The following is a 72,089-nucleotide window of genomic DNA, read 5'->3' on the forward strand; positions in this document are numbered from 1 at the left end:
GGAGGGTTAACACACATACTAGCACAGATCAATGCATGGTATGACCTGCCTGGGAAGCCCAGTCTACCTAAGCTGGGAAATACCAATTGGGAATTAAGGCCCAGTCTGCTGCTATTGGGCACAGAGAACGCAGGGTGGGAATGGGTTCATTGCACGTAAATAAAAAAGGTACAAATTGGGGAGGGGGGGTGAAAAGGACGTATAAATTATGTTACAGGCATCTTACAGGTGAACCTACAAAGGGAAGACCAAGGATCCCCTGGCCTGGAATGGAGCGATTGGTGTTGCTAATCACAATTGCCTTTGCAGGATTAATCTTCGCAACCCTCACGGCAACCTCGGCCATAAAAGGATAGGGACGCGGGAGCTGAACTGAGTATTCCATCCACTCAGGGAGATGCCGGGACTATTTTACTGACTGTCAGGCCTTTGTCCGATGTCCAAAATCCAGTCAAGAGCAATCAAGTAACCTCCCGTGTTCTGCTACCATATTACCATGAAACGAAACATGGGACTCAAAGGACATTTTCTGGGCCAACCCACAGACTCTGGTGGGATGGAGAACAGTGGCACTACTAGTAATCTGCCTGGGAATGGGACGAGGCTATTGGCCCTTAAGAAGAACACCCAGGTGGCCATGCAAACAGAACAAGAATGGCTATGGGAAAAGCAGAAATGGAGAGGTCCCACCAGACTAGGTGGGAGGAGGGATGGCAACAGTAGTGATAGGAGGACTTGGTGGAGGATCATTGGGGTTGGGTTCAGGGAGATTTTAACCTTACCCAAAATCAGAGGGGAGTCATCTGGGTTAGGGAGGGGGAAAACATTTCCATCCCATGTATGCGGGTGTGTTGCAGGGTAGCAGAGACTAGATTCATGTTAATCCCCAAACCCAAACCCCAGCAGGGGAACTGGACCTGGATCAACAGCATGCCAGGAAGGTAACCAGGTAATTGCCCTTAATACAACACCCATCAGGGCAGAGGAGCACCTCACCCCGCAGGACTGGGATACTGGGCGAGCAGTTCTACAATGCATACCCTATAGCAAGGCCTCTATGTCCCTGCTCAAGTGGTCAATGGAGCCAGCAAAAGACCCAGACCAGTTGGGAACAGCAGAATAGTAGAAGGGAGATATACTGGCCACTGGATAAGCAGTTTTCTGTTCCCTAAGTGATCAGAGCAGGGGCTGCTCCAGGCTAATGAGAACACCTGACTCCAATATACCTGCTAAGAGTCAGGTGAGGCAGTTAAGCACCTGACTCTAATTAAGGCCCCTCTGAATCTATAAAAGGGCTCACTCCAGTCAAGCCAGGGGGAGCCAGGGAGCCAGAGGTGAGGAAGTGTGTGTGAGGAACTGGGAGCAAGAGGTGTGCAAGAAGCTGAGAGTGAGTAGGCGTACTGCTGGAGGACTGAGAAGTACAAGCGTTATCAGACATCAGGAGGAAGGTCTGGTGGTGAGGACAAAGAAGGTGTTGGGAGGAGGCCATGGGGAAGTAGCCCAGGGAATTGTATCTGTCATGCAACTGTACCAGGAGGCAATCTAGACAGCTGCAGTCCACAGGGCCCTGGGCTGGAACCCGGAGTAGAGGGCGGGCCCGGGTTCCCCCCAAACCTCCCAACTCCTGATCAAACACAGGAGGAGATGACCTGGACAGTAGCTTCTACCAGAGGGGAACGTCCCTGGACTGTTTCCTGACCCACTGGGTGAATCTGTGAGGCAAGCAAATATGCCAATAAGCGCAGGACCCACCAAGGTAGAGGAGGAACTTTGTCACAATAGATAGATAGCTAGATAGATGTGCTGGGGGCGGGGGGCAAACAGCACAATCAGGGTTCCCACCACCCTGAAGGCTAACTGGACATCACTCCAGAATTGCCAACTGAATGGATAGGACATGTAAAACCGGTGGTGGTAGGGAAGAACTGGTCTCAGGTCCACACCCTAATTAAGGCAGCTATTAAGAAGGGTCAGGAAATACGTACCCTGGGAGTTACCCTCCAGGCCCAAGGTAAACACATAGTGATCTCAGCCACCAAAATTGGGGAGTGTCCATGGTGGAACATTGCCTGCCACCTGGGCTTGGGAGGGATTATAGGGGTATTCAGCACCAAACTACTGTCCACCACCAAGACTGCTGCCAGGGTGTTGACAGCAGTCTTGGTGTTCTGTGCAGGGTGCCACCTATGCACTCAGAAGGCTGTCTGTAGGACCCGACAAGAGTTTCAGGCCCTGCATGAAGTGATGACACTCCGGCATAAGGAGGAAGAATCCCCCCTTATAGAAAAGAAGTGGGGGAATGTGGAGAGTTATCACTATCTCACAATGAGTCTGCCTGGTAGGTGCCAGCAGAGACGCACACAGAAAACCCCAAAACCACAAGTTTGCAAGTGTTCACTGACAGAAACAGCCAAGTGCTCAATAACAACCCCTTATATGGCAAAATGGTCATGAGTGAGAGTAAACGTAAACAGGGACAGGGAATTTAGCAGGGAAATTAGAGGGCAATTATTGGGCCAAGACCGAGACCAGAACTGCCCACCAGGGGGAGGGGGAGGGCTGATGATTACAATAAAGGGGAAACAAAAAAGGCTGGACTATAAGGTGGATAAAAAGCTGGTTAGATTGTCAGTCTCAACGGGTAGTGATCAATGGCTCGAGGTCCAGCTGGCAGTCGGTATCAAGCGGAGTGCCCCAGGGGTTAGTCCTGGGGCCGGTTTTGTTCAACATCTTTATCAATGATCTGGATTCAGAGTAGCAGCCGTGCTAGTCTGTATTCGCAAAAAGAACAGGAGTACTTGTGGCACCTTAGAGACTAACAAATTTATTTGAGCATAAGCTTTCGTGGGCTACAGCCTACTTCCCTGGAACACACAGAAAGAAGATATTTATACATACAGAGAACATGAAAAGGTGGAAGTAGCCATCCCAACTGTAAGAGGACAATCAATTGAGATGAGCTATCATCAGCAGGAGAAAAAATACCTTTAAAGTGATAATCACCTTAAATAAGTGATAAATAAGTGATAAACACTTCAACCTCTCTAACCACTCAGTGACAGACTTGAAGGTGGCAATTTTGCAACAAAAAAAACTTCAAAAACAGACTCCAAAGAGAGACTGCTGAACTAGAATGTAAATGCAAATTAGATACAATTAACTTAGGTCTAAACAGAGACTGGGAATGATTGGGTCATTACACTAATTGAATCTATTTCCCCATGTTAAGTATCCTCACACCTTCTATGGGTCATCTCGATTATCACTTCAAAGGGTTTCCACCCCCCCTCACTGGAAAAGCACCAGGTTAAAGATGGATTCCAGTTCAGGTGACATGATCACATGTCACTGCAAGACTTCATTGCCCACTTGCCAGCACAAACATATACAGGAAGACTCACAGGTAAATGCAGCCATCTGCGGATAATGGTCCTTGTTAATGGGAGTCATCAAGATTCCAAACCATCATTAATGGCCCACACTTTACATATTAACAATAGGCCCTCAGAGTTACATTTTATATTTCTAGTTTTAGATACAAGAGTGGTACATTTATACAAATCGGATGATCATACTCAGTAGATTATAAGCTTTGTAATGATACCTTACAAGAGACCTTTTGCATGAAGCATATCCCAGTTACGTTATATTCACTTTTTACCATATTTTTCTAAAACTATCCCAGTTACATTATATTCACTTATGTTTTTATAAAACCATATAGACTGCACAACATCACAGGTGCCACAAGTACTCCTGTTCTTGTAATGATCTGGATGATGAGATTAATTGCAACCTCAGCAAGTTCGCAGATGACACTAAACTGGGGGAGAGGTAGATACGCTGGAGGGTAGGGATAGGGTCCAGAGTGTCCTAGACAAATTGGAGAACTGGGCCAAAAGAAATCTGATGAGGTTCAACAAGGACAAGTGCAGAGTCCTGCACTTAGGAAGGAAGACTCTCATGCACCACTACAGGCTGGGGACCAACTGGCTAAGCAGCAGTTCTGCAGAAAAGGACCTGGGGATTACAGTGGATGAGAAGCTGGATATGAGTCAGCAATGTGCCCTTGTTGCCAAGAAGGCCAACGGCATATTGGGCTGTATAAGTAGGAGCATTGCCAGCAGATCAAGGGAAGTGATTATTCCCCTCTATTCGGCACTGGTGAGGCCACACCTGGAGTATTGGGTCCAGGTTTGGTCCCTCCACTACAGAAGGGATGTGAACAAATTGGAGAGAGTCCAGAGGAGGGCAAATTATTAGGGGGCTGGGGCACATGACTTACAAGGAGAGGGTGAGGGAACTGGGCTTATTTAGAAGAGAAGAGTGAGGGGAGATTTGATAGCAGCCTTCAACTACCTGAAGGGGGGTTCCAAAGACGATGGAGCTCGGCTGTTCTCAGTGGTACCAGATGACAGAACAAGGAGTAATGATCTCAAGTTGAAGTGAGGGAGGTTTAGGTTGGATATTAGGAAAAACTATTTCACTAGGAGGGTGGTGAAGCACTGGAATGGGTTACCTAGAGAGGTGGTGGAATCTCTTTCCTTAGAGGTTTTTAAGGTCAGGCTTGACAAAGCCCTGGCTGGGATGATTTAGTTGGGGTTGGTCCTGCTTTGAGCAGGGGGTTGGACTAGATGACCTCCTGAGGTCTCTTCCAACCCTAATATTCTGATTCTTTGATTTTATGATCTTGGGGCTCACTCCTTGGGATATGGGGGAGTAAATGGGTGGTACAGCTATGCTTCTGCAGGGTGTAGCTGAGCTTCTGCTATAATAAACCTAGCCATAACTGAAGACTCCAGTCTCTGTGTGTTTCTGTGTGTCCATTGGTCATGTCTGAAGACAGACGATACCCCAACAGTTTAGTTAATAAGAATTGTCTGTGCGTGTGTATTTGGGTAAGATCTGAACTATTCAGTGACCTGGTGGGTGATGTGTCTGATATTTTGGGATTGGTAGAACTTTTTATACGATGAACAAGAGTTTCAGTAATCCTCACCATATTTGCTTGGCTGTGTGGGAGGAAGCCCAAAGCTGGTTGCTTTAAGGGAACTGTGTTTTTGGCTTCTGGGTAACAAGTAGGGCTTGTTGTGGGAGCTGTTTTTATTGTTGGCTTGGTAAATCCAAGTATTGGAATAGCCACCAGTTTGGGGGATTGTCTGCCCCATTCTTTGCAGTTTGCCCTAATTGAGCAATCCCTGTGTGGCCCTGCAGGACCCCAGTGACACATATATACAGCATTACCCTAGTGTTCGCCTCACAACTGAGACGGGCTTTAAAATCAATTAAGATGCTGTTCCAAAAGCCGTGGATGGTGGCTCTGGGAGTGCTATGTCATTGTCCCAGTCAGTAGTGGAGATAAAGGCTGGGCTTGATTGGTGAAAAATGGACTCATGAAAGAGGTAATACAGCTCAAGGACATTGCCTTTGGATATTCCAGTTTCACAGTGCAGGGAAATACCTGTCCAGGAAACGTAGCCGGATTTTGTCTACATATAACCAGTACAATCCAGATGGGAACTCATGCTTTCCAGCCGACATGTGATGGGGGCACACTCTCTCAGGTCATTACTGCTCCTGACAATCTAAGCATCCTATTAACTAGTCTGTTTCCACCCATTATGAAATGACACCTACAAATACATGAGCGAGTGGCATGCACAATGGAAGCTTTGGTTCCCATAGTCAATCTTATTCGCCAATAAACGCAGGGTATCCAAAGGGTTCAAGAGCAGGTGACCACACCTTGATGAGCCATTACAGAGGAAATCACTTTCCATCCTCTAGTAAGAATACTCGTGATTGTGCTGACGGTAACAGTAATTGCTCTAATTGAACTGTGCTGGTGTACGCGTTATCCAATAAAAAGGGGAAAATTACAAGAGCAGATTGGATGAGAAATGGACTAGTTTTGGCCATTAATAAACCTGTGCTGATGGATGGTAGTTAGGAAGTTATGTTGTACCAAGTCTTTATTACTTGTGTAGTCTTTGGTATAGATGCATTTTAGCTATTTTTACTTTATCCTTATATTATGCAATATTTTGTTATCCTATTATTTAGCATAATTATATATATCTGTATTTACATATTAAGGAGGGGATGATAGGATATAACTGTATTTACATATTAAGGAGGGGATGATAGGATAATGGAAAGGGATGTTTTGTTCGAACTAGCAGGTCAGTGATGCTGTTTCTTCCCATGGAATGAATAAAATCAACCCTCCAGCCCCCCGCTTATCTCTGTCATTCTAGGAAGCCTGGATTGTATTCATAATAACAGATTTGAAGCAATCTGACATATGCTTCTTCAGATAATGGCATCCCGGATATGACACATAAGTTGTGTATAACTATCCTGGGTATGTTCAAGCAGTGTGGATGCAGTTATACAGTTATAGGCTTGGCAGCATTCAATTTCTATTTGTTCTTTTATAAATTTGGCAAATAATATTGATTTTTTTTTCAGCATTTAATTTTTTTTTGTCAATTTACATTTTCAGTTGTGTGAAATGATGTCTTTTAAGTTTTATAAACTTTTAAAAACTATTTAAATCATCATAGTGGCAGAAAATTATGGGGAGGCCAGACAATAATTATTTAATGAAGCTGAGATTCAAAAAGCTAAAGCTTTCTAAGCCAGTTGTTTTACCAGAGATGTATGCAGCATTTATTACAAGAGCTTTGATATTCATTAAATTGGGACCCTAATGAATTCTCAAGCAGCACTTTTCTTTCTTTGCCTACCTGTAAGTTTTGATTATTATTGATGGAAATATGTTTTTGCAGGTTCGTGTGCACATGGTGAAATCAGTGTTTAACCAACATTTGCCAATCAAAATAGAATTTTTCCAAGCCTAAGTACACCTATTCCCATAATGGAAGGGGATTACTGCCTCCTTTATACCTGTAAAACTGACTTCACACTAGGGGTCTGTATTGGTATAATAATATCAAAGAAAAAATCATCCAGCCCCAGCTCGCATTGTTATACCAGGAGACACACTGTGTGTAGAAGAGGCCTAATTTTGGGACAGAAGTAGCTGACTCTTGTAACTTTTAATTTCCTGGCTCTCATTGCCTTGTTTTCAGAACAGCAATGTTAAGGGATTGCAATATTGTTTTTGACAGAGAGTTTTGGCTCTATGGTATTGCTAGCAAGCCAGTCAGAGCTCATCTCATCCAGGTGAGAGATTTCAGCCTGAGGATTAAGCATAAAAATTTACCAGCCCTGGCAAAAATAAAACCATTCTGCTCAGCATCCAGGGGGGCGGGGTAGGCCTAAAGTATGTTGTGTTCACTTAAAATGACTTCCCAGGAAGCCTGCTAAACAACCAGTGGGGCCCCTTGATGATCGAGATAGAAAAGGAGCGCTTGAAGACGATAATGTCATTGAGGAGAAACTAAATGGATTCTTTGCTTCAGTCTTCATGGCTGAGGATGTTAGGGAGATTTCCAAACCTGAGCCAGCTTTTGTAGGTGACAAATCTGAGGAACTGTCACAGATTGAAGTGTCACGAGAGGAGGTTTTGGAATTAATCGATAAACTTAACATTAACAAGTCACCGGGACCAGATGGCATTCACCCAAGAGTTCTGAAAGCACTCAAATGTGAAATTGCGGAACTATTAACTAGGGTTTGTAATCTGTCCTTTAAATCGGCTTCTGTACCCAATGACTGGAAGATAGCTAATGTAACACCAATATTTAAAAAGGGCTCTAGAGGTGATCCCGGCAATTACAGACCAGTAAGTCTAACGTCGGTACCGAGCAAATTAGTCGAAACAATAGTAAAGAATAAAATTGTTAGACGAACATAGAAGAACATAAATTGTTGGGCAAAAGTTAACATAGTTTCTCTAAAGGGAAATCATGTCTTACTAATCTATTAGAGTTCTTTGAAGGTGTCAACAAACATGTGGACAAGGAGGAACCAGTGAACATAGTGTACTTAGATTTCCAGAAAGCCTTCCCCTCACCAAAGGTTCTTACGTAAATTAAGTTGTCATGGGATAAAAGGGAAAGTCCTTTCATGGATTGAGAACTGGTTAAAAGACAGGGAACAAAAGGTCGGAATTAATGGTAAATTCTCAGAATGGAGTGGGGTAACTAGTGGTGTTCCCCAAGGGTCAGTCCTCGGACCGATCCTATTCAACTTATTCATAAATAATCTGGAGAAAGGGGTAAAAAGTGAGGTGGCAAAGTTTGCAGATGATACTAAAGTGCTCAAAATAGTTAAGACCAAAGCAAACTGTGAAGAACTTCAAAAAGATTTCACAAAACTAAGTGATTGGGCAACAAAATGGCAAATGAAATTTAATGTGGATAAATGTAAAGTAATGCACATTAGAAAAAATAACCAAAACTATACATACAATATGATGGGGACTAATTTAGCTACAACAAGTCAAAAAAGATCTTGGAGTCATCGTGGATAGTTCTCTGAAGAATGGAGAATTTATTATTGCCCTTATATAAATCGATGGTACGCCCACATCTTGAATACTGCATACAGATGTGGTCTCCTCATCTCAAAAAAGATATACTGGCACTAGAAAAGGTTCAGAGAAGGGCAACTAAAATGATTAGGGTTTGGAGACGGTCCCATATGAGGAGAGATTAAAGAGGCTAGGACTTTTCAGCTTGGAAAAGAGGAGACTAAGGGGGGATATGATAGAGGTATATAAAATTATGAGTGATGTAGAGAAAGTAGATAAGGAAAAGTTATTTATTTATTCCCATAATACAAGAACTAGTGGTCACCAAATGAAATTAATAGGCAGCAGGTTTAAAACAAATAAAAGGAAGTTCTTCTTCACGCGGCGCATGGTCAGCTTGTGGAACTCCTTACCTGAGGAGGTTGTGAAGGCTAGGACTATAACAGCGTTTAAAAGAGAACTGGATAAATTCATGGAGGTTAAGTCCATTAATGGCTATTAGCCAGGATGGGTAAGGAATGGTGTCCCTAGCCTCTGTTTATCAGATGGTGGAGATGGATGGCAGGAGAGAGATCACTTGATCATTACCTGTTAGGTTCACTCCCTCTGGGGCACCTGGCATTGACCACTGTCGGTAGACAGGATACTGGACTAGATGGACCTTTGGTCTGACCCAGTACGGCTGTTCTTATGCAAAGAAGTTAGACGGCGTGGTTTAGTGGTAGAGAGCGACACATGGAGTCAGGTTCCATTCTAACCTTTTTGCTTTTCTGTACCTCATTTTCCTCAACTGTAAAATGGAAGTTGAGACTTCATTTAGGTTGTATAAGAGCTTTGATACTTTCTAATGAGAGGCCTGTCACAAGGGATTTTTTGCTGTATTTGTTTTATTTTTCCAGGCCTTTTATTATGATTTATTGTGTGTTCTGTGGTAGCATCTAAACATCCCTGTCCCGGGCTAGGGTCTCATTGTGCTGGGTGTTGCACAAACCAAGCCAGTGTAAAGTGCAATGTTTCACTCCCAGCCCCGAGCAGCTCCCACTTCTGATTTTTTTCCAGCTGATTTTTCTTCTGCCGCTGCTGCCTGGAAGACCTGCACAAAGCAGCCAAGTCAATGAGGCTCTCCTACATTGCTGCTGAGTGCACTAACCACCAGGCTAGGTGGCATGCTGGGACGGTGCCCTCTACATCTCTCCTCTCATATCTGTTCCACTGTGTATAAATTATTAACCAGCTGTCACAGCAGGGACCTGGCCATGGGCTGTCACCTCATAGGGGACTGCCCTAACCACTGGTCTATACAGTCAATTACTGCCTGGCTACCTATTTAATTACTTATACATATGGAACAGCTTCTACAGGAACAACTGAATGAGGTCAGCCTCAAACTAGCCCAATGGTTAGGGTATTTCCTGGGAGGCAGGAGAGAGGATTTCACACAGTTACCTGTACTGAGCCCCGTGATTTGTGTTTGGTTAAAGCATGTCCCAGAAAGGCAGCCAGTGTGGATTGGAAGCCACATGAGGTGCAAAGTTCACCACTTCCCTTAAGAGTTATCCAATGGTGATCCACTGGAAATGGGTGCCTTATTTGAATTTGAATTGCTAGATCAAAGAGACCTATTTTCATAAAACCATCTTCACTGTCATTAATTATATTCCAATCATTTAATTCTTTAACAATTGCTGTATCATCTTTTCCAGGTATCAATGTTAGGCTAGCCAGCCTATTTAACTAGATCATCTCACTTTCTTTGAATTTGAATATTGGCACAATATTAGCAGTCTTCTAGTCTTCTGGAATTTCCCTTGGATTCCACGATTTATTAAAAATTAACATTATTGAGCCAGAGACATCCTTAGCCAACTCTTTTAGGACTCTTTGGTGCAAGTTATCCAAGCCTGCTGATTTAAAAATGTTTATCACTATTAGATATTGTTTAGCATCATCGTTCATTACTAAAGGACTGGAAAGTAATTCAGCATCCTCACAAAAACATTATCCAACTTCTTTCCAAATTCAGAACAGAAATATTTGTTAGGATTTTTTCCATTCCTAATATACTTTAAAAAGTCCTTATTTTCTCTAGCCCTACCATCTGTGTAGTTTTCCCTGATGTCTTTAGCTTTCCTTATCAGTGTTCTACACATCATAATTTTTAATTTATATTGATTGTGCTTACTTCCCCTTTTTACATTTGTTACATATGTTGCATTTTTTCTATTGCTGCACTCAATTCACCACTCAACCATAATGGGCTTTTAGCTAAGGTTATCTTCTTTCTTTTGAGACATAATGCTTTACTGATTAATTTAACGTAAGTTTCAGAAACCTCATATTTTACACCTATAAAGGAATGATCTGTTTATTGCAGAAAAAATGATCTCCACTGAGAAGTTAGGAATAAACTGTAGCGAAGAACTAGAATTAGATTTCTGATCCCCTAGTTGCACTGTTTGAAATCTGACTGCTTTGGAAACTGAAGCTATGCAGTTTGTCAACACACAAGCCAACAGTTGTTTATCTAAGGAAATATCACAATGGAGTAGCTGAACATGAGTTATTCTGGAAAAACACTAGTTTCACTTTTCATTCTTATTCACGGTCCGTAATCGTTCACATATCTGAATGTACTCACTCAGTCTTCAGACTTCACTATGTCCTTTAAGCTGGGGACAATCTCATCAGAGGTGAAAATGGCAATTGGCAGAAACTTCATTGAAATATGGAAAAAACATTTTACTCTTATATCAACATCGTTATACTCGCTCATTTTGGTAGTGCTTGAAAAGATAATGGAATCTGAGTTTAAATGCCCAGAAGATCTGCATTTGAGACATTGGTACAGCAGCTTATATGTCATTGTGCCATTTCTGACTATGCTTATATTAGGCATAATTTTCCAGACAGCGTGTCTACATCCTTCTTGTAGAGCAAACAAATGCTGCTACTTTGACAAAAAATGCAAACCTTGTGTTTGCTGTACAGACAAGCGGGAGTGTAGTAGCTGCTGTGGCATTTTTTTAAAGGCTTTTTTTCCTGCTCTGTTGTGGATAGTGATCCTTCTTCTGGATGGAAGATATGCTGACTGCCTGTTTAAACCATTCAAGGAGAACATCACAGGAGAAAACACACATCAATCAACTAGAGTTCAGATTTCCCAGGTAAGATTCACCAGCCTTGAGAGATGAAATAATTTTGCTATCATTCAGCCAGTTTCTAGAGTTGCTCTAGAATTTTGCCATTTGTGTTTTATTTTATCCAGAAAGAATAGTTCCTATTAAAAAATTTGAGGAAGCTAGGATCTGCCACCAGTTGCTACCCAATGTGAGCCGAAGTTTCATTATTTCTTCAGCTTTCTAAAGGGATGTGCATCCTTGATTGTAGAACTCAGGCATAGAATAAACAATATACCTAAGATTACTCATTACAAAAAACATGTCTGAGAGGTGGAAGCTAGACAATGAGTGCAATTATCTGAATTCGTTTCACTGGTGTCACAAAATGTACGGAATTCTTTTTCACTAGTTTCCTTTTCCTGTATGGATGGGACATGTCTTGATAAATAAAGGGAAGTTAGTGGTTTTTCATCTCCTGGGGCAATCCCAGATGTTTGAGTCCTTGAAGTAATCTAGGTCCAGATTCTCAAAGAGACAAGGTGGGTGAGTAATGTCTTTTATTTGATCAGCTTCTGTTGGTGAGAGAGACAAGCTTTCAAGTTTACACAGAGCTCTTCTTCAGATCTGTGGAGCCCAAAAGCTTGTCTCTTTCATTAGCAGAACTTGGTTCAATAAAAGATATTCCCCCCACCCACCTTTCCTCTCTAATATCCTGGAACCAATGCAGCTAGAACAACTCTGTGAAGAGATTGTTAAATGTATTCAGGCACCTTTGAGGATCGGGGCGGGTCCTCTTTGTTAGCTCCTGTTTGCATATTCCAGAGGAGTTAGAATCAGGGCTGGCTCCAGGCACCAGCCGAGCAAGCTGGTGCTTGGGGCGGCAGATTGAACGAGGTGGCATTCCACCCAATCTTAGGGCGGCATGACCGCTTTTTTTTTGTTCTGCTCCGGCAGCCCTGTAGGGGGCGGTGGGGCGGAGGATGGGAGCGCCCTGCAGCAAGCCCGGCAGGGCAGTCCTCGTCCTTCTCTCCCCGCCGACCGGAGCGGAGCCCTCCCGGCAGGTGACAGGTGGCGTGGTGGGAGGGGCCGAGTGGCAGCACCCCACTGTAGCCCTGGCCGTCCCCCTTCTCTCTCTCTCCCGCCCGCTCCCTCCCCCTCCCCCCCGCTAGCCGGTCCCCCTGCACCCCGCTCCGGCGGCGCCGCAGGTGTTTTTTTGTTTTTTGTTTTGCTTTCCCCTTCTGGCCGCCCTGTTTTTTTTTTTTTTTTTGCTTGGGGCGGCCAAAAAGCCAGAGCCAGCCCTGGTTAGAATGCTTTATTTCCTGTCTGAATTTCTCTGTCTTCTATTTCTGGCCTTTGGATTTTGTTAGGCTTTTGCCTGCTAGATTGAAGAGCCCATTATGAACTATTTGTTCCCCAGGTAGGTACTTACAAGTTTGATCAAGTCACTCCTTAATCTTCTCTTTGATAAGCTAAATAGAGTGAGCTCCTGGAGTCTCTCACTATAAGGCATGTTTTCCAATCCCTTAATCATTTTTATGGCTCTTCTCTGAACCCTCTCCAATTTATCAACATTCTTCTTGAATTGTGGGCACCAGAACTGGACATAAGATAACAGGAGCGGTCGCACCAGTGCCACATACAGAGGTATAATAACCTCTCTACTCCTATTTGAGATTCCTCTGTTTATGCAGATAAGGAAGGCAAACCTAATGGTCCCTTCTGGCCTCAACTCTATGATGAACATTGTAGCTAAATATAAATAAAAGAATATGTCCTCTAGACCCTTCTGGTGGGATATAAAAGAGTTATAAAGAAAAAGTCTAATGCAAATAACAAGTTTTAACATATTGATTTTTTTTCAAAGATTTTGGGACTCAGTATCATATTGGCTGTTGTCGTTATTGGTTTTGTATACTGGTGTATCAAGTGCTGCTGCAAGAGAGGCGACAGAAAACAGATAACAGTGGATGAAGATGAAAGCGGGATTCTACTAGAGCAAAAAGCTCATGAGTACATTTTAAAACAGAAGAAAAAGGCTATCTGTCAATTATTTAAGAAACACCTAAACGATGAATACTTAGCTGACCCGGAAACAATTTCAATACCTATTGACAAGGAAAAGATATCTGGTATAATAGATAGAGTTTGTAACATTTCAAGAGAAGGCTCAGCTGACCAAGAAGGAATAGCAATGGTCAACACTTCACCTCAGGAGACCTCCAATCTGTTACCTCAAGGGACCGCCAGTCCTTTACGTCAAGGGACTTCCAATCCATCACCTCCAGAGATATCAGATATATCAAGTTGTTGAAGGGTGTTAGTTTTTCTGTATTTTAATATGACACCACAGAAAGACTGGTAACTGATGCATATACCAGTAATAACACCAAACCATGACTACACAGCAACTGCAATCTACTAATTGCACAAAAACCAAAGTGGAAAATAAGGAAGGACATGCATCCCCAGCAGTTCTGCTACTCCAGCCTCCCCTCCAGTTCTTGGCTTCCTCTCCCACGCTAGGGGGGCTGTAGTGGGTTCCCCTCCCCCATTCCAGGCTGGGGAGGGTGGCTCCAGGGGCTTCTCACCCTCCTCTGCCAGGCTGGTGCTCCAGGGAGGGCAAGGTGGAGGAGCTATACTGTCCTGTTGTTCACAGGAGGGGAGGAGGAAATGGCATTGGAGCCGCCTTGAACTGTTGGTCTCTTTAGGTCCCTCTTCCCCCTTCTCCTCCTATGAGAATGGTGTCTGGATGCCGAGGGGGAGAGAGCTCTGAGTGCAAAGTTCCAGATCCGTAGCAGCACTACACCTCTGCTGGATGAGATTTCCTGAGGTATGTGTAAACATGTGACACAGGGTTCAGATGTGTAAGTCTTACAACTCAGCTGTCTGAGATCTCCGGACCTTCATTTCACGAGGTCTCCAGTTCTTCACCGTAAGAAATCTCCAACCCTTCACTGTAAGAGATCTCCAATCCTGCACCTCAAGGGTTCTCCAATTCTCCACTTCAAGAGGTCTCAATACCTTCATCTCAAAGGATCTCCAACCTTTCACCTCAAGGGGTCTCAAAACTTTCATCTTAAGGAACTACAGATTTCTGATTTCTAATAGTTGTGTAATCTATAAGGGAAAAGCTACAACACAACCTCATAACCTGCTTCTTTCAATTTCAGAACAGCAGAAATGGAAAACAAAGAGAAATTAAAATGAAGGGTGATTAAAACTCTATCCATATCTAATTAAACAATGGCCATATGGTGACCACTCATTGTTAAAATATCTTCCAATGGCCAAGTAAGTTTTTGAAATGTAGATAGAAGTTTGAGGTAATCACAGTGATTTCTGTTCAGGAAGAAAATCCGAGAGACTGCCAATAATCCGCTCAAGATGCCTGCAGCTGTTACATAGTTTAAATACAAGGCTTATCCAGTAAATGTGGCTCAGCATTTTTCACATGCACTAGATTTGCTTTAGCATTTACTTTCATATTTTTATGTGCAAGGCATTTAAAAATAAAGGCACTCTGAAACTCAACACTTGTCTCGCTGGTTTGGTTTGGCTTGAATGATCTCACTCAAGGAACAACACACGTAGTCAAATTCATGGAATAACCGAAAGCTGATTACAAGGCCTTGAGCAGGTGGGTTGGACTAGTCTGAGCCCAGCCCTCACATCAGCTATACTGGCCAGGGGGACTTAACTTACACTGCTGGAGTGTGGGAGGCTGTGTGGCCTAATGGATAGTGCACAGGGATCCAAGACACCTGGGTTCTAATTCCAGCTCTGCAACTGGCCTGCTGGATGACCTTGGGCAATTTGCTGCATCTCTCTCCTCAGTTTCCCCATGTGCACAATGGGGATAATGCTACTGACCTCCTTTATAAAGTCCTTTGAGACCTATGGATGGAAAGCACTACACAAGAGCTAGATAGTATCCTTATCATGGTCCCAAAGGGCAGAGTTAGGTAGGAATTGGTTTCCTCTGTGCCACAAAAATCTTAGAGATTTCACCAAATTTCCCCATCAGACAAAACCTTGAAATTTTTCTCTAACCAAAAATCTGGGTGAAATTATTGCTTCATGTCGATTAAAATGTATCAGTCATTTCAAAACATTTTGTTTAAATTTTGACCAGTTTAAATTTTTAACCTTTTTTCTATTATAGTTAGCTTCCATTTAGAAATTAACTTGAATTGCCTGAAAATGTCAAATTCCAGTTTCTCTGTCATGTCCACTGGTCTATATTTGTATGCCACACCCACAGAGTGTGGGGCTCTGTCACCGCCTGGTGGTGGCATGATCACCTAGACATCGATGAGAGCGCTAGAACTGAGGTTAAGAGTCTTTTAGCTCAGGTTGTAATGGCCCCTGTGCTAGGATCCAGATAGATGGAAAGACTGTGTGTTACATATTAATAGATTTGTAGATTTCCCAGTCACATAGGCCACTGGCCATCTGTTTCTCTTGTCTGATTGGATGAGTGTAGCTCTGAGAAGCAGTGTTCTGCCATGAATACTCAGTGACCAGATCGAAATTCACTTTCCCTACACGTTTCTCTCTATTTATTCAAAATACACCTTTCCTGAGAACACCAGGCCCATGGGAGCTGACTGTGACAAATATGACAAACACAGGCCTATTATGGTATTTATTGTTATGAATGTTATCTGCAGGGGTGAATCAATCCATGAAAACTTCAAAGACTGTTCTATTATGGGACAACGTAGGCCCACAGAATAGTCTTAGCCCTTTGTATCAATGTGTTGTATGTATTTGTGTGCCTAGTTGCTGGGGGGATACCCGTGGACTCTGGAATCATTCAGGTGCTGCGCAGATCCGAATCAAGATCAGAGCCCCCATTGTGCTGGGCGCTGCACAGACCCTGACCGAGATCAGGGAGCCCTTTCCTGTGAAAAGTTTCAGTTTAAACAAATCCACATTTTTTGCGGGAAATATTACTAATAGAACATGTAATTTTAGAAAAAAAAATGAGTATGCATTTAGATTGTTTTGAAATAGAGTATGAAAAATCACTGTATGTTTTTTTAAATAAAACGGTAGGGGTTGATTTTTTGAAATTTATGTTTATTAAAAGTATTGCACACATTTTTTCCTATGCCTGGTTAAAAACTAGGTTAGTTTCTGTATTTTTTACACTTTTATTGTGAAAAAGTTTGCTTGTGCTGCACCCATGTGGTGTAAGCAGAAATTGCGCTTGTTTACATTAGTAGCTGTTTTTCAGCTGGTTTTGTGTAAAGGTTTTGAAATATACATATGCAGGGGTTTAAAAACTAATTTTGCTTGCTGTTGTTAGTAAAAACACATACAGGTTTATGTTTAAAAGCATCTTATTTATGAGTATTGGCAGATTTATCAAGTGTTATTCTACAAGAAGAAAGATGGAAAGATAGGTCTTTGAAAAGGGCCAAGAAAACTTTGTCTAAAGCAGCTGCAGTTTCCAAGGATGGGAACAAAGAAGCATTTCCCCTGGTTCTGAACAGCCCAGCACATCCAGAGCCTTTATTATACAGAATGACCCGTCGTTAAAAAGGGCACACATCCCTGTAGCAGTTGCAGTATCCGGGGATGTGAGTAAGCAATGCAAAGAGGCCAAAACCTCCGATTCTGAATAGCCCAAAGCCTCCTCTGCCCATAAGAAACCAACTTTAAAAAGGGCAAACAAACCTGTAACTGCAGCAGAGTCTAGGTTGGGCGTGAGCAGGTCCAAAGTTTCAACCCCCTGATTCTGATCAGCCCACAGCCATTGCTATTTAACAATCCACCTGCTGGTTTTGTTGCATCAATTGCTGTTTGTAATGAGCTGTTTAGTACTTGTACGTCTCTTAGTTGTTTAATAGATAAAAAGTTTTCAAATTTGCTTCTTGAGGCATTTCAAAAGCAACCTTCTCCAGAAGAAAGGGAGGCTTTAGACCAAAAGACAACAGAAACACGTATGATTGTAAAATTGGAGAAAGTGGTGAAGGGTGAAGGGAGGCTCTGATTATACATGAAACCTAAAAACATAAAGAGGTTTTGAGAAAAAAAGTGGGAAAGATCTAAAAGGCTTAGGAGGCTTTTGGCAAAGAAATTTTAAAAGACCAGAGTGTTTTTAAGGAGACACGCTGTTAAGGTTCCTTTCCCACTCTGAACTCTAGGGTACAGATGTGGGGGACCTGCATGAGAACCTTTAAACTGAATTACCAGCTTAGATCTGGTTTTGCTGCCACCACTCCCAAGTGCTAACTCCCTTCCCTGGGTAGCCTTGAGAGACTTCTTCACCAATTTTCTGGTGAACATCGATCCAGACCCTTGGATCTTAAAACAAGGAGGAATTAATCATCCCCCCCTTCTCCTTTCCCCCCACCAATTCCTGGTGAGTCCAGATCCAATCCCCTTGGATCTTAAAACAAGGAAAAATCAATCAGGTTCTTAAAAAGAAGGTTTTTAATTAAAGAAAGAAAGGTAAAAATCATCTCTGTAAAATCAGGATGGAAAATAACTTTACAAGGTAATCAGATTTAAAGAGCCCAGAGGAACCCCCTCTAGCCTTAGGTTCAAAGTTACAGCAAACAGAGGTAAACACTCTAGCAAAAGGAACATTTACAAGTTGAGGAAACAAAGATAAACCTAACGCCTTGCCTGGCTGTTACTTACAAGTTTGAAATATGAGAGACTTGTTTAGAAAGATTTGGAGGCATGGATTGATGTCTGGTCCCTCTTAGTTCCAAGAGCGAACAACCCCCAAAACAAAGAGCACAAACAAAAGCCTTTCCCCCACCAAGATTTGTCCCCTTATTGGTCCTTTGGGTTAGGTGTCAGCCAGGTTACCTGAGCTTCTTAACCCTTTACAGGTAAAAGGATTTTGGTGTCTCTGGCCAGGAGGGATTTTATAGTATTGTACAAAGGAGGGCTGTTACCCTTTCCTTTATAGTTATGACACACCCCTACAACTAAAAAAGGGAAATGGACATAGACCCCCCTATCCCCTCGTCTGATGGTGCATGATCTCCCGCCCCTAATGCACTTCCTTAGGTGTACTTGGAATGTGTGAGACACTGGATAAAGCACTGAAGAGATTTTCAAGAATTTTGTTTAGCTAATTTGGACAGAGTGACGGGCTTCACAGAGGCAATGGTGGCCGTTAACACCGCTATTCAAAATTTTCTAGATTATATTAATAATCAGGTGGGGTCCGAAGTTTTTGTACAGCTACGCTTAGATGCCCTGGGGCTAAATCAGCCGCTCTTTTCTCTACGGAGGCCTTGGGAAGATTTAAACACTGTACATTTTTAAAATAATGTCATCACTATATTGCAGAGTAACGCAGATATTGTGGGGTCCGGGACTCTAAGACTGGTTGTTACAATGATTAGAAACAGGGATGGTGTAGTTGGGACTGTAAGACCCTTGAAGACTATCATGTACAGTAAAATCATTGGAAAAAAAGAAAACGTTTAATCAATTTAAATAACCAGAATAACAACTTGTGTTTTGCTGATAGTGTACTGGGTCTCTTATCTAATGAAAAACGTATGGATGCCCAACCATTAGAGGGGGCCGGGCAACTCTGCCAGGAGCTGGGGTTTTCAGGCCAAAAAATGGTTAGTTTTACAGACCTGAGCTCTTTTGACGAACTTTTAGGCATGACTATTAAAGTAATGTATCATGAAAATGGGAATTAGCACTTTTTTACGTGTGGGAAATGTCACCCCAAAGTTATTTTTGTTCTGCTATACAACAAACATTATTACGGTATCCTAAATATTAAAGTCTTTATAGGAGCATCATATTTGTGCAACTACTGTCACCACGTACAACCACAAACATCAGCACACCTGTAAAAACCACTGCCGTATGTGTGATAGCACCGAGTGCCCCAGCTATAAGCTATTTTGCAGGTCCAAGGTCTGTTTAGGAAGACACAGAGGTCTGGTAGCAGATGGTAAAGTTGAATGTAAAACTAGAAGTCTTTGCAATAAGTGCGGCTTCTACAATGTTACAAATCAATGGTGTAAAAGCAAAAAGTGTCCCCAGTGTTATCAGAAGACAGACAGCATCGATGGTCCTGAGCGTTACATGCATAATATCTGGTCTCCAGAAGAGGGGAAGGATTATGTGTTTTATGATTTTGAATGCATGCAAGAAATGGGGGTACACATACCAAATTATGTTTATGCCTTGCATTTAGATAAAGAAACCAGCTGGGGATTTAAGGGGGAAAAATGCATTAGTGAGTTTATTTGAACTTTTGTAGACAAGCGTTTTAAGGGATACACTTTTATCGCTCATAACGCTAAAGGTTACGATTGTTATTTTATCCTTAGACAATTGATTAAAAAAAATGGCTGTTAGCCCCATAATGCAAGGTGGGAAACTAATGTGTGTAATGGTGGTGGACTTAGACATCAGATTTATAGATTCTTTAAATTTTCTTCCCATGAAACTCAGCAAGTTACCCAAGGCTATGGGGTTGCAGGAGTCAAGGGGTATTTTCCACATTTTTTTAACACAGCTGAAAATCAGAACTATGTGGGTCCTATGCCCAGGGTAGAGCACTTTGGAGCAGAATACATGATGCCTGAGGAAAAAATGGAATTTCTGAACTGGTACCAACACAACCGCCAAAACTAATTCAATCTCCAAAAAGAACTGTGCTATTATTATCAGAAAGATGTTGAAATTTTGCAAGAGGCTTGTGACCGGTTTAGAAAATAAGTAATAAAAATGACAAAAAAACCACAAATTGTTAAAAACCCAGGCCAGGAGAACGAGGAGGTGATAACTAAATGTATAGACCCCTTTCGGTACCTTACATTAGCCTCAATTTGCATGGTCATGTACAGGTTTAATTTTTTAAAACCGCGAACCATAGCCCTTCTGCCATTGGACAATTACCATAAACAGCAGAAAAGATATTCCACACCGGCCATTCAATGGCTGTTGTACGTAGCCCACACAGAGAACATTTATATCCAACACGCTTTGCAGGGTGGGGAGTTTAAATCGGGGTCCTATTTTTTGGACGGTTATGCCACCATAGCCAGTAAACCTACGTCCTTCGAATTTAATGGTTGTTTTTTTCACAGCTGTCTTATCTGCTATTGTGAGAACGATTACAATCCATTGCATAAGGACCGTATGGGGACACGAATGGAAGGCTATGTTAGTTAATGATAACCGGGTGGGGGATTTTTTACGAGAAAAAAACCTGCCACAACCTTTGGTTCCTAGAAACGCCCTTTATGGAAGTAGAACGAACGCCATCAGTATTACAAGCCACAGCCCAGGAGCAGAATTATTACTATGATTGCACCAGCCTCTACCCTTTTGTAAACAAGACAATACCCGGTGGGGCATCCCGTTATCGTGTATGAGGATTTTGGGGATATCAGACGGTACTTTGGCATTGCCAAAGTTAAATTGTACCCTCTGAGAGGCATCTATTTCCCCATTTTACCGTACAGGGTTGGAGGTAAACTAATGTTCCCCTGTGCGTCCTTTGTGCAGAAACAAAAGGATACCTGCACACACAGTAAGGAGGAGCGGGCTTTAACAGGAACCTGGTGCACAATAGAGCTGGTGGTCCAAGGATATTAAAGAAGGTACTAACAGTGATTCTCCCAAGTGACAGTGCTCCCCCATAATTTCTCCCCCACACTTTAAAATCCAACAGTTTCACCAAGTACAAAAATCTCTTGGGTCTTCTGTTAAAACTTGTAAGCTATTGTCTGTAGAAACCATTGATTGTATCTGTCCTGTGAAAGATACTTTATTACTCTGTAAAACTTAAAAACAAGTTAATTGACTTTGTTCTTGAAGTAATTGATACAATGTAAACAAACGCTATAAGCCGTTAAGTGACTTTCACTTCACTGTAACAGCAACGGCTCCTAGGAACAGACCCCCACCCTCTGTGATTAAAGGGCCAGGAGTCTCAAATGAATTAGCACACACCCCAAAAGTGATGGAGACAGTAAATTAAAATATGGTTAAGATATGGAATGTATGTTGATGAATGCTTGATATACATGAATGGTTAGGGAGGTGCCAGCCTAGAAAGGGAGTATCCGTTGGCCGAAGAATGTGTCAAGTAGGACCACCAGAACCCCCGAAGAGTAAACTGGGTTCCACCCCATCGCCTGGAAGGATGAGAAACACAAACTTTGGACAGTGTGGAGCCACCAGGAATGTGCCATCTGCTGATTGAGTCAGCAACAGCAGGATGAAACAGCTCCCATAGACTAACATAGGAATTAATTCCTATAAGAATGGACTCTAAAGACTCAGGACTTTGAGTCTCTGGTTCTGCTGCCAACCTCCAGGAACATCAGGTGCACCTGACACGGACTCGGCTCCATCCTCATGACCAAGATACCTGGCCAGTAACTTGGCATGAGCAACTTCTAGGCTGGTAACTATAACACCTATACAGAACTTGAATGAATGATTGTGTGAATGAATATATATATATATGTGTGTGTGTGTATAAGGAATAAATAGTATAGGAATAAGCAGTCAAACAACGTTGTTTACTTTTATCTTTTGCTTTATTATATTTACAATAAATGTAGCTTCTTTGCCTTATTCCTCTTAATAAGATCCTGCTGGTTTTTATTCTATTGGTATAACAGTGGAGGCTTTAGACAAAAGGTACAGGATCGCTGAGATTTATGAAGTCTGGCACTTTAACTCCTCTTCAGATATCTTGTTTTCAGACTATTACATGTTTTTAGACATTAAAATGCACCCGAGACAGAAACAAGAGGCCTTGGAGTTCGCTCACTGGTGTACGGAAAAAAAAACCCAACCAGTATTTGAAAGAGTACCGTGAAAGAGAAGGCATGTGTCTGTGTCTAAACACGATCAAGGAAAACCCTGCAAAAAGACAAATCTCAAAGCTGTTTTAAATTACTTATGGGGAAAATTTGGTCAGTGAACAAACTTGACTAACACCAGTATAGTGACGGACCCCGATGAGCTCTTCAAGTAAGTCTTTGTACCTTATTATGATGTGTCATTGTGCGAGTTTATCGATGATGACAGGCCCTGGTGTCTTGGAAGTACGCAAAAGAATGCAAAAAGAAGAACAGGAGTACTTGTGGCACCTTAGAGACTAACAAATTTATTAGAGCATAAGCTTTCGTGGACTACAGCCCACTTCTTCGGATGCATATAGAATGGAACATACCACTCCTGTAAACGATCTAACAGATGGTAGAGCTCTAGCCTCGAATATGCGGTGGTAAAGTGTTGCTGGAATGGGTGCAGCATTCTTTTGCATAATGACAGGTTTCAGAGTAACAGCCGTGTTAGTCTGTATCCGCAAAAAGAAGAACAGGAGTACTTGTGGCACCTTAGAGACTAACAAATTTTTTAGAGCATAAGCTTTCGTGGACTGCAACCCACTTCTTCGGATGCATATATGTTCCATTCTATATGCATCCGAAGAAGTGGGCTGTAGTCCACGAAAGCTTATGCTCTAAAAAATTTGTTAGTCTCTAAGGTGCCACAAGTACTCCTGTTCTTCTTTTTGCGGATACAGACTAACACGGCTGTTACTCTGAAACCTGTCATTATGCAAAAGAATGCTGCACCCATTCCAGCAACACTTTACCACCGCATATTCGAGGCTAGAGCTCTACCGTCTGTTAGATCGTTTACAGGAGTGGTGTCTTTACCATGATATAGATTCTCTCATTTTTGCGAGTAAAGAAGGGGCATGGAACCTGCCCTAGGGGATTATTTAGGGTATCTGACTAGCGAAATACCGCCAGATGAACATATCATGGAGTTTGTGTCCGCTGGGCCTCAAACATACAAGTACAAACTACTGAGTGGTAAGACCTCTATGAAAATAACACGGACCACGCTCAACTCAGAGAATAGCAAGAAAATTAATTTTGAGAGTTTAAAAGACCTTGTCTGGGATAACCCCGCGGGAGATGGCCCAAAAGAGATTGTGGTACAGCAGCCAGGGATCGTGAGGGTAAAAAAGCACCAGTTGATAGAGATAAGAACTGTGAAAAAGACAAAGAACGTTGTTTATGAAAAAAGATCCCTTGAGGCGGACTTTAAAACCTTGCTGTACGGGTACTGATTATTATGCAAAGCCACATTCAGTTTGTTCACCCCTTTTCCTGTTTGCTTCGTGGTTCTTCAAATTCTGAAAAATCATTTTTTATAAAGCAATTATTAGAAAATAGCAATAAGCTGTTATTGTGCATGCCTGAAAATATTGTGTGGTGTTATAGCTGTTGGCAGCCATTGTATAAAGATTTGTTGCAAAAATTTCAATGTATTACATTTTTGGAAGATTTACCTGATACTTTTAATGATGAACATTTATTTCTGAGTAAAAAAGTGAATATGGTTATTATAGACGACCTGATGGAATCTGCTTCTGAAAATGGTGAAATCGAGAAAGCCTTTACAAAATACGTACACTACAGGAACCTAAGTATTATGTACATTGTGCAAAACATGTTTTGTCAGGGGAAAAAAATCCAAACAATTAATTTAAATACCAAGTATATGGTTCTTAAAAAAAAAAAAAAAACATGATAATCTGCAAATCACCACCTGGCAAATGTACCCTGGTAAAACAAATTCTCTTTGGAGGCTTGTCATAACTATAAAGGGAAGGGTAATAGCTGTCCTGTGTACAGTACTATAAAAATCCCTCCTGGCCAGAGACTCCAAAATCCTTTTCCATGTAAAGGGTTAAGAAGCTCAGGTAACCTGGCTGGCATCTGATCTAAAGGACCAATAAGGGGACAAGATACTTTCAAATCTTGGGGGGGGGGGGGAAGGCTGTTGTTTGTGTTCTTTGTTTGGGACTGTGTTCCCTCTTGGGACTGAGAGGGACCAGACATCAATCCAGGTTCTCCACATCTTTCTAAACAAGTCTCTCCTATTTCAAACTTGTAAGTAAATAGCCAGGCAAGGCGTGTTAGTTTTCCTTTGTTTTCTCAACTTGTAAATGTACCTTTTACTAGAGTGTTTATCTTTGTTTGCTGTACTTTGAACCTGAGACTAGAGGGGAGTCCTCTGAGCTCTTTAAGTTTGATTACCCTGTAAGGTTAATTTCCATACTGATTTTACAGAGATGATTTTTACCTTTTTCTTTAATTAAAAACCTTCTTTTTAAGAACCTGATTGATTTTTCCTTGTTTTAGATCCAAAGGGGTTTTGGATCTTGATTCACCAGGAGTTGGTGGGAGGAAGGAGGGGGGATGGTTAATTTCTCCCTGTTTTAGATCCAAAGGGGTTTTGTATCTTGATTCACCAGGAGTTGGTGGGAGGAAGGAGGGGGGATGGTTAATTTCTCCCTGTTGTAGATCCCAGGGGGGGTTGGAACTGATTCACCAGGAGTTGGTGGGAGGAAGGAGGGGAATGGTTAATTTCCCCTTGTTTTAAATCCAAGGGGTTTGGATTTGTTTTCACCAGGGAATGGGTGAAGGTTTTTCAAGGCTTCCCAGGGAGGGAATCCATTGAAATGGTGGCAGCCGAACCAGAGCTAAGCTGGTAGTTAAGCTTAGAATTTTTCATGCAGGCCCCTACATTTGTACCCTAAAGTTCAAAGTGGGGATCCAGACCTGACAAGGCTTTTGAGGATGCTACCAAAAATCCCTATGGGTACCCGCTGGTGGATTTAAATACTTCAGCGCCAGAAGCCTACAGGTTAAGAAAAGACCTTTCCTGCCCCCAGACTGGCCCTGTGTATACACCTTAAAAAAACTCATAGAAATAGTTATTTTTACCAAACCACCATTTTAAAAAAGAGCATCCCTCTGACAAGCATGTCTGGTCGCGTGCAGAGAAACCTGGCTCTTTAAAGACTCCTCATCAAAGCCAAACCACAGCAAAGCAAAGCTATTCTCTGCTCAGACTCTGAAACCTGGTAGTGGCTATCTCAGAAATAGCACTCAATACTTTAAAAGAAAATGTTCCTCTGAAACCCCGACAAATAAGTATGCTAAAATGAATAATGGGGTATTATTAAAAAGCTAAGCAATAAAAGGCTGTCCCTCAAAAGAAAAAAGTTGTAAAGTAATCTGGGGGCTTTATTAGTCCTTTGTTGAGCTTTGTTGAGCTTTCACTCCCTCTATTGTCAGGCCTTTTAATTAATAGATAACGAAACAGGCTGAAAAATTGTACTTCGTTCCTAGCCATCGGTTAGAACAAATGAAACACAACTCTAGTGCTAAAGAAAATATCAGAACCAGGACAACTCGCTGTGACATTGCACTCCATATGTTTCATGGAAATATGCTAATGAGTCTGAATATAATGTAACTGAAATATGCTTTATGCAAAAGGTCTCTTGTAAGGTATTATTACAAAGTTTATAATCTACTGAGTGTCATCATCCTATTTGTATCGTTCTTGTATCTGAAACTAGAAATATGAAATATAACTCTGAGGGCCTATTGTAATTATGCAAAGTGTGGGCCATTAATGGTGGTTGGAATCTTGATGGCTTCCATTAACCAGGACAATTGGTTGTAAATGTCTCTGTTCACTTGTAAGCCTCTGTTATTGTAGATAATGAAGCCTTACAGTGACATGTGATCATGTCACCTGAACTGGAATCCATCTTTAACCTGGTGCTTTTCCATTTAGAAGGAGGGGTGGGAACCCAGAAAAAAACAAAGGATTCCTGCCTTGTGCCAAATATATATAAGGGGGTGGAACAGAACAAAGGGGACTGCCAGTCATGAGAAATCCCCGGAGTTACCACCTGAGCTGGAGCTAACAAGAAGTGTACCAGGGAAAGGATTGGGCCCAGACAAGGAAGAAGTCTAGTCTGTGAAAGAAGCTTATTGGCACATATCTGAGGGTGAGGTTTTACCTGTAAACAGTTTCTTAATGTATTAGGCTTAGACTTGCATGTTTTGTTTTATTTTGCTTGGTAACTTACTTTGTTCTGTCTGTTATTACTTGAAACTACTTAAATCCTACTTTTTACACTTAATAAACCCAGAGTAAGTGATTAAAACCTGGGGGAGCAAACAACTGTGCATATCTCTCTATCAGTGTTATAGAGGGCGGACAATTTATGAGTTTACCCTGTATAAGCTTTTTACAGAGTAAAATGGATTTATTTGGGATTTGGATCCAATTGGGAGCTGGGTGTCTGGGTGCTGGAGATAGGTGACCTGCTGAGCAGGTTTTGGTTAAAGTCTGCAGCTTTGGGGGTGTGGTTCAGACCTGGGTCTGTGTTGCAACAGACTGGTGTGTCTGGCTCAACAAGACAGGGTTCTGAAGTCCAAAACTAGCAGAGGAAATGGGCTCAGAGGTAATCTCAACACATCAGGTGACAGGCCCAAGGGGGTCTCTGTGACCGAACCCATCACACTCGCCAATTGGATTAAGAGATTAAAGAAATTCTTCAAAGATCCAGTTTATTCAACTATAAAAAAGACTAAACTTTATGAGAGGGTCCTGCAAAGATACCTGGTATTGGCCAAGCTGGGTGAAGCAGAAAATACTAAAATAAGTCTCTTTCTCCCTGAGCAAGAGCAAGAGCAAGAAGAAATTCGACCTCCTGAAGTCGAGAGGGGTTCATTGGACTTTGTCATTCAGGAGGTATTGGAGGGGGTAAATCCTCATGATAAGAAAAAAGCTGAAATATTGTTAAATAAACTCGGACAGTGTAAAGATGTTTCTTCTGCGGCCAGTAATGGAAGAGTTATGTACTGGGGGGGTAGCAGTTGCAAGGTCTCACATGCTTGATTTAGTCAGAGTGGTGACCAGCTCTTATTCTTTCACTAACAAGAATACTCTTAAAGGGTGGAATGTTTTTATGAAAGCTTTGGCAGAGCTGAATATGCCTACAGCCATTGTAGGGCATGTTACCAATAAAGAGTTTTTAGAACATCTAAAAACAGGACTGGAGCCTGGCAAGGCCATAAGTAGCATCACCCCTTTTAAAAATGTACCTGCTAAAAAATGAAAGCTCAATTGGATAACGGTGTAAAATAAAAGACTTGAACAAAAATCAACGTGTGCTTTATTGATGCGCATCTTTAAGCTCATGACAAGACAAGCATGTCTTGTTGAAACATGTCATGTTGAAACATGCTTGGGACAAATCTGGACATGCCTGACTTTTTCCCTTTTACAAACCGCACCATCATGATAAATCATTGATGTACAATTTTAAAATTTGACCAAAAGATAAACTCCTCCTATGTTTTTTTAAAAAATATAGAATGATACCCGCAGGTTACAGCTGGAGGGTCCTGTAGTCGTCTCTGGTGAAACACAGCATTATTAGAATTATGGTTTTAAAATGTCATAATAGATTTAGGAAAAAAAGTTGCTGTCTGTGGGAAATCTGTAGGAGTCAAAGAACTTGTCCGGCCCCTGCTTTGGTAAATAGAGAGCCAGCCAGTGTTCCCTGGGCAAGTTATGGGGGCACATGTTAACAATAAGACCATAAGGTCTTCTGGACACAAAGCCCTTCAGGAGCAAGTCACTAGGAAAAACATCTAAAAAAGAAGCATCCTTTGATAAAATACACTTTAACTGCACGGTGTTAATAATCACATATAGTCAAACAGGATGTTCCTTCTATGGTTCACTTCGAGCACGTTATCAAAAGCCCCATACACTATCATGTTGACCATAGAGGGCAGCGCCGTTGCAAACCAAATCTCTGCTCTCAGGTTTCTGGTTTTAATCAGAGAATAATGATCAGCGCACTCCTGGTCCAGGGTCAGATCGAAGGCGTACAGCGCAGAACCCTGGGCAAATTCACCACGGTCAGTCAAGAGCACTTGGTCTTTTACATCTTTCCCGGTCTCCTGCATGAGCTGCATGTGCTCCCTCACGCAGTTTCCATTTTCAAAATTGGCTTGTAAAGCTTTAGCCAGCCCCTGTTCATCATCCACATATAAGGCCACAAATTTAATGTTATAATGGTTTTTGTTTTAATGTTATAAAGGGTTTTTAACATAGCTGCCGCTGAAGGCGTCATTATCTATAAAACCGATCACGAGCTGCTTAGGTACCTGTCCCAAAAAGATGTTTTCCTGGTTACTGACATGACTGCTGGCCAGAATGCTAAACACCTTTATGCCCACCCTGTCTACAGGGTACTGAGCATTGGCGGTCATTAGAGCTTCCGCATACCCCAAGCAAACCCCCAGTGTCACTTTCACCCGTTTTATAAACAGGGATGCTGAAATAATGTGCACTTTATAATTCTGGTTGGCATTCCTGCTCTTGAAGCAAAAAACATCTTTGCTAAGTGTGAGTTTAATTTTCAAGTCCACGCTATTCAGCAGCAGTTTTTCTTTAAAAAATCAATTGCTGAGACCTCAGCAAATCCAGCTTCCTGCTGCTGGCCATTAGTCTGGCTGTTAGTCTGCGCATAAATCCCTCATTACTCGCACCATCCAAAACAGTGCTCTCATGGGCTCCCACTGTGTCTTTATGAAACCCTCCTGCAGAAAACTGTGTAGCGAGGGTGTCATGGCTGTAGTTTAGAATCAGTTCTATCAGGGCTATGTAAGGGTAACATTGCTGCTCTGAATGATAAAACGGTTGCCTAGAGTGACATCCAGATGGTTAAAAAGTGTGGTGATGGGGTAGTTTTTTATGGCGTCGTTGTCAATGTCTGACCCATCTTCTTTTACCACCTTACAGCACACATACGGTAGCATGTTGTTAAGGTCTAAGGGCATGTCTACACTTACCTCTGGAGCGATCGATCCATCAGGGTTGATTTATCGCGTCCAGTGAAGATGCGATAAATAGACCACCGAGTGCTCTCCCGTTGACTCCAATACTCCACTAGAGTGAGAAGCGTAGGCAGAGTCGACGGGGGAGCTTCAGCAGTCGATTTACTGCAGTGAGGACACCGTGATAAGTTGTCAAGGCTGCTTCCCCACTCTGAACTTTAGGGTACAAATGTGGGGGCCTGCATGAAAACTTCTAAGCTTAACTACCAGCTTAGCTCTGGTCCGCTGCCACCACTCCCAAAGTGCTAATTCCCTTCCCTGGGTCGCCTTGAGAGACTCTTCACCAATTCCCTGGTGAATACAGATCCAAACCCCTTGGATCTTAAAACAAGGAGGAATTAACCATCCCCCTCCTTTATCCCACCAACTCCTGGTGGATCAAGATCCAAACCCCTTGGATCTTAAAACAAGGAGAAATCAATCAGGTTCTTAAAAAGAAGGCTTTTAATTAAAGAAAAAGGTAAAAATCATCTCTGTAAAATCAGGATGGAAACTAACTTTACAGGGTAATCAAACTTAAAGAGCTCAGAGGACTCCCCTCTAGCCTTAGGTTCAAAGTTACAGCAAACAGAGGTAAACACCCTAGTAAAAGGTACATTTACAAGTTGAGAAAACAATGATGAAAACTAACACGTCTTGCCTGGCTGTTTACTTACAAGTTTGAAATATGAGAGACTTGTTCAGAAAGATTTGGAGAGCCTGGATTGATGTCTGGTCCCTCTTAGTCCCAAGAGCGAACAACCCCCAAAACAAAGAGCACAAACAAAAGCCTTCCCCCCACCAAGATTTGAAAGTATCTTGTCCCCTTATTGGTCCTTTGGGTCAGGTATCAGCCAGGTTACCTGAGCTTCTTAACCCTTTACAGGTAAAAGGATTTGGGAGTCTCTGGCCAGGAGGGATTTTATAGTACTGTACACAGGAGGGCACAGGAGGGCTGTTACCCTTCCCTTTATAGTTATGACATAAGTAGATCTAAGTACGTCGATTTCAGCTACGTTATTCACGTAGCTGAAGTTGCATATCTTAGATCGATTCCCCCCCCCCCCCCAGTATAGACAGGCCTGAGTAATGCTCCCCATGTGCCAAAATAAAAAAAATTATAGAGGGTCACTCACCATTAAAGCGGCCAAAGGAGGCACTTCTATACAGAAGTTTGAAAGCCATTTTAAAATATATCCCTTTTACTCTCTTCTTCTTCTTAGGGCGCCTTTTAGGTTTACAGCTGAGGCATCTTCTGGCAGAGTTTTTTTAAAAGGGCTTAGAAGGCCCTGTAAACGGTAGGCACGACACTGCTCTTTTTCTCCTCATCACCACTAAACTGGAACCTTCCTGTTGGTGTTCACTCCTATTTTGTTTATAACAGTGCTAGACATGTGATTCACTATGTCTCTGGTTATATTTTTTGCGGCTGTTTTCATGTGAGGTTTAATAATTTCAACCCCCCTTCTCAAAAGCAGCACGGCTTTTCTAAAAAGACTGCAGAATATCCCTCCTAAACCGGCCCCGTACATGACAGGTAATTCTTGATATCTGGATAGGGCATCACTAGCCTGGGCTTTGTAGTAATTCCTATACAAAAAGAGTTCATAGTTTTTTATAGTCACCGCTCTTCAACTTTCCTGGGGCGCAAATGAAGTTTAACAATCACCCTTCCTGAAACTAAATGAAATGTGTTTATTCTGGTCTGTCTTTATTTCAATAATGATGGTACCTATGTGCTGCTTACACATGGGGACATAATGCAGTTTGTCATACGTGATGGTAATAAATTCATTGTTGCTGCCCCAGATGGGAATGCAGCGCAACAGTAGCATGTAGCAGTGGCTTCCCTAAGAATTGAAATTGGGGGGGTGTTCAAATTTACAGGGGGGGTGTCAGGGCCGATGAGGGGTGAGACTCTGAGGGTGAAGGTGGGCTGTATGGCACCATAGTAAAAACTGAAAAATGTTTCATGACCATTTTATTAGATTTAACTCATGTTTTAAAATCATCACACAAATTAAAGTTGGCTACTCAAGCCTTCTATGAAGCACTATATCTACATCCTTCTTGGTTTCTTGTTATAATTTTGCACAACTCTGTTAATGAACTTCTTGAATGCAATGTGTTCATCTTTGGTGGCTTCTCATGTGTCTGGTACTTCCATTCTTTCAGTTGATATGCTCATTAGTTCATTCACATGATCAGGAAGAAGGCGACTTCTTTCAGAACAAAAAATTCTATTCAATGATGAAAAAGAACGCTCAACTGTAGCTGTTGTGACTGGAGTAGCAAGAGATGAATTCCTACTTCTTTCATTCCAGGAAACAGAACACAAAGATTGGATCGAGCCACTAGTGATGATAAAAAAGAAGTTGAAGTCAAATCTTCATTCATTCGTAGTATGATATTCCACTCTGTGTTCAAATTCTCTATTTTGTCCTAACCACATGGCAGCCCCACTGCTGGTAGTGTCTCACTCCACTCAACTGTTGTTGTTTTATAGGACAGGCATCTGTAAAACCTACATAGAGGTTGAGTAGAATCTAGAAGTCGCTGTTGTCGATTTTAAAGAATCAAGTCTGTATACTTTTTCAGTTGTCTTAACAAACACTTCTTGTCTTCTTCACTTAAGGATTCAATATAAATGCCTTCATTAGTCAACTTCTGGACTGAAGTTTTTGCTTCTTCCAGTACTTTTTCAATGGATAGATCTCTGATTGACCCAAATGTAGCTTCTATTGCTGGACAAAGATCTACTACTGTTGTAGCAGATGCCTGGATGGCATTGTGTAATGACCCAAGTGGTTTCAAAAGTAGATTTACGAGAGAGAGAATGGCAATAGTCTTCTCTGAACGTAGCAGCAAAAGTAATCCACCAGCCTCACTACTTAGATCCATCCCATCTTGGTAGATACTTTCCAAAGACAGTAATAACAGTTGGAGTAATTTTAAGACAACAGCTAAGGATCACTCATGAGAAAGCCAGCAGTTTTTCCCAGGTTGGACTAATTTGAACTTCAGTCCCAGTGTATCTTCTATATTTTCCAAGATATTCAGTCTTTTTGGACTCTTGCTGAAAAAAGAATATAATGAAGACATTAAATTTATAGCTTTGTAAATGTCTTTTGAAGATTCTGCAGCTCGTACTAGTGCTAGTTGGAGTAGATGTCCTCTCCAGTGTGTATAGGAGAGATTAGGGTTACACTTTTCTCTGAGCAAAGCTTGTACTCCACCATGTCTTCCAGAGAAGTTTGCAGCTCCATCAAATGCACAAGCAGCCATTTGTTTGGGGTCCAACTGGCAAGCATTTAACTCTTCTAAGACGTGGGTTGTCACAGATGCAGCCGATGTGTCTTCTATAACTCGAACATCTAGAAATGCATCTATTGGCCTACCCCTGACATCAAGATAACATACACAATAACGTAATACTTGATGCCCATTTGCATCGGTGCATTCATCAGCCATGTATGCAATTTTTTTGAATGTAGACTTTAGACTCATAGACTCATAGACTTTAAGGTCAGAAGGGACCATTATGATCATCTAGTCTGACCTCCCGCATGATGCAGGCCACAAAAGCTGACCCACCCCCTTTCCCTTGACTCAGCTGTTGAAGTCCCCAAATCCTGTGATTTAAAGACTTCAAGTCACAGAGAATCCTCCAGCTAGCGACCCCCACCCCATGCTGCGGAGGAAGGCGAAAAACCTCCAGGGCTTCTGCCAATCTACCCTGGAGGAAAATTCCTTCCCGACCCCAAATATGGCGATCAGTAGAACCCCGAGCATGCAGGCAAGATTCTCCAGCCAGACCCTCATTGACCATTGATACTATTTACCAGCGATGGCACGTTGTTGATTAATTGACTAAAATCACGTTATCCCATCAAATCATTCCCTCCATAAACTTTTCTAGCTTAATCTTAAAGCCAGAGAGGTCTTTCGCCCCCACTGTTTCCCTCGGAAGGCTGTTCCAAAATTTCACCCCTCTGATGGTTAGAAACCTTCGTCTAATTTCAAGCCTAAACTTCCCCACGGCCAGTTTATATATGTGGTGAGAGAGCTCTTCACTTTTTCAACTGTTGAGTCTTTCACCGTTGCACCGCATGCTTCTAGCCAGTCAGTTGAGTTTCTTGCAGAAAGATAGTGAGCATTTGCTGGTCTTGTTCGGAACCAGTGTTCAACTTCAGGATGAACAAGTGACAATGCACTTAACCTTGACCTCCAGTTTGTAGTGTGTGGTATCTCTTGCTTAAATAGAAAGTAGGATGCCACAGCCATGTTTGTTTGCATGAACTGTGTTGTGTCTCCAGCATTCTTAACAGCCTCATTAAGTACTTCTAAAATTGGCTTTGAAAGTGGGCTTATAAGGCTTTCTGCATGTTGATGCACTCCAGAGCCCTGGTGTTTTGCAGCCTTTTCACGTAGTTTGTCAGCATTGGCTTTGCTGATCGGTTTGACAAACCAAGCTCCTCCACTTTTACCAGTTATAGCATTGGGAAGCTTTCCTTCTTCGTAAGCTTTTTTGCAAGAAGTGCACCAGTAGCCACCTTTTGTAACTTCAATAAATGGGAACACTTTGACCGACAAACATCGGGAACTGCCTTTAGGTTTTGGAGACACTGTTTCTTCAGTAGGTAGCTGTATTTGTGCTTTGGGCTGGTCGGATGTAGATATACCACTGGAACCTTCAGATGACATGTTGATATATTCTTGGTTCTTGATGTGTTCTTCACCTTGGTTAGTTTTTGAGGCCTTTGAGTGGAAAATTATTGTATTTTTTTTGTCTTTTCATTTTCATTTTGACCTGCAACATATAAAAGAGATATGAATAAAGTAAATGTTTTGTTAGGATAATGCAAATTTAACATAAGGATATGCAAGTTACACCAAAACACATAACAGGTCTAGATTTTAAAAAAACATATAATTAAAAAAATGTATTTAATTTAAATTGACTTTTGAAAAGTAAGCCCTCATGGGATAAGAGGGAGGTCCTATCATGGATCAGTAACTGGTTAAAAGATGGGAAACAAAGGGTAGGAATAAATTATCAGTTTTCAGAATGGAGAGAGATAAATAGTGGTATCCCTGAGGGGTCAGTACTGGGACCATTACTGTTCAACATATTCATAAATGATCTGGAAAAATGGGTAAACAGTGAGGTGGCAAAATTTGCAGACGATACAAAACTATTCAAGATGGTTAAGTCCCAGGCAGGCTGCAAAGAGTTACAAAGGGATCTCACAAAACTGGGTGACTGGGCAGCAAAATGGCAGATGAAATTCAGTGTTGATAAATGCAAAGTAATGCACATTGGAAAACAATCTCAACTATACATACAAAATGATGGTGTCTGAATTAGCTGTTAACACTCAAGAAAGAGATCTTGGAGTCATTGTGAATAGTTCTCTGAAAACATCCACTCAATGTGCAGCGGCAGTCAAAAAAGCAAACAGAATGTTGGGAATCATTAAGAAAGAGATAGATAATAAGACAGAAAATATCATATTGCCTCTATGTAAATCCATGGTAAGTGCACATCTTGAATACTGTGTGCAGATCTGGTCACCCCATCCCAAAAAAGATATATTGGAATTGGAAAAGGTACAGAGATGGGCAACTAAAATGATTAGTGGTATGAAACAGGAGGAGAGATTAAAATGATTGGTAATTTTCAGCTTAGAAAAGAGACGACTATGGGGGGATATGATAGAGGTCTATAAAATCTTGACTGGTGTGAAGAAAGTAAATAAGGAAATGTTATTTAATCCTTCACATAACACAAGAACTAGCAGCCACCCAATGAAATTAATAGGCAGCACGTTTTAAAAAAACAAAAGGAAGTACTTCTTCACACAACATAAGTCAACCCGTGAAACTCTTTGCCAGGGGATGCTGTGAAGAGCAAAACTATAACAGTATTAAAAAAAGAACTAGATAAATTCCTGGAGAATAGGTCCATCAGTGACTATTAGCCAGGATGGGGAGGGATGCAACACCATGCTCTGAGTGTCCCTAACTTGTTTGCCAGAAGCTGGGAATGGGCAACAGGGGATGGATAACTTGATAATGCACTGTTCTGTTCATTCCCTCTGAAGCACCTGGCCTTGACCACTGTTGGAAGACAGGATACTGGGCTACATTGACCATTGGTCTGACCCAGTATGACCATTCTTATGTAAAAATTAATTATAATAATAAAAATGTTTAGTACAGAAACTCTCCAACATAATGATCTCTCAAGATAGCAACGATGTGGGATAACAACCTTGGCAAATAATGCATTTTAAAAATCTTGGCCTACTAGGAAACATATTTATATAAGTTTCCATTCCCAGTCACAAATCTAGCATTCTGGAGCAAAGTCACTAAAATATAGTCCAACAAACAAATGTTTATTTAATGTGCCCCTCACTTTTCCCTCCACCGCACCCCACTCACCAGTGTTGTCTTTGGTCAGTGGAGACTCAGAGTTCAGAGGTGCTTTCACGTGAGTACACCTCCCAGATGGGGGGGCAAGAAGACACTTGCCCATTCCTCCAGCTGCTCACTGTTCACTCTGGCCACTGCTGTTCGTTGTGCCACCGTTCACTCCACCACTCTGTCGCCAATGGCCCTGCGCAGTCACCTTCTGCTGCTATCTGCCACTGTGACCTCTGCGAATTGGTCTCTTGAGGTTCCACCCAACTCTCAGTGATTTCAGCTGAGCTCTCAGTGGGGGAACCTCACTCCTAGTGCAGTCTGGGCTGTCTCTTCCACAGAAACACTGTCCCCAGAGCAGGTCTAAGCACTTAGACCTGATTACACTGCTCTACAGCCAAAATGATTCTGAAATAAATGTAGTTAAACTTTACTAATTCTGGGTAACTGAGATCGAAAATGATGCTTAAAATTGTTGATTGGCTCTAGTTTTCAAGATATGCTATTGGGTCAGTATATACAACCCTTGACTTGGGAATGGCGGAGGATAAGTGAGTTATAAAGGGAAGGGATCTCAATTTAAACCAGAAATGACTAAAATACATCTTCGACTGGATCTATGAATAAAGCTATGACTGGGTTTGGACAGTACTTGCTTTTTAGGCAAAACAATGAATGATGCAATCTGAAGCTGGTATTGCGTCATACATGATATGAATTGCATCATGTTATTCCTAGAAGTCATGGATGATGCAATCATAACGAAGCTTACATCTGCAGAACAAATTGCCCTATATCAGCTCTAGAAATCATACAGTGTCGTGCTCTCTTATATGTCTGTGTTTGATTTTGCAAAGGGACACATTTCTGTTTAGCCAAAGTGAGCAGAGATGCCCCGTACTTGTGTGAACAGTGCAGATAACTTCTGCTATGTTTGTGGTGAAGTGACTTTTACATCACAAAAGCGCAGTATAACCACTATGGTTAAGAAAGCCTATCACCTTTATTTTGGCTGCAAAATTGGAGATCAGGACAAGAGATGGGCCCCACACATATGCTGCAGCACTTGTGCAACAAATCTTCGCCAGTGGTTGAACAGGAAAAGGAAATCTATGCCTTTTGCAGTGCCAATGATTTGGAGAGAGCCAACAGATCAAACCAGCAATTGTTACTTCTGCATGGTGCCTCCAGTTGGGAAAGGTGTGTCAAAGAAGAAAAAGTGGACTGTGCATTATCCAAACATTCCATCAGCTATACGCCCAGTACCCCACGGAGAAGGACTGCCGGTTCCTGATGCACCAGAATCATTCTCACTTGAGTCGGAAGAGGAAGAGGATGAAACTTCTGGTCCTGAACCATCAATGTCACAGGACCCACATTTTCTCCCATCCTCCTCCTCTGAACCACACCTCATAACACAAGGTGAACTGAATGACCTTGTCAGGGATTTGGAACTACCCAAGAGTAAGGCAGAGCTGTTGGGCTCCAGACTACAGCAGTGGAATCTCCTGGCAGGTGATGTTAGGGTTTCCATGTTCCGTGACTGTCAAAAGGATCTTGTCCCATTCTTCTTCATGGAAGGTGATCTTGTAGCCCGCAACATCGATGGTGTGATGGCAGCCCTCAACATTGTTCACGATCCAGATGAGTGGAGACTGTTCATTGATTCATCGAAGACGAGTCTTAAAGCTGTTTTACTGCATAATGGCAATGTTTTGCCATCAATTCCAATTGGTCATGCAGTCCATATGAAGGAAACCTATGACAACATGAAACAACTTTTGAGGTGCATAAACTATGACCAACATCAGTGGCAGCTTTGTGGCGATTTGAAGGTTGTTGCTCTCTTGCTTGGTCTGCAGACTGGATACACAAAGTACTGCTGTTTTCTCTGCGAATGGGATAGTCGTGCAAGAGATTCCCACTACATCAAGAAAGATTGACCACTCCGACAGTCATTGGAGCCTGGAGGAAAGTGTTCAGCATCCACCACTTGTTGAATCAAGGAAGATTTTGTTACCACCCTTACACATCAAGCTGGGTCTGATTAAGAACTTTGTCAAGGCCATTGACAAAACACAAGCAGCTTTCAAATACCTCCGTGGAAAATTTCCAAGTTTAAGTGAAGCTAAGATAAAGGAAGGTGTGTTTGTTGGTCCTCAGATTCGTGAACTTCTTCGAGATGATGCATTTGACCATCCAATGCATGGCAAGGAAAAGATGGCATGGAAAGCCTTCCAGTTAGTGGCAATAAATTTTCTTGGAAACAACAAGGCAGACAACTACAGGTTGTTGGTGGAAAACCTCCTCAAGGCATACAAAAGTCTTGGTTGCAACATGTCACTAAAGATACATTTTTTGCATTCTCATCTAGATTTTTTTCCACCGAACTGCGGAGCAGTGAGCGACGAGCACGGCGAGCGATTTCACCAGGACACTGCAACAATGGAGAAACACTCTCAGGGCAAATGGAGCCCATCAATGGGCAGGTGAAATATTATCATGTAAAGCAACCATAAACACATGAAAAGACCTAGGTTTACAATTTATGATTAAAACTCTACTATCTACACAATATACAGAGACATAAAATGTAAAAACTTAAATATCATAGAAACAGTAGCCAATCAGTTGTTTTAATTGTCATATTTGAATTCAGCACATCAAAATACATAATAAATAGCACATTTTATCTCTGAAGCAGACGACGTCTCTAAAATTGTAGACCAGTGTAACTTCTGTTGTAACTGTCTATGAAGGCCTGAAACACATCGATGTATTGAAAGGTGCTACGAGTGGTAAAATACCTCCACATCTTTCATTTTAAAGTTCTGTTAACCCTCTCCACAACTCCAGCCTTAACTTCGTTATTGGTAACAAAATTATGTACACCTTGGTGCTTAAACAACGTCTTTAAATCGTTGTTTAAAAGCTCTTTTCCTGGATCTTTCTGTAATTTTTGAGGCATGCGGCCTTGTCTAAAAATAGTTTTAAATGCCTTTGCCATTTCTTCCCCGGTCTTATTCTTTAGGGATACCGGCCAGGCGTATTTAGACAAAATATCTATCACTGTTAAAATATATTTACGACCATCGTTGTGGTTAGAATAGGAGGCTATGCTGACCAAATCTGCCTGCTATTGCACGTCGACATCAGACACGACTGTTTTATTTCTTTTAAATTTCATTTTTGCTGGTTTATGTAAAGTGTAAGCATCTTGATCCACAAGCCAAACTTCAACCTGCTTTCTGCTCAAAGTTTTACTGTGGTTTTTCGTGGCCTGAAATAAGGGTAATAACCCACCAAAATGCCCAGCTTCTCTGGGTGAGTAATAAATTTTCTTTAGCAACCCCACCATGTCTAACCCGTCCTACTTTAAAACACATGTATACACAAGATCAAATTTTTGCTTTTTGTTTTTATTTAATACAGAAGCAGAGTAATATAGGAAGTGGCTAAACACATCTTACTTTTAAAAAGACAAGCTTTTATTAAATGCAAAAGTAGAGTAATATAGGATAGGGCTATCCCCAATTTATTTAATACAGAAGCAAAATAATATAGAAAGCAGTTATACGAGTCTTTTTTATTTTACATTTCATTTTAATCAATATTCAGCCCTTTTTATTTACCTTGGCGAGGCTGAATCCCCACTCTGTCACTCTGAGTTCAGAAGGTGGTGACCTGCAAGGATTCTAAAAATTAATACTTGCCACTCCAGGCTTGTATTAAACTCCCAAGGTTACAGCTTCTCTCTGAGCTTGGCTTGGTAAATGCTGCCACCACCCAAATGCAAAAAAAAAAAACCCCACCCTTTGAACCCAGGAAGGAGCACTTGGGAATTCCTCCCTGTGGGGTACCCTCATGCCCTTTCACCCCCATCCCCCTCTGGGGAAGAGCTGAGAAAGAAGACAAAGGAAATTAGCTGTGTACCAGCTAATCACACAACATGCACAAACCTGTTGGGACACCAAAAATCCAATCCTGTTCTTAAAAAAGGTAAATTTTATTAAAAACAAAAAGGAAACAATACTTCTGGAACTTAGGCTTTTTGCTAGATCTTAAAAGACACAATTACAAAAATTAAGCACCCCAAATAGCTTTCTTGGGGGTTCAGCTTAGAGGTTACTAGCAAACGAAAACATCTGGGTTTAGCACAGAGGAAATTCACAAGTCATAAAAAATAAACAGAAATAAACAGATCGCGTCTAGCTAAACACTCCTAATTTACTTTCATATTTGGGGGGTTTCAAATAAGCAATTCTAGGTATGATCTGATGAATTTTCATACCTGGTTCAAGCCTTACACAGCATTCCTGCTGCCCTCTCTTCCCCTCTTTCATGGACAGACACAACAGACAAAGGGAAAGTTTCTTTCCCATTTTTAAAAGTTCTAGCCTTCCCATTGGCTCTTTTGGTCAGGTGCCCACTCCTTTTCTTTTACCTGTGGGCTTGTTAACCATTTACAGGTAAAGTAAGCAGAGAACAGCTACCAAGAGGGATTTTACAGCTAACTGGCTAGCTGAGTGTCAATCAAAGAGTGCTATCCCACCACTTTATTTATCACAACCCTTTAGGATAAGGAAATGGCATGTAAAAAGTTTTATGATTCATTTTACAAACCATACTACACACTGATTGGCCAATTACTGCTGACAACTTATTTGAAAGGTTTATCAGCAATGCCAACGGGTCTGGTGTCTCTGTTACCTCCCTGATCATTTTGACATCGGTTACAGTTTCAGTGGTCATGTTCAGCTGCTTCAGTTTGTAGGCTTCAGCCATAATTATATTTAGAACCCAAACCATGTTCAGATGAGAAGAAATATATCTAATCTGGTGAAATATTTCTGGGCAATCCCAGGACCAATGAACGTGGCTGAGTACATTGGAAGTCTCTGTCACGCAGGTTGCACAGTTTTCAAAAAGTTCTCTTTTCAAACAGTGATACGTGGTTTTTACTACAATGGCCATAATAACGTCAACCGTAATGTCATCTTTGCAGCTCTGCTGATCAACCTCCTTACTTTTTACAAAAAATCATGCTTCATGCAAAACCAGCAGGTGAGATGAATAACCGTGATATGCAAAGTACGTCTCTCTTTATCCGATTCATCCTCTGAAGATGTCTGTCCAAAGCAGAGAAAAAAGGGTTTTACATTCTTTGTTGCAATCGTTTAAAAATTAAAAAGGCAAACAATTTCCTTGTGCTACCTCAATCATACCCTCGTCTATTTCTGAATCATCATCATCATCATCGGTTACGCCATCGGGAATCATATCAGCACCCTGTTATTGAACACAAATATAGAGCCTTAATATAAACGTAACCCCACCTTATATACATATATATATTCTTTCAGAATAATTTAAGCTGTTTTTATGTCATCATGAACTTCTGGCTCTGCATCTGATGGCCACTCGCTACACACCAGAGCTGTGATCCTGTACAGTCTTGGCTTGGATATCTGCCAAAAAAACAAAAAATCAATTTTAAGCACATCATTGTAATAATTTTTTCACACCTGGTGAAACTTTTAGTTGCTTTTACCGTAACAATGTCGCCATCTTTCCATGACTCAGGGTCTATCGGTTGGCTCTCAACCTCGCTATCCTCTGATGATCTCTAGGTTGCCATGTCCTCATGTATAGGTTCTTCTTCCGCCCCCACCAATAAAAAGCATAAATATATTTAGCCATAAAATATAAAATATTTATAGTTTTTCAACATTTTATTGTAAAATAATACAAATCACCTTACCTCCACCTTTGAGTCTGCTTCCTCCAAAGCCTGCAACAGATTTTTTTGCACAATATTCTTTTCCTCTTTTACAAGCGGCGATGACCCCATAAAGTCTTCCTGGTTCTTCAGTTCAATTTCAGGCTGAAACGCGGGGTTCGGCATCAGCACTGTCTCTTCAGCAAAATAAGTGTAAATGGGTCGTCTCTTCTGAACAAGCTTAGGTAGGGTTACCATATTTAAAAAATAAAAAAAGAGGACACTCCACGGTGCCCTGGCCCCGCCCCTTTCCCACCCCGGCCCCGCCCCAACTCCACCCATTCCCCAAAGTCCCCGCCCTAACTCCCCCTCCTCCCTTCCAGCCACGCAAAAAGGGCTGCCCAAGCGTTACCGGCTTCATGGTTTGCCGGGCAGCCTCCAGACCCTGCGCCCGCGGCCGGCGCTTCCCCAGCACAGCTGGAGCCCGGGAGGGGAAGCGCCCAGCTGGGGGCGCAGAGTCTGGAGGCTGCCCGGCAAACCGTGAAGCCGGTAGCGCTCAGGCTTCGGGCAGCCCCCATGCCTCCGGACCCTGCGCCCCCGGCCGGGCACTTCCTCTCCCAGGCTCCAGCTGCTCTGCTCCTCCCCTGACTCTTTGGCTCTGTTTAAGAACCAAGCTGCCCGAGCCAGCGCTACCGGCTTCGGGCAGCCCCCATGCCTCCGGACCCTGTGCTGCCGGAGCAGAGCAACTGGAGCCCAGGAGGGGAAGTGCCCGGCTGGCGGCTCGGGGTCCGGAGGCACGGGGGCTGCCCGAAGCTGGTAGCGCTGGCTCGGGCAGCTTGGCTCTTAAACAGAGCCGAAGAGTCAGGGGAGAATCAGAGCAGCTGGAGCCCGGGAGGGGAAGTGTCCGGCCGGGGGCGCAGGGTCTGGAGGCTGCCCAGCAAACCGTGAAGCCGGTAGCGCACGGGCTTCGGGCAGCCCCATGCCTCCGGACCCTGCGCCCCCAGCCAGGCACTTCCCCTCCCAGGCTTCAGCTGCTGTGCTCCTCCCCTGACTCTTCGGCTCTGTTTAAGAGCCGAGCTGCCCGAGCGCTCCGCCTTCGGCAGCCCCCTTGCCTCCAGACCTCAGCCGCGGGCTGGGCACTTCTCCTCCCCGGCTCCAGCTGCACTGCTCCTCCCCGGACTCTTCGGCTCTGTTTAAGAGCCAAGCTGCATGAGCCAGCGCTACGGGCTTCGGGCAGCCCCCATGCCTCTGGACCCCAGCTGCCGGAGCAGAGCAGCTGGAGCCGGGGAGGAGAAGTGCCCGGCCAGCGGCTGGGGTCCGGAGGCAAGGGGGCTGCCCGAAGCCGGTAGCACTGGCTCGGGCAGCTTGGCTCTTAAACAGAGCCGAAGTCTGAGTCAGGGGAGGAGCAGAGCAGCCGCGGGAGAGGAAGTGCCCTTCCGGTATTTTTCCTGGACATGTTCGGCTTTTTGGCAATTCCCCCCGGACGGGGGTTTGATTGCCGAAAAGCCGGACATGTCTGGGAAAAACCGGACGTATGGTAACCCTAAGCTTAGGGACACCCCAAAACAATTCAGGCTTCTTGGCATCTGTAGGCATCTTGTTAAAGGACATGGCCGTAGTGTCTAGGCTCCCAGTTTTAAAACCACAGCTCGTAAAATATATATGGTTTTATACACACAGGCAAATGCTCATTGGCTAAATCTTTTCAAATAATCCACTCCACAATAGCCCGCATCTGAAAGGCTCTTGTTTACAAACTTGGTACAATAGGATTGGTTGAGAAAAAATGCATTCTATGACATAATTGTAAAACAGCTTCTGTTTGGTCCAATGTAGTTTCCTCCTGAAGCTCGCCGCCCAGAACAGCTATCATTTCACTACTGGCAGTTGTTGAGGTAGGATACTTCGCTCTGCATATATTCAGTAGCAGACTCTCTTGTGGCTTTATTTTTTCTTACTTTCTTTCTCTAAAACCCTTTTTTTCTTTGCCCTATGCTTATTTTTCCCTCTCTTTCTATTCTTTAAAACCCTCTCTCCTTACTAAACCTAACCAAAAAATATTTCTTTTCTTTAATAACCAACTTCTTTCAACCCACTCTCTTAACCCACCTTTATAATTTCCTCTTTTATTCAATAAACCTTTTGCTTTTTAAAATTTATTTCAAATTTTTTTTATTCTTTAATTCTTTTCTATTTTTCTATTCTTTTTATTCCTTTTCAAACTTTTTCTTTAAAACCATCTCTCCTTACTAACCCTAAACAAAAATATTTCTTTTCTTTAATAGCCAACCTCTCTCCTTACTAAACCTAACTAAACAATCTTACTTTGTAAAAAATCTTTAAGTCCTCTCTTTCTGTTCTTTCAAGCTTTTTCTCTAAATAATCAGCTGAATGTGACAAAACACAAGCACACAACATTCCCCGTCCAAACATAAAAAATGGCTGATGGCACCAAACCTGTACATGACCTAAAATGGAAACAGAGTAGGGGACAGAAACCCTAAACAGGGCGTGGAAACCTATCAAAGAATACATGGTGCTGAGTACTATTGAACTGTATATTACTCACATATTCCCCCACTGACTGTACTGTTTCCTCAGTACTGCCCTCCCAAAAGTCACAAATTAAGACTAGCAGTCCCCTCACTTGCCTTCTATACAGGAGACCAAAGGGAGCAAAGCCAGTAGATTCTTGGGGTACACTCCTGTATGCATACAGAAGGAACGGGAGCAACAAATCCCAATTGTTCCGTTGCCTGGAAACATACATTCTAAACATAGCTTTCCAGGTTCCATTGAATCTTTACAGAAGCCCATTAATTTCGAGGTGATATGGCTCAGCACTTATATGCGTTACCCCATCTAACTCCCATAACTTCTTAAAGACAACAGACATAAAATTTGCACCCTGGTCTGTCAAAATTTCTCTGCTGAAAATAGTGAATAAAACTGTAGCCATTCTTTGAGCCTCAATATTAGACAATGCTGTGGCCTCGGGGTGCCTGGTAGCTGAATCTAGCACAATCAGTATATACTTTTTTCCACTTGTGGAAGGTTTAGGCGTTGTCTACACTGCCTAGTTTTTTTGCCCAAAGTCAGCTTTGGGTGATGAAATAGTGGAGGTGTACGCACTGCAAAGGCACTTTAGGCAACAAAACTCCTCAATTTCAGCGATGTAATAAAACCACCTTGACGAGAGTCATAAGGCTTTTTATGCAAATGTTTTATCACCACCAGGCCAGTGTAGACACCACACTTCATTTTATTGCTATAATTGGCCTCCGGAAGGTGTCCCACAATGCCCATCCTGACCACTCTGGTCAGCAGTTACAACTCCACTGCCCTGTAGACAGGTAAACACCCCTCTTCCCCACCCCCTTTAAAGTCCCAGAAATATTGAAATTCCCCTTCCTGTTCGCTCGGTGTTGAGTGCTCACAGCTCATCTTCCCAGGTGGCCATGGCGGCTCTATGCAGCAAACAGTCTCCTGCTTGGAGCAATGCGGACCTGTTGGATCTGATCAGTATTTGGGGAGAGGAGGCTGTGCAGTCCCAGCTGCACCCCAGCCATAGGAATTTCGATACCTAAGGCCAGATTTCAAGAGGCTTGCGGAAAAAGGACTATGATCAGGACATGCTGCAGTGCAGAGCAAAGGTGAAGGAGCTGAGGCATGCCTACAAGAAGGCGAGAGAGGCAAACCGTCACTCTGGTACTGTGCCCCAGACCTGCACCTCCTTTTATAAGGAGTTGGATGCTACCCTCGGTGTCAACCCCATCTCTACCACCAAGAGCACCGTGGATAATTCAGCGGGTCTGGAGCAGTGTTCCCTCTAATTTTTCCCATCCATGTGCGGAATGAATTTTGTTATGTGCACCAATATGGAGGTGATGCGTGACACAACACCTTCATATTGGTGCACATAACAAAATTCATGTGGTGGGGGTTGGGCTGAGGGGTTCTTGTGGGAGGGGGCTCAGGGCAAATCAATATTTGCTAAGATATAGCTAAATAATTTTTTTTAATGTACATTACCCTAGCCTTTCAAATAATAGCATTAGCTTAATTTTAAAGTAACCTCTTCAAAAATACAACATAATCAAACAAACATTTTTCTGCTTGTCAACTGTAAAGGAAGTTTTAGATGGCAGGGTAGAATATAAAAATCCTCAACTGAGAGGGTTTACAGTGAAATTTTATTTAAAGCACAGAGGGAAATCGTACTATAGAGAACCCATATTTACATGTGTTTCAATTGAAAAATAAAGTTGAAAAAGACAAAAGCCATGCATCAGCATGAAGGAATGCGAGTAAGGAGAAAGAGATGAGCATGTGGTACAACTGAAGAAGCATGAATTCCCACACTCCCTCCTGCTTTTTAAAAAATTAAAAACCCAAATGTCACCATCTGGGAGTGATCAGTTCAGGATCTCTGCAAACTCAGGCAGAGGCCACTATATTGTTTACACCTTTTCAAGATTTTCTTCCCAAGGATGATGCATTGAACTGCTATCTGAATAATCACAAGGTAGAAATAACACAAGCCCCAAAGATTCAAAGCAACCTGAACTCTGGGTTTTCATTCTTTAATATATTTAGTAAGACTTAAAAAAAATCTGACCATTTCTAACATTTCGTTTCTGTGCTCAGGTATTCTGCCGGTGATTTGAGTGAACACAGACCATCAGGAGAAGAAGAGGAAGAGAGAGAGGAAGCAGAAGAAGATATGAATGTTTTAATGTAATCTCCTCACTTTAGTTTTCAGTAGAGATGGACCCAGGAGGCAAAATCCAGATCCCAGTTTCCCCAGAATTCAGATTGGAGATTTTAATTCAGCCCCTTAACATGGAGGGACAGCAATGTCTCCACGGTTGCACTGAGACATGGAGTTGAGTGGGGATTGTTGAGACACACTAGTTGCCATGTTTCAATATTAAACTTGTTCTGAACTCCCCAAAGGGACACAGATCACTCAGCCCATCACAGAGAGAGGGGCTGCAAGGATGTTTCAATCTGGAATTGGGGAGGTTCAAAACCAAGCAAATGTTTTGACACTTTCCAGAAATCAGGACATTGGGTTCTGGCTGATCTACTGACATAAAGTAGCCAGAAAACACTTAAATCAATTCCACACTTAATTCCATTACTAGAGTGGAGCAGTCAGAATGTACCAGTGAGACTGGCCCATGGTCCTAGAAACCAAACTGGGCTAAGATATTCATGAGGAACTAGTGATTTGGTGATCCCAACTTCAAATGCCTTAAAAGTGCTTGAATTCCAGAGATCAGGTCCCCAGAACTTTAAGAAAATCATCTATCTATCTATCTATCTATCTATCTATCTATCTATCTATCTATCTATCTATCTAATAAATTTACATAAATGCATGTTTATTGCATAAGTGCTCTACAGAGGTCCAGCTTTTTAAGGTATAAATCACCCCTTAAGTTAATTGCCCAAACTCCTCCCAATGAATCTGAGGAATATCTGCATCAGGACTCTTGCAGTCCTCATCAGCCCCTCCTTCTTTCTTCATTACAAAGAAAGTTTGGAGAGTTTGCGGGCTGGAGAAAATAGTTCTTGTCAAGTTAAATTTTACCATGTCAGAAGCCAACTCTGCAGTTAATGAGCCCCAAGAGGTCCACTTTACAGCCTCAACTTCCTGAGAAGTTAGCTGTTTTCATTTCATTTAGAACAATTATTTCTCCATGAGATGTACTAGCTGGTATATATCCTCCAATGTTCCAGGTGTTTTTCTTTTCTGGGACAGAATAACGAGCAAGCTGGGTAAAGTTAGCTACTGAAAATATTCCCAGCTTATTTTGTTAAGAGCTTTAGTGAGATGCCTATTTCTGAGTGATATCTGAAGATGAGTCTCCCACCAGCAAGGATTCCTAGGTTATCAGTTTGTTTATTTGTATGTGTGTGTGTGAAATAGATCATTTTATTTATTTATTTATTTGTGTGTGTTTGTGGTGTGTGTGTGAAATAGATCATAGGTTTTTTAGCAGGTAGGACTTGTGTTTGGAAAATATATCTCAGTTAGAGTGTGTATATCTTCAAAGCTAAATTATCAATAATAATATGTTCCATATGTTACATTGTGATTTCCCTTTTATTTATTTAGATTGTTGTTGTTAGGAATGTAGATGTCAGATTATTTCCTCAGTTATCTGTCGACATCTGAAAGTGGTGAAAACGTGCATGGTCCCATCACGGAATCTGTCTCTGTACCTCTCTATGCACATCTATCTATCTATCTATCTATCTATCTATCTATCTATCTATCTATCCAACAGCAATGGCACATTATTATTATACCAGATGATGGAACCTGAACTGGACATTCCTGTGGAAATACCTACTTTTTAAAAATTATGGAAAAAATATAAATATTAACTCATCATCTTACAGACATTCTCATTGTACGTCTTTGGAAGGTCCTGGCTGAGGGAATGTCAGCCATGGCTGGGAAGAAGAATGATTTGTGAGAGAAACCATATTGAACACAGCCTATACCTTGCTAGATTAAGTTATAGACATTTAGATGCATGTTTTCACTTTTATTTCCTGATAACCCTTTCTAACTTTACCTCTTATTCTTGAATTCACTTAAAATCCCATCTTCCTTTGTTAATGAACTTGTTTCACTGTTACTATAAACCAACTCAGTGTCATGCTTAAATAGAAGGGTGCATTTACCCCAGTTATGTTAATAAGTTGTGATGTGCTTTTGTGTCTTTAGTGGAACAAACACACCTTATTATTTCTCCAAAAGGCTCAGGAGAGGGCTGGGCATTTCAGGGCACGTGGTTTTGGGAAAATTGAGGCCTGGAGTCACCTCGCTGGGTGTAACCATGGCTGGTGGAAGCCAGAGTGGGGCTTTAGACAGGCTGCCAGTATCAGAGCTGATGAACCAGGGCTGTCTAAGGTCATGGTGTGGCCTGCATACTGGTAGGCTGGTTGTGAGCATCCCAGGCTGGGAGCTACAGCAGCAAAGCATCGTGAGGCACCCAGGTGGCAGGGTAAGTGGTGACACAACCCCTCATTGGTCCAAATTGCCCCCCCCCCCCCAAACCTTGCAACTGGAAGTAAATTACCATTATCCCAATTGTTTAGATTGGGGAGAAACTGAGTCACAGAGATATCAAAGCCTCACAGTGTCCAGGGCCCATATTCCAGCCCCTCTCCCCTTGTGTACTATCTCAAAGTTTAGTCCAACTGATGTTAATGGCTCTCTCTCCCTTCTTTCCTGGAAGGCAACAAGGTATGGTGCTGGCCAACCAGAGCTCCGTGAGAGTATTTGTCCTGCTGGGGTTCCCACACCTGCATCACCTGGGCTTCCTGCTCTTCCTGGTGCACCTGATGATTTACCTCCTGACGCTTGCTGGGAATGTGGTGATCATCGCCATCACCTTGGCTGACCACCGCCTCCACACCCCCATGTACTTCTTCCTCAGGAGCTTCTCCTTCCTTGAGATCTGCTTCACCAGCGTCATCGTCCCCAAGATGCTGGCCAATTTCCTCTCAGAGGACAAGACCATCTCCTTCGCTGGCTGCCTTGCCCAGGCCTTCTTCTACCTCTCCCTGGGAGTCTCTGAGTTCCTCCTCTTGGCAGCCATGTCTGTAGACCGCTATGTGGCCATCTGTTACCCGCTGCACTACATGGCCATCATGAGCGGCAGGGTCTGCACCCTCATGGTGCTTTCTTCCTGGTTTGGTGGCTTCTTCTTCATCATTGGCCCCATTGTGATGATCTCCCGGCTCTCCTTCTGCGGCCCCAATGTCCTTAATCATTTCTTCTGTGATCTGGGGCCCCTCATCAGCCTCTCCTGCTCCAACACACACTTGGTGGAGTCGATGGACTTCCTGGTAGCAGCTGTTGTCCTGCTGGGTTCTCTGGCCATCACCGCGGTCTCCTATTCCTACATTGTCGTTACCGTCATCCGCATCCCCTCAGCCAAAGAGCGACGTAAGGCCTTCTCCACCTGCTCCTCACACATCATCATCCTGAGCATCTTCTATGGCAGCTGCATCTTCATGTATGTCCGTCCGAAGCAGCATGATGGACTGGACATCACCAAAGGGGTGGCCATCCTCAACACAGTCATCACTCCCATGCTCAACCCCTTCATCTACTCTTTGAGGAACAAGCAGGTCATACAGGTCTTAAAGGACACTCTGTGGGGAAAATAATGGTTCTGGAGGGTTGGAAGGGGGTTTAATTTATATGCTAAAATGTACTTAAAGTCTTTGGGATGCATGGGAGATTAGGGAGGAGCTTAATTAATAAACGGAAATGTGCTTTGATATGCATTGGATTACAGGGAGGACTTAATTAATACACCAAAGTTCATCCAGAACTTCTGGATGTGCCTGAGGGTAGTTGTGACTTCCAACTCCCAGCCAAGTCAGAAAAACTTGGAGGAACAGTTCTACAGCTTGAATTCTTCTGAAGGATTTGCTGTGCTTCCCTTTGCTATAATGCAGCCTGCTCTCCGGTCCTTGCCTTGTACCTGGTCAGCTCTGCTTCACTGGTCACTGGTGCAGAATAAGGTAGAGCCACCATGAAGTCCTCAACACCTGCACTCAACCCTGCATCTTCATTTGAGATGGCCTGGGTGACTACCAGGGATAGCAGAGCTCTGGTCCTGTGCAACCCAACACATCATTCAATTAGCACTAACGGGTGAAGGAAAAACAACTCACTAATGGAATATGTGTAATCTTTAACCTTGCTTTTTATCCTGACTTTGCTAATATAGTCCAGGTGTCCAGAACATAAGAATGGCCATACTGGGTTAGACCACAGGTCCATTTAGCTCAGTATCCTGTCTTCCGATAGTGGCCAATGCCAGGTGCTTCAGAGGGAATGAACAGAACAGGTAAACATCAAGTGAAAAGATTCCTCAACTAATGCAAGTGTTTACAAACGTATGTTATAAAGAAAACTGGGTGATTGATGAGGGATATTTGTTATTGCAGATGGGTTCTGTCATGGAGGAAATAATGATCCACTGAAAGATGTTTTAACTCATTGAGAACTGTGGGTTGTCACAGATGTTTGTAATAATGACCGGGTTAGAGATTCCTATTCACTCACCGGTCAGCTAAACTGAGAATCATAAAAGAAATTCCATCAGCAATTAGGAGTTTCTTTGTCTCACACGGTGTAAAAGACAGAGGGCTTGAAAATTGGGCTGGGTAGTGCAAAATGCTGGCATCTCTATTCTGTATAGCACGGTGCTAATCTCTGATGGATAATCTTTGCTTAAATAATTTCATTTGAGCCTGTTATTTGACAATAACGAATCGTTATTAAATCGAAACATGCAAAATGTGGCCATCCTAGAAAGGATTCCTTATGCTGTCCTTATAAATGATGAAAAGTTTAATTTTCATGTTTTGAATGGCTCATTGTTTTCAGATTGTCGAGGTCTCACTCTATTGTGTTTCTTTGTCTTTGGGCCATTAGCATTTAGAGAGTACTGTGTTATTTGTGTGGAATAAATACACATGGAAGTGTTAAAGAAAGCCTCCAGAGAAGTGTCATGCAATTTCATGTAACAAACCTTCCATTAAGTGGTTTTTTTTGGTCTAGTCATTAAAATTAGGTTAGATTAGGGTTCTTTTATCATTATTCCACACCCCTAGGTATCTATTCAGCCATGGGTTCCTCAATCCCAGAACCATTGGTCCCAGATCACAAAGGAGATAGTATCACTATGGTTCTGGAGAAACAACAGCTGGGATCTTATGCAGAGGTGCAGGAAGAACGGGTGTGGGGGTGCTGCAGCCCCCCAGGTTTTATGGGGGGTCCCGGCTGTCAGCTAGGCATGCGGAGTCCCAGCTGCTGGCCCCGCCCCAGGGTTCTGCTTCCGGCCCCGCACGCCGGGCTGCCGGCCCCACTCCTGGCCATGTATGTGGGGTCCCGGATGCCGGCTCCACTCCCAGCTGTGTATGCGGGGTCCCGGCTGCTGCTCCCGCACGCCGGGCTCTGCTACTGGCCCCACACCTGCCCCCCGCCGTGGTCCCAGCCTTGGCCCCCTTACCCCTATCCATATCCCCCCTTCCTGGAGACACGGCCTTGCTCCCGGACTCAGCTCTGGGGTGGGGTGGGGGGCAAAGTAAAAAGTTTGGAGATAATTTTGCTGGACTTTAGCACCCCCACTATAAAAGCGTTCCAGTGCCACTGATCTTATGCCCATATTGGAGCTCCTCAATCCCAAGGATTTCTCTTCTCTTCTCTGGTGCTGCAACTTCCCCTTTAATGATGGGTATAGCCTGATCCCATTGAAGTCAATGGAAGTTTTGCTATTGATTTCAATGGCGTTAGGATTTCCCCCTTTGGGTTCACTGCTAAACACTTGCTACCAGGAATATGTTGACAAACTGGAGAAGAACTGCGAAGATTATCAGGGAGTTGGCAAATGATGTAGGAGGAAAGATTAAAAGAGCTAAATCCGGTTCAGCTATGAGACAACTATGGAGCAGGGATGGAGGGGGTATTCCAGAATGTGTAAAGGCACAGCTAAAAGAGGAATTATTGAGAGATGTTATCTATTCCACAGTCATAGATATGGGAAAGGGACAATCTAACATGGGTGACAGTAAATATTCTCTTGGGAAATTGCAACCTGCTCTATTTTCAGCACATCCTCCCGTGAGAGTATCTTCTGGTCCTTGTCCTGTTACACCCTGGAGAGAGAGAGTTCATATACACGAACAGACTTAGGTGTTGCAACACCTCACTTTTAGATGCCTAGCTAACAAGTGGAGTCGCCAAATCCTCACTTTGGCATCCAGGCACCCTATGTGGGGAGAGCCAGGGGCCTGAGAAGGAGATCCACAAAAGCCAGCATACTAGGTTGGGACCTGCCTAAGTTAGCCAATGGGAGATGTCAAGACAAGGGGTATTTACTAAACCCTGCCCCTCTCAGGAAGTTCGGTGCCTACATCCAGGCAGACACCTCCCTCTGCTTGGGATTCTCAGCTGTGAACCCTCTCTTGGAGTTAGGTGTCTAGGTATTTTTTGCAATGATCTGGGGTGGGGGGGGAAGAACTTTTAGCATAGTTATGGCACTCACACAGGAGACCCCCAGCTTAAGCCCAGCCTGTGTTCAGAAGGGATTTGATGAGGGCTCTGCCATCTCATAAATGAATACTCTAGCTGGTGGGCTATGGGATATTGTAGGGTGAAGCTGTTCCACTCTAGATAAATAATGAAAGATCCATTGGAGCAGAGGGACTGGATCTGGGGTTTCTGCATCCTGGATGGGTACTCAAACCACAAAGCTATAGAGTCATTCATATGCTGACCTTGCTTTCTCTCTCTCTAGTCCATTCTCTCTACTTATTCAATACAAAGTGGAACATCTTCCAAAGCAGAGATTGAAGGAGCTGTATAATAGCATATCTCACAGTCTGGGGGCTAAGGCACTCAGCTGTGAGGTGGCTGATCCTTGCTGCTGCCAATAATGCAATGTACACGTCCTATTCATAACTTTAGCATTAAAATAAGTCCCAAAATGAAAAGTCATTTCAAAATGAAAGCTTCAAATGTGTCATTCTGATAAGATCTGAACAGAGTGTTTATCAAAATGCTTCATTTCATTTTTTTCCAAAGCAAAATTTCATGGAAATCAACATTTTCTCATGATTTCAATTAAACACCATTTTCCGGGGGGAAAGAACATTCCTTCCAAAAACTGTTGTCCAGCGCTAATTATTATTTGTAACTATCTTAGGATGATTCCCACCAAATTAGTTTAATTTAGCATCATCGGTTTTGTTTATTGTGGGAGTAGTGAACAACGTACACATACAAGAGATTATTAACATTTCAATTTTGTTCTGTATTTAACAATAACACCTCTTGGAATGGATTCCATGCCCTGCACCCTTGTTGGGACACCTACCGTATCTTTGGAGGTCACCACCAAACTTTGGTGATTCAGCTGATCAAATTTAGGTTCCATCTTGATTCCCCTCAACCTGGCACCACCACCAAATGGAGTTAGCCAAATAGTCACTGAGAAGGGACTCAGGAGGTGACACTGCCGGGAACAAGCTGCTCTTTTGATGCCAGTTGCACAGAGCAGTTCAAACGGAGGGAGCTGGTACAATAAGCCACCCCTTTCCCATCCCCACCCACTGCTGCCCCTAGTGCCCATTATACAGTATAGCCTCCCCTTCCCCACCCCCACCCTCTGCTGCCCCTAGTGCCCATTATACAGTATAGCCGCCCCTTCCCCACACCCACCCTCTGCTGCCCCTAGTGCCCATTATACAGTATAACTACCCCATTCCCACCCCTCATCCGCTAGTGCCTATTATACAGCATAACAACCTTTTCCACATCCTTTCTCCTCTGCTGCCATCTGGTAGTCATTATATGGTCATTTTGTCATCAGTTGCCTTTTTGCCATCCAGTGGCTATTACAGTGAATACATTAATATATTCCAAGGCCAGCAGGGACCATAGTGATCATCTAGTCTGACCACCTGTACACACAGGCCATAGAATTCCCTCAAAATAATTCCTAGAGCAAATTTTCTACAAAAACATCCAAACTTGAGTTAAAAATGGTCAGTGATGGAGAATCCACCACAACGTTGGTAAATTGTTCCAATGGTTAATTTCTCTCACTGTTAAAATATATATGCCATATTTCCAGTCTGAATTTTTCTTATTTCAACTTCCAGCCATTGGTTCATGTTAGACCTTTCTCTGCTAGACCAAAGAGCCCATTATTACATATTTGTTCCCCATGTAGATACTTATAGAATGTGATCAAGTCATCCCTTAATCTTCTTTTTGTTAAGCTAAATAGATTGAGCTCCTGCAGGCTAGCATTATAAGTCATGTTTTCTAATCTTTTTATTATCATGACTTTTCTCTGAGCCATGTCCAGTTTATCATCATATTTCTTGAATATTGAGCACCAGACCTGGACACAGGATTCCAGCAGTGGGTTGCACCAGTGCCAAATTTAGAGGTAAAATAACCTCTCTGCTCCTACTTGAGATTCCCCTGTTTATGCATCCCAGGATCGCAATAGCTCTTTTGGCCACGGCGTGCTACTGGGAGCTCAAGTTCAACTGATTATCCAACATGATCCCCAAAATGTTTTTCAGAGTCACTGCTTCCCAGGATAGAGTCCCCCACCCTGTAAGTATGGTCTGCATTCTTTATTCCTAGATGGATACATTTGATGTTAGCCATATTAAAACACAAATTGTTTGCTTGTGCCTGCTTTACCAAGCAATCCAATTTGATCTGAATCAGTGACCTGCCCTTTTCATTATTTACCACTCCCTAAATTTTTGGATCATCTGCAAACTTTATCAGTGATGATTTTAAGTTTCCTTCCAGGTTATTGATAGTTAAATAGTGTAAGGCCAAGACCCTATCCCTCCAGAATCTCTGCAGAAACAAACCCACACAACGGTGATTCCCCATTTACAATTACAATTTGAGACTTATCTGTTGACAGTTTTTAATCCATTCAATGTGTGCCATGTTAATTTTATATCATTCTAGTTTCTTAATCAAAATGTTGTGCGACACAGTCAAATGCCTTACAGAAATCTAAGTATATTACATCAACACTATTACCTCTATTAACCAAATTTGTAATCTTATTAAAAAAAGATAATAAGTTAGTTTAACAGGATCTATTTTCCATAAGCCACGTTGACTGGCATTAATTACAATAGCTTCATTTAATTCTTTATTAATACAGTCCCATATCAGTCACTTCATTGTCTTCCCCAGGATCGATCTCAGACCAACAGGCCTACAATTACCGAAGTCCCATTTACCTTTTTAAAAAATCTGCATTACTTTTTCTTCCAGACCTCTGGAATTTCCCCAGTGCTCCAAGACTTATTGAAAATTACCCAGATCTTTTAAAAATTTTGGATGCAAGTTATTTGGACCTGCTGGTATAAAAATGTCTAACTTTAGTAGCATCTCTTTAACATCCTCCAGAGATACTAGAAGAATGGAAAGAGCTGTATAATCACCATATGATGAGACCATACCATCAGCTTCTTCCCAAATACAGAACAGAAATATTTATTGAACACTTCTGCCTTTTCTGCATAATTATTGATAATTCTACCATTTCCATCCAGTAATGAACGCATATCATTGTCAGAATTATTTTTGTCCCTGATATATTTAAAAAATCCTTCTTATTGTTCTGAACTCTGCTGGCCAGAGATTTCATCTTCAGTCCATTTGCTTCCCTTATCACTTTTCTGCAATTCCTAACTTCTAAATAAAAACCTATTTTTTAATCCTTACCTTCTGTTTGCAAGTTCAGTATATTTTGAGTGGTAGAAGGCATAAGAATTTAAAGAATAAATTCAGGGTGGCATAATTATGAAAGGTGGAAGAACTGTCTAGTATATAAGTCACTGGTCATGAGCATTGGGGATTTGATTACAATTACTGGCTCAACCACAGATTTTCTGTGGCAACTGCCCTGCTGTAAATTGAGATAATAAATTTGAAATACTTCCCTACCTCAGCAACCAACCATCCCTTTGACCTAGATTAAGGAATATTGGGTTGGTAGCCAGGAGGTGCCACATAGGTGCAAATAAGTCTATGAATTTCATAGCATATATTATTGTGCAATGCCTCATAACTCCCTTAGAATCATTTGAGAATTCAAGACTAAACTCTTATTTTACTTTATATTCTCACTTTGGCTGGGTGCAGGGATTTAGCTAAAATATGCCTTCCCATGATCAATAAGTAAAACACAGTTCATTTTTTTTAATTTTAGTTTTTAGTATTGATGGATATTACACTATCAAATCTTTGCCCCTCCTCGCGTGTTATAAGCTCACACTACCAAAGACCTACCAAGAAATAAGCACTTCACAGATCTTGGGTATTAAACAGTGCATCATCTCCGCTCATCACCTTTCAGTCTTAAAAAAAATCAGTTGGGAATTCTTGTAAAATCTGAACATTTACAGACAATTTTTCTCAGCGCCTCCTTCACCTTTTTGTTCCTCAGGCTGTATATGAAGGGATTGGTCATAGGGGTCAGGATTGTATAGAAGACAGAGAACACTTTGTTGAGGTCTCTGAGCGTGTTGGTTTTGGGCAGCAGATACACGATCATTAGTGTCCCATAGAACATTGTCACCACAATAAGGTGCGAGGAGCAGGTGGAAAATGTCTTCTGCCTCCCGGTGGTGGAAGGGATGGTCAGGATAGTGGAGATGATACAAACATAGGACACCACTGTTAATGCGAATGGAGGCAGGGTGAATAGAACAACCAGGATTGTAATGACAAGCTCTATCAGGTAGGTGTCAGAACAGCAGAGATTGATTATTTGTGTGGATTCACAGAAGAAATGATCAATTTCATTGGGACCACAGAAATTTAGTTGTAACATAAGGCATGTTATGATGGCAATAGCCAGACATCCATTTATCCATGACCCAGCTGCTAGCTGGCGGCACAATCTGCCATTCATAAGCGTTGCATAGTGCAGAGGTTTGCATATTGCTAAATACCGATCGTAAGACATCATTGCTAGGAGGTAGCACTCAGTAGCTGCAAAGAAACTGGCAAAATAAAATTGCGCAATACAGCCACTGACAGAAATGGTTCTGTCTCCAGTCAGGAGACTGGCCAGCATCCTGGGCAGGATGGCTGAGCTGTAGCAGGTCTCCAAGCAAGACAAGTTCCCCAGGAAGAAGTACATGGGGGTGTGAAGGTGCTGATCAGCCACAATTACCACCACAATGAGGATGTTCCCGGCAATGGTCACAATGTATATCATGAAAAACAGCAGGAAGAGAAGGATCTGCAGTTGTGGGATATTCCTGAACCATAGGAAGATGAACTGTGTGACAGCTGTTTCATTTTCCCGTTCTCTGTTTGCCATGGCATGTGTCTAGGAGGGAAAAAGAAGAAGAGAGAAATAGCTCTTGAATTTGATCAGGCAAAACATATTTAAATTTTACTCCATCCTATTGTGCCATACAGGTGGGGACACTGAAGCTGAAGGTTCAATAACAGAGCTTGCATTTTGACTCAGCTTACAAAAAAAGTATTGATAGGCTTTTCTCAGCAGGTTTAACAACCTGTCATCCTCTCTCAGCTCAGACAAGGGACTCATTATGATGGTCAAGGGTCTGAGTACTGGATGGCTATCTAGACTCACATACAGCTTTGGTTTGTGTAGCCTCATATTTCAGCTCCTGACATACTAAACCAGGACAAATTTTGTCCAAGTGTGGGAGACCATTTCTGAGAAGTGTTTGACACCACAAGTCTAGGCGTGGTGGTCAGATTAGGTGTGGCTATATCTAACTGTCCTTTCTGTTCTTCAGATCTATGAATCTAGCAGATCTATGAATCTATCTCTATGGTTATTTCACATTATGACCAAGTTCTAAAATACAAAAATATCTGAGTGGACAATGTATTAGTATTATGACAATACTAATAATGGCTAAAAACACTTTTCATTGTGTGAGTCGGAGAAGCTGAAAGTGTGATTAAATTATGCACAGTCCACAGCTGAGAATCCACTCTCTAACATGAATATGTCATATATTCAGGCTGTGATTTTCACAGCATACTAAGCAAATTAGGTACCCAACAAGTTGTCCACCATAGTCCGAGTTGGGAATTTTTCAGTGAAATGTGTTGTTGAAACCAAAACTTCCCATCAAAATGTATCAAATTCAACTTTCAAGTACATAAAAGGTTGTTACAATGAGGAGGGAGAAAAAATGTTCTTCTTAAACTCAGAGGATAGGACAAGAAGCAATGGGCTTAAATTGCAGCAAGGGAGGTTTAGGTTAGATATTAGAAAAAACTTCCTAACTGTCAGGGTGGTTAAGAGCTGAAATAAATTTCCTAGGGAAGTTGTGGAATCTCCATCATTGGAGATTTTTAAGAGCAGATTGGACAAACACCTGTCAGGGATGGTCTAGATCATACTTAGTCCTGCCATGAGTGCAGAGAACTTGACTAGATGACCTCTCAAAATGTCTTCCAGTCCTATGATTCCTTCAACAACATTGATGGGGAAAGAGAAGGGATTTGAACTTGGGCCTTCTAGTTCCTAGCTGAGGGCCTTAACCACAAGCTATAGAACCACCCTCCCTTGGGGTCCTGGGCCCAATGACTATTCATGCTCATTCACAGTGGCACTTCCTAGTCATGTCTCATTTGACCGTAAAGGGAATTTCTTTTGATTAACTGAAAATTTTCATAATTGTTGATTCAGGTGCATCCAAAATGATTTATTTTTCCTGATAGTTTTTGGCCCTGCCAGTGAACCAGAAAATGAGTTATTTGCTTAGCTCCAGTTTCAAGATCTCCCGCTGTTAAAGGCTGATATTAATACTGCCTGGTGTTGCTATGGGACGATGGTATAGCTCAGGGGTGCTCTGTGCCTCAGACCATGCTCTCCTCCCCAAGAGACAGGCCTACACCTGAACTCCTCTCAGAGTGGAACCCCGTGGGTTACCCCCATTTAGACCGGGTCACCAGGTTTACAGCACCCCTTGTTTCACCAGCCATGTTTACCAGCTGGATTTGGCCCTGCTATGGAATCCTCTCTGGGAACTTGCGATCAGCATGACGTTGCGTTTACTCAGGCTGGTATGATTGATTGGTACATAGAAATGTGATTCAAGCAATAAAAGCCTAGGGGCATATTGTTTTAAGGAACAACATGAAAACCAGCTGAAATAAAACAGAGTATATGGTCTGTAGATTCAGCGATACCCTGTCAGAACACAACGGGAGCCAGTCAGCCATTATCAAAGGTACAGAAATTCAAGTACCTAGGTTTGATCATACAGAATAATGATGAACTCAACAATGAATAGGAGAACGCCTATCAAATTGAAAAGCAACATCCACAAGACAGTAATAAGGCTTATACTTTCATATCATAGAATCATAGAATATCAGGGTTGGAAGGGACGTCAGGGGGTCATCTAGTCCAACCCCCTGCTCAAAGCGGGACCAATCCCCAAATAAATCATCCCAGCCAGGGCTTTGTCAAGCCTGACTTAAAAACTTCTAAGGAAGGAGATTCCACCACCTCCCTGGGTAACCCATTCCAGTGCTTCACCACCCTCCTAGTGAAATAGTTTTTCCTAATCTCCAAACTAAACCTCCCGCACTGCAACTTGAGACCATTACTCCTTGTTCTGTCATCTGGTACCACTGAGAACAGTTTAGATCCATCCTCTTTGGAACCCCCTTTCAGGTAGTTGAAAGCAGCTATCAAATCCCCCCTCATTCTTCTCTTCTGCAGACACAATAATCCCAGTTCTCTCAGCCTCGAGTCATAAGTCATGTACTCCGGCCCCCTAATCATTTTTGTTGTCCTCCATTGGACTCTTTCTAATTTTTCCACATCTTTCTTGTAGTGTGGGGCCCAAAACTGGACACAGTACTCCAGATGAGGCCTCACCAATGCTGAATAGAGGGGAATAATCACTTCCCTCTTTCTGCTGCTGCATGGGATTCTTCCGTCCTAAGTGCAGAACTCTGCACTTGTCCTTGTTGAACTTCATCAGATTTCTTTTGGCCCAATCCTCTAATTTGTCTAGGTCCCTCTGTATCCTATCCCTACTCTCCAGCATATCTACCACTCCTCCCAGTTTAGTGTCATCTGCAAACTTGCTGAGGGTGCAATCCATGCCATGTTCCAGATCATTAATGAACATATTGAATAAAACTGGCCCCAGGACCGACCCTTGGGGCACTCCACTTGATACCGGCTGCCAACTAGACATGGAGCCATTGATCACTACCCATTGAGCCCGATGATCTAGCCAGCTTTCTATCCACCTTATAGTCCATTCATCCAGCCCATACTTCTTTAACTTGCTGGCAAGAATACTGTGGGAGACCGTATCAAAAGCGTTGCTAAAGTCAAGGAATAACACGTCCACAGCTTTCCCCTCATCCACAGAACCAGTTATCTCCTCATAGAAGGCAATTAGGTTAGTCAGGCATGACTTGCCCTTGGTGAATCCATGCTGACTGTTCCTGATCACTTTCCTCTCCTCTAAGTGCTTCAAAATTGATTCCTTGAGGACCTGCTCCATGATTTTTCCAGGGACTGAGGTTAGGCCTGTAGTTCCCCAGATCCTCCTTCTTCTCTTTTTAAAAGATGGACACTACATTAGCCTTTTTCCAGTCATCCTGGACCTCCCACGTTTGCCACGAGTTTTCAAAGATAATGGCCAATGGCTCTGCAATCACATCCGCCAACTCCTTTAGCACCCTCAGTTGCAGCGCATCTGGCCCCATGGATTTGTGCTTGTCCAGCTTTTCTAAATAGTCCTGAACCATTTCTTTCTCCACAGAGGACTGGTCACCTCCTCCCCATACTGTGCAGTAGTCTGGGAGCTGAACTTGTTCGTGAAGACAGAGGCAAAAAAAAGCATTGAGTACATTAGCTTTTTCAACATTCTCTGTCACTAGGTTGCCTCCCCCATTCAGTAAGGCGCCCACACTTTCCCTGACCTTCTTCTTGTTGCTAACATACCTGTAGAAACCCTTCTTGTTACTCTTAACATCCCTTGCTAGCTGCAACTCCAAGTGTGATTTGGCTTTCCTGATTTCACTCCTGAATGCCTGAGCATATTTTGATACTCCTCCCTGGTCATTTGTCCAATCTTCCATTTCTTGTAAGCTTTTTTTGTGTGTTTAAGATCAGCAAGGATTTCATTGTTATGCCAAGCTGGTCACCTGCCATCTTTACTATTCTTTCTATACATATTGCTCTGAATGGTGGGCAGATCTTTAATAGAATCATAGCATCATAGAAGATTAGGGTTGGAAGAGACCTCAGGAGGTCATCTAGTCCAACCCCCTTCTCAAAGCAGGACCAAGCACAACTAAATCATCCCAGTTAGGGCTTTGTCAAGTCGGGCCTTAAAAACTTCTAAGGGTGGAGATTCCACCACCTCCCTAGGTAACCCATTCCAGTGCTTCACCACCCTCCTAATGAAATAGTTTTCCCTAATATCCAACCTAGACCTGCCCCACTTGAGACCATTGCCCTTTGTTCAGTCATCTGCCACCACTGAGAACAGCCTAGCTCCATCCTCTTTGGAACCCCCCTTCAGGTAGTTGAAGGCTGCTATCAAATCCCCCCTCACTCTTCTCTTGTGCAGACCAAATAAGCCCAGTTACCTCACCCTCTCCCCATAACTCATGTGCCCCAGCCCCCTAATCATTTTAATTGCCCTCTGCTGGACTCTCTCCAATTTGTCCACATGCTTTCTGTAGTGGAGGGCCCAAAACTGGACACAATACTCCAGATGGGGCCTCACCGGTGTCAAATAGAGGGAAATAATCACTTCCCTCTATCTGCTGCCAATGCTCCTACTAATGCAGCCCAATATGCCATTAGCTTTCTTGTCAACAAGATCACGCTGTTGACTCATATCCTGTTCTTGCTCACTGTAACCCCTAGGTCCTTTTCAGCAGAACTGCTGCCTAGCCACTCGGTCCCTAGTCCGTAGCAGTGCATCGGATTCTTCCTTCCTAAATGCAGAACTCTGCATTTGTCCTTGTTGAACCTCATCAGATTTCTTTTGGTCCAATCCTCTAATTTGTCTAGGTCCCTCTGGACCCTATCCCTACCCTCCATCGTATCTACCTCTCCCCCCAGCTTCATGTCATCCATGAATTTGCTGAGGGTGAAATCCATCCCATCATCCAGATCATTAATGAAGATGTTGAACAAAACCAACCACAGGACGGATCCCTGGGGCACTCTGCTTAATACCATCTGCCAACTAGACATTGAGCCGTTGATCACTACCTGTTAAGCCCAACCATATAGCCAGCTTTCTATTCCCCTTATAGTCAATTCATCCAATCCATACTTTTTTAACTTGCTGGCAAGAATACAACAAAAATGAAAATATTAAGATGGATGCTTGAAGTCACAAGGATGGACCATGCTTGGAAGTGCAAAGGTGGTACTGATTATTCAAAGGCTGAGGGAATCCCGGCGTAGGTGGTTTGGAAGTGTGAAGAGAAGATTGGAAGAATATGTAGGATAAAATAGAGTGTCAAATTTAGAAGTGGAGGGCAAGACCCAAAACTATATGTATAAATGTTATAGAAAAGGATCTGATTAGCTGAGTTTCCAAGGAACTGGGACAAGACAGACTGGAATGGAGAAGAAGAACTCAAAGAGCCAAGCCCATATGGATGGAACGAAGACTAGAATTATAGAATCATAGAATATCAGGGTTGGACAGGACCTCAGGAGGTCATATATTCCAACCCCCTGCTCAAACAGGACCAAACCCCAACTAAATCATATTGTCTTAGGGCTTGTCTATACTTACCGCGCTGGTTCGGCGGCAGGCAATCGAACTCAGAAGTGCTCCCCGTCGACTCCGGTAATCCTGCTCGCCGCGAGGAGTACGCGGAGTCGACGGGGGAGCCTGCCTGCCGGGTCTGGACCGCGGTAAGTTCGAACTAAGGTACGTCGACTTCAGCTACGTTATTCACGTAGCTGAAGTTGTGTACCTTAGTTCGATTTGGGGGTTTAGTGTAGACCAAGCCTTAGTTAGAAGATGCATATTGTCTTAATTAAATGTAGCCTTTCCTTGCCAGTTTAAGCATGTTTCACTTAACCCAGGAACACCTGCAAGCAGTGGGGCTAGATGAGACAGGTTGCCCCCTGCAACCATGGCCTCTCAGCCAGTCTGGTATGCCAGCCAATGCCTCGCTCCCCCCTTATTCACAGATGCACAGATTTTAAGACAAGAAGGGACCATTGTGATAATCTGTCCTGCTGTATAACATAGGTCTTGGGACTTCCCTGAATCAATGTCTGTTTGAATTAGAGGAGACCTTTTAAAGAAACATCCAATCTTGATTTAAAAGTTGTCAGTGATGGAGAAGCCACCCCAGCCCTAGGTCAGCTGTACCAATGGATAGTTACCTTTACAGTTAAAATTTACACCTTTTTCCAGCTTGAATTTGTCTAGTTTTAACCTTTAGTCATTGGATCTTGTAACACTTTGGTCTGCTAGATAATTCCTAGAGCAGATCTTCCAGACTGTCAGCTGAGGGGAGATATGATTGCTCTTTATAAATATATCAGAGGGATAAATATCAGGGAGGGAGAGGAATTATTTAAGCTTAGTACCAATGTGGACACAAGAAGAAATGGATATAAACTGGATATTAGGAAGTTTAGACTTGAAATTAGACAAAGGTTTCTAACCATTAGAGGAGTGAAGTTCTGGAACAGCCTTCCAAGGGGAGTAGTGGGGGCAAAAGACATATCTGGCTTCAAGACTAAGCTTGATAAGTTTATGGAGGGGATGGTATGATGGGATAGCCTAATTTGGGCAATTAATTGATCTTTGATTATTAGCAGGTAAATATGCCCAATGGTCTGTGGTGGGATGTTAGATGGGGTGGGATCTGAGTTACTACAGAGAATTCTCTCCTGGGTGCTGGCTGGTGAGTCTTGCTCACATGCTCAGGGTTTAACTGATCACCATATTTGGGGTCGGGAAACAATTTTCCTCCAGGGCAGATTGGCAAAGGCCCTGGAGATTTTTCGCCTTCCTCTGCAGCGTGGGGCATGGGTCACTTGCTGGAGGATTCTCTGCACCTTGAGGTCTTTAAACCACGATTTGAGGACTTCAATAACTCAGGCATAGGTTAGGAGTTTGTTACAGGAGTGGGTGGGTGAGATTCTGTGGCCTGCATTGTGCAGGAGGTCAGACTAGATGATCATAATGGTCCCTTCTGACCTTAAAGTCTATGAGTCTTTAAGAAAATTTCTGTTCCCTGTGGAGGTCCTTATAGACTGTGATTGAGTCACCCTTTCACCTTCTCTCTGTTAAGCTAAACCAATTGAGCTCCTGCAGTCTTGCACTCTACGGCCTTGTCTACACAACGAGAACTACCGAGGCACAGCTGTGGCACCGTAGCTATGCCGTGCTGATCCTGTAGTATAGATGCAGCTTGCTGCAATGGGAAGTACTTTTCCACCCCTGAGCAATGTATCTGTGTCAATCTAAACTTTAAGTATCAGTCAGGCCTAAGGCAGATTTTCTAATCTTTAATCATTCTCTTGGCTCCCTCTGAACCCGCTTCAATTTCTCCGCATCCTTCTTGAATTGTGGACACCAAAACTGGACAATTAGCAGTTGCAGCGGTGTCAAATACAGATTATATTCGCCCTTCTCCCACTTGAGATTCTCCTGCTTATACAACTGAGGATCAGATCAACCCTTTGGTCACAGGCCATCCTTTTATCCACTACAAAACTCAAAGCTCCTGCCAGCAGATCCCATGTAGATTTGGAGAATGGCCCCTTGCTCCTCCCGACTGGTTGCTTGACATTGGCTTGAAAGAGGAGATAGGTAGCCTTCCAGTATATGCTCATATACTACACTCCCCCATACCCTGTAATACTTTAGCTCTATCCCTTATCTTTTCTCATTGTACTAAAAGCCCCATCTGGTTGTGGGAAATGCAACACACAGTGTCTTTGTTCACTGTTTACACATATTAGTAAGGATCCCTTTGTTCACCTATATTAGTATAAGATATAAGAGTATCAAAAAAGTCAAACCAAAAATTCTATCTCAGGCTGACAAACAAGCCTATATACTAACACAATGTAGTAGCAATCTGGGATTGGATGCTCACCTCTAACCACAGGATAGCTCAAACTTGACTCAATGAGCTATTATTTCTCAGGGTTTGGTGTCCATCACTCTGGTTCCATGGCTAAGATTCTTGTCAATCCTCATTCTTCAGGAACTTGATTTTCTCAGTAAAGAGACCTGCATCTCTCTGAAGGAACAAGTATATTTGGAAATATACTTCTCCCTCTCTATTGACAAAGAACAGTTTTGTGTTATCTGGTGATGCCTTCACACTTTTTAAATAAGACCCCACTGTAACCTAGCTCCCTGTTGATTAATTTTAGGCTTCCAAAGCTTTGTTGCTAACAATGCCCAGTGTGATTTATTTAAGATATATTTATTTATTTATTTAAGTCAAATAATCCCAATGGGAAACATTTCAGATAATGATGAAATGCTAGTTTGCATTTTTTTGGAAGACACTTGTCCCAGGTGATGAGTTGTTACAGTGCACTATCCCTTTATTAATGTTCAATAATCTCGGCCATCTAGTGGGCATTTCAGAACACAGCTACTCATTTCTCTTCTAGTGGACATTTTGCCGTATAATTGCCCCTTTCTCATTATTTTATCTTCTACTGAAATCTGTTGGTCAATATTCAATATGGCGGACTCTTTCTCATGTCTTTCACTCTGCTGCAACCTAGTGTAGATTATGCAGCATAACAGCATCCATCTTTACCCTCTGCTCTCCTCTCTAGTGCTTATTTTTTGCTATATTGGTCTCTTTCCTACCCTAGGCTACCTTCTGCCACCTGGTGGTCAATGAGCAGTATAACAGCTCAGTTCCCACCCCTAACATGCTGCTATCCAGCGGGCAATGCATAGCATGGCGGTCCATGTCTTTCCTGGCCACTTACACTGATGCCCTCTAGTCTCTGTTGTAAAGCTTTATTTCTCTTGTTACTTTCCTCTGACGACCATTTGACAGTGTAACTTCCTCTTTCTTGCCTCTTCCTGTATTAGTAAACAGTGAACATTCAACTATCCATCCAGATATAGCCACGGCCAGAGAACTTAAATGTGCCGAAGACTACCCAGAACTTCCTATCCAGCAGGTAATGTATAACATACCCCAACAAGGCCTGAAATCACAAGAAACACTATGGAGCACACGTGACCACCTCACGTCTCTGGATCTGGTCAAGGAATGGCAAACTGTCTGGACCTTATCTACCCTTCCAAGTAATTACTGACTTAACAAGCCACTCTCTTGGTTTCAACCTGCCATGAAGACTTTGGACAACATTGACCTGCATCTGATCAAACCATAAATGATGTGGCTACTTGATGCACAAGTGGGAAATTAAAGACACACCTATGTGCAACTGCAGTGAGACCCTCCAAACCATTGACCATACCATAACATAGTGCCCCAAATACAGATTCCCAGGTGAATTGGGTGATCTCCACAACTTCATGGAGAAGGTCTTGAAATGGCTTCTGGACCTCCACCTCCATCTGTAGAATGTTGCTTTGCAGATGCCATATGTGCTTGAGGGAGAGACCTCTCTTGCAACTGCCTTCTGATGGTCATTTGGCAGTGTAGCTTCATCTTTCTTGCCCTTCCATTTCAGCTGCTATCCACTGGCCATTGTACATCACTGCCACACCTTTCCCAATCCTGACACAGGTCTGCCCACTAGTGGTCTTAAAAAGCACATCTGCACCTTTCTCAAGTCTTCTCTTCTGTTGGATATGCTCTATTCTGAATGATAGCCACTGGGAACTAAATCACACAACAGCACGATTACAGCAATAGTGAGTATCATAGCTGGTACAACAGCAATTGCTCTTGGTCGTTGAGCAGTGGGTTTCCCCTCAATCCAATGCATTTCCATGGTACTGGCTAAATGTAGGCTACTTTGAGTGACCCCCCAGTGGGCAGACAGACTGAGATAGTCAATTGGATCTAAGGGAGTTAGTACCCAAACTCCCATAGGCCCCTAGGATAATCCCATTCCCAATGTTCAGGCCCCACAATTCTTCTCACTGGTGGCCAGTTTCTCTGCCCAGGCCATGCCCTGATATGTCCCAGTGACTGAGCCAGTGCTGCCGTGTTTGGCATCACAGGAGTTCTGCGTGTTGGGAGGTGGTAGCCACTTCCTCTAGCCACACCTTGCCTCACTCCAGAGGAGAAGGCTGCATGGAGCAGTAGAGCTATTCACAGCACCCGGGAAGGACTGGAGACCGTGCACTGAGAACTAACCCTCACCGGCTTTGCACTTGTGGCAACCATTTTTGGGAACATTCATTGTACCAGCTCCCTCCCTTTGAATTGCTCTGTACAGCTGGCATCAGCAAAGCGGCTTGTGCCCAGCAGCATCACCTGCTGAGTCCCTTCTCGGTGACCATTGGACATGCCCAGCCACAGGAACAGCCTCGGTTCTATGTGGTAGTGTCCCAGCAAAACCCCAGCTGGATCTGGACTGTCTCCATTGACCTGTGATCTGAGTCTGCGTCTTTGTGTTTGCCCAACCTCCCCACAACCCTGGGCCCAGTGAGCCTTCTTCTCTTGCCTCTCCTGAATGGTTACAGCTGGGCTTAGCTCAGGTGACAGTGATAACAGTGCTTCCGGATGAAGTGTGCAGGCTGGCTGTTTGCATCTGCCATCTGTGAATGCAATGAAGGGTCGTGATTTGGTGGGGGGCATGTGGCATAGATGGTGAAAGGCTCAGGTTCAGGTGTGGGAGATTTCTCCTGCTTATGTCCCTACATAAGGTCCAAACATATTTGTGTCTATTAAACATGGCTTTTGTGTTACCTAAACAATTTTTGGTGGACAATTTTGGTCAGCGTTTTACTTTCTTCTCTTTTTTCAGTGAAATTAATGATGATTTTTGTCTGCTGTTCTCAAAAACTAGAAAAAAAATCTGTTTTTTCTTATCCTCCCTTTCCCCATTCCTCCCTTCTTTTCCAGTTTTAAAAAAAAAAAGAAACAGGAAAAATCCAATTTTGTTTAATTGAAAAACTGAACAAATTCCATGAAAAATATCCCAAATAGATAATTTAATTTGAAATTTTTTCATGTAAAATCCATTGCAATTTTTATTAGCTCAACTGTAGCCATTTGAATATCTCTTCATGGTCAATTTTTTGCCAGCTATTCTTCCCATCTGGTAATTCTGTTATTTTTTTAATCCTTCCCTTTTTCCTTTCCACTTAAAAAAACCCAGAAAGGAAACAAGAAAAATCCATTGTTGTTTCATTGAAAAATTGAAAAAAAAAGTCCATGAAAAGTATCCCAAATCATAGAATCGTAGAATCATAGAATATCAGGGTTGGAAGGGACTTCATGGAATACTTTCAAAAGCCATACAACATAAGATTTACAGGTCCACGGTTAATGAAAATACAGCCCGTTGTGTTAATCACTTTTATTTAATATTAGGAATCTGCTAACATAGAGAAATATTAAAATACGACTGGTAAAATGCACAGAAATTATCCTTTGCTGTTAAGCATCCCTGACTTAGCACCTATCCCTTTATATCAACTTGGCTTGAAACATTCTCAGAATTTAACAACTATCTCTACCACTATCTGAATTTACCACCACTACCAAGAAAAAAAAATAGACTGTAAATATGAGGCTCAAAACATAAACAGTTTGAAAAATAGTAAAGAGTGTCTGGTGAAAGTTTTGGAATAAGTTTCATTTTGCAGCTTTCAGAAAGAAGGGATTTTTCATGTATTTGAAACATTTTGGACTTTTTTTTTAACATTTGGTGTTTTGTCACTGTTTTTTGTTTGTTTCTCTGCCTTGTTCTCCTCTTATTCTCCCTGCTTCCTCATCCCTTAATTCTTTTTTTTTTATGTTACCACTGGAAATTAGGGAAAAAGAGGTGAAAAATGGGGGAGTGGAAGGCAAAGAAAAAGCAAACACTGATATAAAAAAAGCCCAAACTTGAAAACATACACACTTTAATTTTGGGGTGTCATGAACATATTGGAAAAATAATAAATTATAAAATTTCTGTTTCAAAAAGAAAATTTTCCATGGGATGTGGGGGTAGGCATTCAATACCTGCTCTGCCAAAAAGAGAATGCATGTCAGAAATTCTCAGTGTGTCATCACTTTAGTAACTCCTCTTTCATTTGGCCTAAGATAGAGATGAAATAATATGAAATCCAGCCCCACTGAAGCCAAGGAGGGTATTTATCATTGACATCAATAAGTCTAAGATTTCATTTCATGGACTTTGTGCCTATAACTCAGTAAATCAACTCAGGTCATCTCGGTTTGTTTTCAACCTAAAAGAACTGGCTAGGGATGTCTGAGTTCTTGAGAAAGCCACACATTTATGGATCATTCTGCTCAGGGCCTCCTTGACCTCCTTGTTTCTCAGGCTGTAAATGAGGGGGTTGATCAGCGGGGTCAGGACAGAATAGAAGACAGAGAACACTTTGTTCAGGTCTCTCAACGTGTCAGATTTCGGTAGCATGTAGACAATAATGATAGTCCCATAGAACGTCGTCACCACGATGAGGTGCGAGGAGCAGGTGGAAAAGGCCTTTTGTCTGCCGCCGGTGGAAGGGATTCTCAGGATGGTGACGATGATATAAACATAAGACAACAGAGTTAACAGAAACGGGAAGAGTGTGCAAAGAGATGCCAGGAGCAAATCCAACACCAAGATCAGGTTGGTGTCACTGCAGGCCAGTTTTATTATTGGGGTGAAGTCACAGAAGAAATGGTCAATTTCATTGGGGCTGCAGAAGGTTAGCTGTGACATCAAGCATGATATGATGAGAGTGGCCAGACAGCCGCTTAGCCAAGATCCAGCTGCTAGCTGGAGGCAGAGCCGACCGTTCATAAGGGCTGCGTAGTGCAGGGGTTTGCATATTGCTAAATACCGGTCATAAGACATCGCGGACAAGAGACAACATTCTGTAGCTGCCAGTGAAGCAAAAAAATAAAATTGTGCAATACACCTAGGGACAGAAATGGTCCTGTCCCTAGTCAAGAGACTGGCCAGCATCCTGGGCAGGATGGCTGAGCTGTAGCAGGTCTCCAAGCAGGACAAGTTCCCCAGGAAGAAGTACATGGGGGTGTGAAGGTGCTGATCAGCCACAAGTAGCACAACAATGAGGATGTTCCCAGCCATGGTCACAACATAGATCACTAGGAACAAAGGGAAGAGAAGGATCTGTAGTTCAGGGACCTTCCCAAATCCCAGGAGGACAAATTCCGTGATGGACGTTTTATTTCTCCAGCCTGTGTCTGCCATGGGGTGAACGTAGAGACAATTAAAAAAACCCTGTAGTATAATCACAAGAACAAAGTTAAAACAGGACTCAAGTGTTGGCAATTAATCCTATAAATGTTCAAAAATTCATAGAATCATAGAATATCAGGGTTGGAAAGGCCTCAGGAGGTCATCTAGTCCAACGCCCTGCTCAAAGCAGGACCAATCCCCAACTAAATCATCTACCACTCATTGTTACCAGTCCATCTTTTGAATCCAAATCACAGAGGTAAATGCTGGCTATCTCATGGCTAGAAACCAGACCTTTATTACCACCCCTATCTTATCAGATCATGAATCAATGTAACAGCAGTCCATTTATCTGGTGGCTCAAGTACAGACATGGCAGCTTAGACCATTTATTGATCATATCCCATTTATCCTGCCATACTGGAGAAGGGCAATAATAGTTCAAGCCTGAATATGCACTTCACTCAGTGAGTGGAATGTGATGGGCTAGGGAAAGAACAAAAGCAAAGAATATTAAACAGTAAAGACCAATTTTTTTACGGTATTTAGGCTCCTAACACCTATTGAAATCAATAGACGTTAGGTGTCTAAATACCTTTAAAAATCTGACTGTAAGTGACTCTCAACTTGAAGAACAGCAGAGGTACTTTGCTATAATACCCAATAAGATGAAGATTTTCAAAAGAACCTAAGGGAGTTGGGTACCAAATTTCCCATGACTATAATGCAATTTGAGCTCCTAACTCACTTAGGCACCTTTGAGAGCTCATCTTAAACATGAAGAATGAACTTTCCTATGTAATCTAGTGGATTTAGACCATTTCTTCCTTGGAATGAATGGAAATTAATATCTGCCTATGGCTTTTTGGTCAATATGTCACTGTTCTTTCTGGAAAGAGTTAATTCCATCCATACTCTCACTAGAGATCATCTTAACATAGAATCATAGAATCATAGGACTGGAAGGACCTTGAGAGGTCATCTAGTCCAGTCCGCTGCATTCATGGCAGGACTAAGTATTATCTACATAAGAACGGCCATACTGAGTCAGACCAAAGGTCCATCTAGCCCAGTATCCTGTCTTTCAACAGTGACCAATGCCAGGTGCCCAAGAAGGAATGAACAGAACAGGTAATCATCAAGTGATCCATGCCCTGTCGCTCATTTCCAGGTTCTGGCAAACAGAGGCTAATAGCCATAAACAGAGCCATAAATCTAGACCATCCCTGACAGCTGTTTGTCTAATCTGCTCTTAAAATCTCCAATGATGGAGATTCCACAACCTCCCTGGGCAATTTATTCCAGTGCTTAACCACGATGACAGTTAGGAAGTTTTTCCTAATGTCCAACCTAAACTGCCCTTGCTGCAATTTAAGCCCATCGCTTCCTGTGCTATCCTCAGAGGTTAAGGGGAACAATTTTTCTCCCTCCTCATAACAACCTTGTATGAACTTGAAAAATGTTATCATGTCTGTTATCATGACTTACGAGGAGAGGCTGAGGGAACTGGGGTTATTTAGTCTCCAGAAGAGAAGAGTGAGGGGTGATTTGATAGCAGCTTTCAATTACCTGAAAGGAGGTTCCAAAAAGGATGGATTTAGGCTGTTCTCAGTGGTGGCAGGTGACAGAACAAGAAGCAATGGTCTCAAGTTGCAGTTGGGGAGGTCTAGGTTGGATATTAGGAAACACTATTTCATTTGGAGGGTGGTGAAGCACTGGAATGGGTTATCTAGGGAGGTGGTGGAA

The 72,089-nt window shown here is 42.6% G+C and overlaps 4 protein-coding genes across 4 annotated transcripts; 2 read left to right on the top strand and 2 right to left on the bottom strand.

Moving 5' to 3' along the window:
- The first annotated feature begins 11,031 nt into the window (after positions 1-11,031).
- On the top strand, positions 11,032-15,090 carry LOC101953705 (uncharacterized). Its single transcript, XM_005314667.4, has 2 exons — positions 11,032-11,604; positions 13,424-15,090. Exons 1-2 carry the CDS (start codon positions 11,098-11,100, stop codon positions 13,868-13,870), a joined length of 954 nt encoding a protein of 317 aa, XP_005314724.2. The 5' UTR covers positions 11,032-11,097; the 3' UTR covers positions 13,871-15,090.
- Positions 15,091-48,693: 33,603 nt separating this feature from the next.
- LOC101943350 (olfactory receptor 6C4-like) lies at positions 48,694-52,261 on the top strand. The gene is made up of 2 exons (XM_008175028.3): positions 48,694-49,607; positions 52,204-52,261. The coding sequence occupies exons 1-2, from the start codon at positions 48,694-48,696 to the stop codon at positions 52,259-52,261; spliced, it is 972 nt and encodes a 323-aa protein (XP_008173250.2).
- Positions 52,262-56,381: 4,120 nt separating this feature from the next.
- LOC101943627 (olfactory receptor 10A7-like) lies at positions 56,382-57,341 on the bottom strand. The gene has a single exon (XM_005310392.3). The coding sequence runs from the start codon at positions 57,339-57,341 to the stop codon at positions 56,382-56,384; it is 960 nt and encodes a 319-aa protein (XP_005310449.3).
- Positions 57,342-69,347: 12,006 nt separating this feature from the next.
- On the bottom strand, positions 69,348-70,355 carry LOC101943898 (olfactory receptor 6N1). Its single transcript, XM_005310393.2, has one exon. The coding sequence runs from the start codon at positions 70,353-70,355 to the stop codon at positions 69,348-69,350; it is 1,008 nt and encodes a 335-aa protein (XP_005310450.1).
- Between the last annotated feature and the right edge of the window lie 1,734 nt (positions 70,356-72,089).

This window comes from Chrysemys picta, chromosome 13 (assembly GCF_011386835.1).
Source record: "Chrysemys picta bellii isolate R12L10 chromosome 13, ASM1138683v2, whole genome shotgun sequence".
Taxonomy (NCBI): Eukaryota; Metazoa; Chordata; order Testudines; family Emydidae; genus Chrysemys; species Chrysemys picta.

Coding starts and splice junctions, on each gene's coding strand:
- LOC101953705 (XM_005314667.4), top strand. CDS start 11,098: ATGTCCTTTAAGCTGGGGACAATCTCATCAGAGGTGAAAATGGCAATT. Junction 11,605..13,423: donor CTAGAGTTCAGATTTCCCAG/GTAAGATTCACC, acceptor TTTTTTTCAAAG/ATTTTGGGACTCAGTATCAT.
- LOC101943350 (XM_008175028.3), top strand. CDS start 48,694: ATGGTGCTGGCCAACCAGAGCTCCGTGAGAGTATTTGTCCTGCTGGGG. Junction 49,608..52,203: donor CAGGTCTTAAAGGACACTCT/GTGGGGAAAATA, acceptor TAACAAGTGGAG/TCGCCAAATCCTCACTTTGG.
- LOC101943627 (XM_005310392.3), bottom strand. CDS start 57,341: ATGGCAAACAGAGAACGGGAAAATGAAACAGCTGTCACACAGTTCATC.
- LOC101943898 (XM_005310393.2), bottom strand. CDS start 70,355: ATGGCAGACACAGGCTGGAGAAATAAAACGTCCATCACGGAATTTGTC.